This window comes from Trachurus trachurus (genome assembly GCF_905171665.1).
Source record: "Trachurus trachurus genome assembly, chromosome: 5".
In the NCBI taxonomy this organism is placed as follows: Eukaryota; Metazoa; Chordata; class Actinopteri; order Carangiformes; family Carangidae; genus Trachurus; species Trachurus trachurus.
Window position 1 is genome coordinate 34,244,891 of NC_139896.1, and position 56,727 is coordinate 34,301,617.

General features: G+C 41.7%; 1 protein-coding gene across 1 annotated transcript; it reads right to left on the reverse strand.

Moving 5' to 3' along the window:
- Positions 1–41,662: 41,662 nt before the first annotated feature.
- On the reverse strand, positions 41,663–49,072 carry tfap2c (transcription factor AP-2 gamma (activating enhancer binding protein 2 gamma); the record flags this gene model as incomplete). The annotated part of the gene is made up of 7 exons (XM_083971689.1): positions 41,663–41,957; positions 42,155–42,296; positions 43,807–43,925; positions 45,372–45,594; positions 47,455–47,506; positions 47,952–48,416; positions 49,025–49,072. 7 exons carry the CDS (start codon positions 49,070–49,072, stop codon positions 41,663–41,665), a joined length of 1,344 nt encoding a protein of 447 aa, XP_083827815.1.
- Positions 49,073–56,727: the final 7,655 nt, after the last annotated feature.

Here is a 56,727-nt window from a genome sequence, read left to right on the forward strand (position 1 = left end):
TTTCGTAAAACTGCCTAGATTTGCAGATTAGAAGATTAGTTTGTGATGAAGCTGAAGTTAAAATTAGATTTATCCAAAATTTCCTTTGAATCAACAAAAAAGACTTGTTGAACTGTTGAACACCCTCTTAGTTTATATTTTTTGGGCAAGGCGAGGCAAGGCAATTTTATTTGTATACCCCGTTTTTACAAACAGTTTGTCTCAAAGGCATCACAACAACATCCTCTGCCCTTAGACTTTCACATCCACTGAGGAAAAACTCCATGGAAAACCCTTTTAACAGGGAAAAATTGGAGAGGAGGGATCCCTCACCCAGGACGGGCAGTTATTATTTTTATGGAGTTTAAGCACATTTTAATAAGTAAGTGAATTGTGTGTGTGCATCAGCCAAAATGTACGGCACATAAAATATAATTTAATGTGACCAGATGGCCTGACTGCTCTGCATTAATGAGAAAAGTTTGTGTAGGTCATCAACAATGAACCAACCCCAAACAAAACTTTAAAAAAGGAAAAACAATTATCAAAATTCATTTCTAAAATGACCCATCACTGTTTTATGACCTGACACATAGTTTCTTATAGAGACTAAATTATGGTTAGACCAGTAAGACACAATTTAGCCAGTATTTAAGCAAATATCTTATTAAAAAGTGAGCATTGTTTTGAGGTCTATTCAGCTCTGGCCTCCAGCAGCAGATTTCAGCCCTGTTCAGACCTGGCATTAATATTTGTCTGGGGCGGTCCAGTCACAGGTTGACAGCTCTAAGCACAGGTGTGAACGCACCCAAGCAGCATTGAGGATCCAGATTCAGATTCAGATTTTTTTTTTTATGGAAACAGTACATATTAATGAACACTGTTGTGTGGGATTGTAGCCAAGTGGCTAATTTCCATCCCCAGTCCCATTGGCAGGTTGATGTTAAACAATGAAGATAAAAGCACAAGAGTCAGGGCTACAACAATAGACAATGCATCATGATAACACCTTGACATCTTACACAACATAAATGACATGAACAACATATGTATATTAATTGGCCAAAAAAGTATTAAGGGGACCAAGAGATTACAGAACAGTTATAAAGTGCTACAGTGCTAATTAAAGTGTTATGTGCTAAAGTGACGAGTGCAAGATTAAATTGAATCTGATTGCACAATGCAATCCAATCACTCAGATCAGGAGTTCTGGGCCACTTAACAGTGGGAACAACAATACATCCTAGGCCACGTACTTGCATTTATTCAGTGAAACTTCACGTAAAGTAGAAAATGTCTTCAATACTGTTGTTGTTGTTGATGCTATCTTAAACAAATTTCACCTAATCTCAGATGTTTAGAGCCTCTAAAAAATGACTCTGAATTGCTTCTTTCACACTGAACAAAAAAAGCAAAACCTATTGTGAAAAGGGAAAAAGTCCCAGGTCAAATGAGTGGTAGCGGTATTTAACAGCTCTGATCGGCAGTGACGTAAATATGAGGTTTGCAAAAACAGAACTTCACCTGCCCAGCGTGGAGCTGCCAAACCAGAAAAACAACAGCTACACTGTAATTGTATACAATTTTATACAGCCATTCACAACAAGGCCTTGGCTGTGCAAACCATGCTAAGTAGCTGCTAGCATTGACAGTGTTCTGCCCAAAAAACACACACATTTACTGACCGTCCATCACTTACCAGCAGCTCCACTTTGTTTTGCCTAATGTCACATTTGACGTTTCAAGGAAATAAGGTGAGGTCAATTTATTTCGTAATCTACTCACAAATTTATTATAGGAGGCGCCCACTCAGGAATGACTCTCTGGATATGTCATCACCTTCCCCACAACACGCCGCTGTGTTAGTTTCCATCAGTTGTGTGTGGGAGCAAGATTTCGAAAAACTCTGGTCATGCCTTGAGCCGCAGTTTGTGCGAGCATGTTACAGGAACGTTCAAGGGTTAATGTAAAAAGAAAGGAAGTTAAGTGGGCATGTTTTCATTCTGTCTATGTTGCAATGTGCACAGTTGCAGTGACAAGCACATGGGTCCGCACACACACACACACACACACACACACACACACACACACACACACACACACACACACACACACACACACAGGCTTTCTCTCTCACACACACACACAGGCTCTCTCTCTCACACACACACATGTGGATGGAAATAATTAGACTAGAACAAAGCTGAAAAATTAAAGTGGGGAGGAAATGTTGAAAACACGAGTTTGGTAAATGACCTCATAAACACCCAGTCCCCTCACTCTCTCCCTTGCTGCGTGTGTCTCTCGCTCTTTCTCTCTCTCTCTCTGGCTTTCTCTCTATCTCTCCCTCTGTCACTGTTTTACAGTGATTTCAGTTTGTTTTTCCTACGTTTTGTTGTGAGATGTAAATGAAGGACATCAAAAGACTCCCCCTCCCTTTTTTTTACCCCCCCTCCCTTCTCTCTCTCTTTCTCTCTCCCTCTTTCTCTCTCTCTCTCCCTCCCTCTCCCACTGTCAGTCCTGCTTGGCTGCTTACTCTCTTCATCTGGTCCTCATATGGGCTTCATTCCCCCCTACTGCAATCCAGCCCAAAACTATTTCCTCTTTCAATTTCCAGGGGAAGTTGTTAAATGGTTTCTGAACCAAACAAGCCCTTTTTTTTCTCTCTCTCTCTCCCTCTTTTCTTTCTCAGCTACTTTTCATACGGCAACTCATGCAGGGGCCCGCAATCAGCCGTGCGTTGTTCAGTCTGCAATAATGAACTACCGAGCAATAAAGCTGGAGGAGGAGAAATAAACATTTCCACGCTGAAATAATAACTAATGTGGAGAAACTTCCCATTAAGTTAAGAATTCTGTTCTTCTACATAAATTAATTTTAAAGAGGATGTTAAAAATGGAAATAGACTCATTATACCAAAGTGAAAACTGAACTGTTAAGTAGTCGGAGAGCATCCTATGTCACACAATACACACAACCTCTTTGTCCCGTGTATGCAGTCAGGCGGGAAGGCGAGCTATTGCCACGGGGGGCAGAGAAGCATGCTCATCTGAAGGACAAACGCTAACCAGGCAGACTTTCCTCATCCCTCCATCCCTCTCCCTCCTCTCCACCCGGCTCTCTGCCTGCTCCGTGCCCTCTAACCTCGCTACCAGTGTGGAGGACAGAGAAAGAGGGGATCTATAAATCCACCCCCACCGCCACACTTCTCTCCTCTACCCCCCCCACCCCCCCCATTTGTCGGCAGCAGAGGCGAGGCGAGGCGAGGCTGGAGGTGGTGTGTAGCAGGTCTTCAGAGTAAGCTGTGATGACAGGTGTCACTGAGTCTCATGGGCGGACCTGTGACGAGTGTCCTGCTCACTTACAATCCTCACTTTGGCGCTTTTCACAAGTCACGAACTGATGAGTGCCAAAAGAGGTGGTACGAGGATTCATTTGCCCGATTTGTGTTCCTTTAATGCTGGACTGGTGTGTGTGTGTGTGTGTGGGTGTGTGTGCATGCAGGCCCATGATGCAAGGCTTCTGAACGCCTCCATCCCTGCACAGGCTTAAAACTTAGATATGGGTATAACTTGTGCACGAATCCACACACAAATACAGACCCTCCCTCAAGCCTGGCACTACACACACGCCGGCTGCCAAGCCGGTTTAGTGTAGTCCAGGAGAGCTGCTCTGTCTCAGGGCAGGGACACTGCAAACAAAGCCTGTAGCTGCTCCATGCAGTGGGTAAATTAGATGCGCCGCAGGAAAAGAGAGAAGAAACTCACAGGCACGTCTGTCTTGTTTAACATGATGTACGAAAAGGGTTTTGTCTGGTGCAGAGAGGTTGTTCACACTCCTTAAAGTCTCAGTCCAATGATAAATGACGACAAAACAACTTCAATTAGGGTGGTTTGTGTTTCTAAATGTACATGGCTCAGCTTTGGCTTTTGTAGAAAGGCATACAATCGGCTCTGTGAACCAAATTAATTGTTAAAAATAGCAGCATTGACTTGTTGTTGCTTGTGCTTTAAGTGCCAGATATCGCTTGTTGTGTCAGGTTGTGTTGTTGTCATGTGAGATCACAGGGCTTTCATGCTTTTTTTCACACTTAGCATGTGATGCAGGAGGGAAGAACAGAGGACTGACCAAATTCCAAGACAACAATCAATTTGTGCCTAAATTGAAATAAAAATCTGAAATATTATGTTGTTAATAGACTGGTGGACACAGTGGTTTAGTTCAAGATTATGCCAGAGTATTAAACATCCCTGTTGACCAGAGGCATGGACAAGGTGCTAACAGGTAAATCTGATGTGGATAGCCTAACTCCTCTCTCAAGTGCTCGAGTCCCCACAATAATGTGATCACAGCAGGACAAGGGGGGGCTGCAGTTGGGCCTGGGAGGAGCTGACCATTCATTAGATCAGGGCAAGCATGGCATTTTCCATTTGACTGGGACCCCAGCAGGGATACACATACTCATGGAGACCCTCTTTTGTACCTGGAACCGGGCTCGCCCTGCCTTCTTTTCTCCCGCAGCCTCGGAGGCTAATGAGCACAGGCACTGGTACTTCTATTCTCCAGGAGAGGCAGCTCCCATTCACCCACTGGCCCTTGTGTGAAATCCCATGCATTTACCAAAGGCCAAGCCCGCAGTCAGTCGGCTTATTACACACACCACTCCTCCCCTTGCTCTCTCTCTCTCGCCCCCTCTGCATGCTCGTTCTCCCCGCTGCGGCACACAAACCGTCAAAGCCCAGTTCCACCTTTTCACACTGTGCCGGGCTCAAAGGGAGGCTGGCGGGGGATGTAGAAAAGAGCTGTGTTTGTTTAAACATGTCTTTAAAAAGTGAAGGGGGGAACTTGTTAAATGCAGGCCAGCAAGGCCCCGCTGCACACACCAGGACATGAAGGAGGAAGCTGCAGTTGTGAGGCTGCTGCTGAAGGCCTTTTAGGTATCACTGCCACTCAGCCGCGTCATAAAGCCTTTAAATGCCACCAAAGCTCTTTAACACAGCTCTGTGTGTGTGTGTGTGTGTGTGGGTGGGTGTGTGAAAAAAAATGTTATTTATTCTTACTATCTGGCAATATGTGCATTTTTGTTAACTATATTATTAACAGTAATATTATTTACATTTACAAAAAATATTTTTTATAAAGTAGATCAGTGACCCATAATGCATGTGTTAGGTCTCTTTTTTCTGTAGCCTTTTTTTTTCATGAATTGTGTCTCCACTCACCTCATTCCAGTCTTGTCTGGCTCACTCCAACATTTATTCAAAGGCCTCACTACAAGTCAGTGCAGCAAATTGGCACGTAGGATTTTTTATTTATTTATTTGGTAATTAAATGCACATTTTAATGACTTATGAAGTGAAGTGAACCCAGGATTTTATGGCCTTTTACATCTCAATCTGTGTTACATTTTCTTGTGGTCTCCAAGAACAACTGACTGTGAGTTAATACGGCCAGTGACATTTTCACCATTCACTGGATGCAGTTAATTTATGTCTTTTCAAAATGCCAAGCAACTATTTACCACCATGTTTTTACATAACACACTAGCAAAAAATTCTAATTTATCCATTTTTGGTCCAGATATTTTACACTATATTTTCCTCTTTTTTCAGGTCTTTTTTTCTTAATTTATTTTTGGTTCGTTGTTTATTTCTAAGCAAATAAAAATGTCAAAAACCTCCATAACTCAGTTTGACAGATTCACTGAAGGTATTCAATCCGATCACAATTTCTTTCACTTAAAATCGTCGTCTTTGTGTGTGCATGCTGTCTATGAGAGTAAACATGTGTTTAGTCGTTTTGCATGTCTAATAACGGGATGTTTTCACGGTTGATTTTGCGCAGCGCTGCAGGAAGACGCAGCCCTGTCCCGTGTGTCACGCCTGGACCCTGTCACAGACTTGTCACTGCTTTGATCTGGGCCTGCTGGAGTGGAGCGCCTTATGCGGACCTCCCGAATTAGGTTAATTTGCGCTAATAACGAGTGTATTTTTAATGTCTTAATGAGGCTGTTGACGAGTGTTCATTGTTCTCAGATAAACACGAAGCACGCTGCGGTGTCCCACATCTGACTGTGGGGAGAAAAAAAGAAACGACGTGCGTTATTTCCCTGTAATATAGGGTACGACTTCATCTGCAATTATGTAGGATATGCATTCATAACATTTTAATCATTTTCACATTTTTTTTCTCTTTCACAAAAATGCAACGCAAAAGAATGAATTTTAAACTGCATGACATTATTTAGTTACCTATTGTCTTAGTATATAATCTTGTGTGCCAACCATCTCCATGCACGCTCAGGACGCTCAAGTAGGACATTTGCATTTATGCAGATTAAATTAATCTGTTGATCTCCGTGTCTGTCTAATGAAGAAGGCACCGTGGTGTGTGTGGATATGAATGTCTGTATGCATGAGGAGGGCGGGTTAATTAGGGAAACTGCGCCTGGGCTTCCCTAAAAGGTCACACTTTGCCAAGGGCTTGAATACATTCTACACTGTTGACATGCCACAAAGTGACAAGTGCAATGACAGATTTTTTTTTCTTTTTTCTTTCTAAGTCAAGCTAAAGAAAGAAAGAAAAAAATGACATCATGGAAGATAGTCAGGGCTTCATTGAGTTAATTTTCTATACTTTGCCATAATTGTCCTTCTCATTAATATATCGCCCATGGAAAGTCCAACTTTATTCATCCAGTCCTAATAGCCTATGTGCACTGAAGGACTTATTTGAGCACATATCTACAATCTGCTTCATATCCAAGCCCTTTAAAACATTTATGTTTCTTGTTTAGGACAATTACTTTTGAACAGAATGTTGTTTATATCATCATCCTTGCAAATCTTATACCAAACATGACAAGTGTTAAAAAAAAACAAGCCCCCCCCCCTCCCCTTCAGCTGCACTGAACTCATCACAAGACTCAAACATGGGTGTGAAAATATTTTCCTTGCTTCATCTTTTCTCTGGCTGTCACTTCCTACTCCAGCTGCTTTGTCTGATGGTTATTGCTTCCTTGTCTCATCAAATTATTCAAATGCAGCCTACCTGACAAGGCAGGGCCACTGGCAGATATTCACGCACAAACCACACGTATATGTGTGGTTTCTGTCAGACAGAGGGAAGCAGCGGAGGAGTGGAGGCTCACATTGACACAACTAAAAGAGATAATGAATATAACATGGCCCCACTTGCACCAACCCTTTACAATATGCTCAGAAATATGCGTAAGGTCTGGGTTAGACGTGTTTGATATCACTGTCCTTCAGTGAACCACTTTTTTCAGAACCCTCAGCGCACAATGGTAGTTATAATCAACTTCTGTCTCTCTTGTAATCTCTCTATCAATCGATCTGTTGCACCACAAAAAGTAGCTTTTTGATCCCGACTAACCGCACTGTCCTCACAAACATTCACAAAAGCATGTAAAACATCTGTCATGGTTTAATGTTTACGGCCACATGATTGCCTCTAAAGACCTGTGACAGAGACATGGACTTCTAAAAATATTCTTGTCTTCTACTGGAAGAGCTCGGTTGGACCGTTGAGCCCAGATAATGTTGCTTTGTTGACAAGTGATATAATACGGATGTCAGTTAGGTCTTAAAACTCACAGTTATTCCTGTCAGGCCTAATCATGTTTCATGAAAGAGTATTTCATTTCTCTAATGTCAGTACTGTGCATGTGACTCTTTTTTTATATATCAAAATTTAACTTGAATGTTGCATTTAAAACTCACTGTAAAAACAGTATGATCATTAGCTAAGGTTAGAGTTGTATGCTCTTTAGGAAGTAAAAAAAAACAAAAAAAAACTAACAACACTCTGAGTGATGTGAGTGAGTATGAAACTCACAGCTGATTACAAGAGAAACTGGTGGCAAACAGAATTTACTGGAACATGTGTTCATTTGTAGATGGATAAACTGAGAGCCTCATTCATCGTTGTTTTGTTCTTTGAATGAATACGTATGGAGCAGCCGTGCAACGTCAGCCACAACAGAGACACTCCAAAATGGTTTTCATTAACAAATTCAGAGGAGGGGTGGGGCGGCGTGGGGGGGGCATGGGCGACACATTTTGCTTCGGTTTTTGTGCATAATGAAGAACATGCTGTGTCTTTCAATAAAGTGTATTTCCAGTCCAGTTCACTATTCTGCAAAAAAACACACACACACACAAAAGCTCCTCTACTGCTGCTAAACTACACTTCTATTGTGAAGCTCATATAAGTTGGTAAATAGCATGTGGTGAAAATTAGAAGCATCATACAGGCCCACTGAACAGTACCCGCCAAACCACACAAGTGTCGAACTGTTTTCTTCTACCGTCTCTTTCTCTCTTCTCTCTCTTTCCCTGCAACCAGGCAAAATTTGCACAGAAACCTTCAAAGCTCGTTTCTGCTAAACACCCTCTAGACCAGCCCGATTGTTCTCTATTTCATAGTGAACATCAAACAAATAGATTTAATCAGTCGTTCTGCTGTGTAGCAAGATGAAAACAAACAGGGCAGAGACAGAGGGGGCTCAGAGGAGTTGGCTGCAAGCTGAAAAGTTTGTGTTTGCAGCACATTTGCATGCAGGCCTGATATGACACATGTAACCCTAACACACGGGCGCATAGCTGGAAGTATGACATAAACGTGTAGGCGCTTCTATACAGATATACAGGTTCTGTGCGTGGGTTAATAATGTTGCTACAGTGAGATGACCTCAGCGGAGTGGATCACGATTGACCTCAGTGCTGATTTTTGCGGATGCGTTTCGATCAATCAGCTCCCAGCTCCTTTCTAAACAAACTTGTAATCATCCTCTGAGGAAAAGCTTTTGCATATTACTGTTCCCCACCGGGCCTCGTCGTATCCAAGAGCTCCCGAGGGCTCAGATAGCAGCGAGTGGGCCGGTATTAACAGATTTCATACCAGCTATTGTGGTGCACCATGAATTGGGATGAGCCAAATCCCTCTCTGGGCCTACCTAACCAAACCACAGTGTCTCACTTTGTTTGGATAATATAAAAAGAGAAGTTTGTGCTGACACTGGAAATGGCACAAAGCAAACAAGCACAGTGTAAGTGACACAAAGGATCCAAAAGATAAACATGTGTGACTGAAATAAATGGATTACATGTTCCCCTTGACAAAGTAGCTTTCTGCACCTCTGGGATTTTGAAGTTTGCCAAGTGTTGACTGCCACGCCCGGCCGAGTGAATAGATTTGGGGGAAAGGGGGCGTGCTGATGGATCCTTGCGGCTCTAGGTGCAGAGTTAGTAATATTTTCCTACTTGATTACGGTCACCAGCTTCATTTTATTAGGGCTTCACGAAATCCTCAATAGGCTTTGCAACCTTTTTAACACCGTGGGTTGAGGAGACTCCAGAGTCTGCTCGGATGCTTGTAACAGCTGTTTTGGCAAGCTGCAGCATCCTGCTTTTTGTTTGTTTCCTATTTAATTCTACTTTATTTCTCCTGCCGTCGCGAAGAGATTGCATTCTTAATATATTAGGGCATCTCAAGATCCTTAGTGGTTGGTTCAGTGGTTTACTTTGATTAAACTTAAAATAAACATAGGATTAGAGTGAAAGACCACACCATTAAAGCTGCATGTGACTGTTACGACGTCGTGTGCTTTTCAAATTGTTGAACAAAACACAGTTCCTTACAGCAGATTCTGCCTTGCTGTGGTGGTAAAGAGAAGATATTAGTTATACAGGAGTCTGTCAGTGTTGGCAGCCAGACTGGATGATGATGAGAGCAGGGCGCGCTGCAGCATGCCTGTTACACATACATTATTTGCAGAGGTGTGGGAATTTGACACAGGATCCAGCTCACTGCAGTGCACACACTTTGTAGTCGGGCTGAGAAAACCTCAACTTTGAGTGTCAAGTTATTTTTTATTAATAAATCTGAAGCCAAAAATAATCACATTATAGCCGAGGCCCCCGAGACCAATGTGCTGAGTTTGTTATTCTTCTCTGTGACAACCATTCTCTGCATAATGTAAGGTGAGAAGCAAATTGTTTCAAAGTGTTAGCAAAACCAACTCATCAAAATAAAAAAAAATAAAAAACACTCACGCACACACCTATACACACGTTCAGTCTACTAGCTAGATGATGCCCCCCGTCCTTCCCCCCACTGTCCCTTTGAAGTGTGTAGCTGCCAGTAAATTCTTGGGCTCTTTTATGCTCATTCCCATTTCGATTAGTGGGGTTAACAAGCCGCTGCAGCTCGGGCTAATGAGACTGTACCACGGAGAGGGGTCATCAGAGGTGGGGTAGGGGGGTTAAGGATGGATGACTCAGTCTCCTTCCTACTGAGGAGTTAAATGAGACGGAGGGGGAATCCTAAACATGTGCCGCTATAACCTAAACAAACAGGAAGTGACAAAATAACAGACAAATTGTCCAGATCCACACAGTTTACCTGCTCTCTGGTGTGTCAAAGCGTCTTCCTCCGGGGATGGGCTTATACTTTTTTACCTTAACTCTTTACTTCCGAGCACATCTCCCATACGCACACACACATCATGCACGCAAACATCCTCCTCACTAACATGGGGGCCCTGTGCGGCCAATCCCGCTGGGGACAGATGGGCAGACAGAGAGGGGGGCCTCATTAAGGCAGGATGTACCAGGATGCAGTAAAACCTCTACTTTCCTTTCCTCTCGTCCCCCTTTTTTTTCTCTCTCTCTCTCCGCTGTGCTTGTTCACAGCACACGGAGCTATTAGAGATCACTAACAGATGGAAAGGAGATAGAGTCGGATCATTTAGCGACAAAGAAGAGACATTCTTGTGTGTGTGTGTTTTTGTTTTTTTGTCACAGACATCTCCGTGTCTTGTAAAGTATAATTAATGAATCTTGAAAAGTTAGCACTGCATTTGTGAGTGTAAAAACACCATGAGGTAACCGAGCTGTCCCACATAGCAACACATGGTAGCTATTTGAAAAATGTAAACATTAACACCCAGAAATCTTTTAATATGACATCACTTGACTGCACATAGAAGTCTTGTGATTCCTAACACACACATACACTGTCTGTTGTGTTTCTTACCTTGATGATTATATGTTGGTGCTGACTTTCTGAACCTTTTCTGAAACGTGATTCCATTTTTACCTGTCAAAATGGTTCATCACGCGTCATTTTTTTTTTTTTTTTTGGGGGGGGGGTTTAAATAAGATTTAAAGGGACATTGTGTAGGAATTACTCCCATCTAGCGTTGCGGTTGTATATCGCAAACAACTCAATCGTATTTTTCATGCTGCATTCAGGTGAAATTGGGCAGACGGCAGACGGACGACAGCCGCTGCACGTAACAACATAAACAAGCCTCTATGTAAACAAGTGGTCCGTCAGCACGAGGCAAAACAATACACGTGACAATATGTTGTCATGGCGATGTGGTATTGTTTACCTGACCCACGTTTTACCGGCTTTCTCTGGACTTCTGTGACTAAAATGACGTCTGGTTTGTTAGCGACGGCTGTCTGCCCGACTGCAGGTGAATGCAGCATCAGTGTAACGCTCCATTCCTCCTCACTGCGTTACCGCGGTGACTTTTCACAGACGCCACCTCGACCTGAGCCGACAGCTCCGGTGTCTCCGCTGAGTTTCCGTGGTTTCCTACCGTCACGCTGCCACTGAACGTAAAAACATGGAGACACCACATGGCAGCCAGCACCGAGCTTACCCGCTCCATGTAGATATGAATGATATGAACGGCTAATTCAGAGCTGAAAGGAACACTTCACTTTGTTGATGGGGGTGATTACTGATCAATGAAAAACATACTTTTGAACCAAATAATCGATTTTCATAAATAGATAACAGGAGAAGTTACACAATGTCCCTTTAAGATGACCTCACTACTGAGATTATTAGATATTTGTGCTTAGGTTCATTAGGGATGCATTTGTTGGGAATACTTGCAGTACCACAAGACAGTGAAGAGTAGTTCTGTGTTGTGGGATCCTGGTGTTAAGTGTTTGAAGTGAAGCCACTTTTAAATGTTTTTTTTTCTTCTTTACACTGTGCAGAGAAAAGTATTAACAATATTTTTTTTAATCAGTGCAATTTTAATGGCAATAGTATAACACTGTCACTAATCAGTGCATATATGAAGGCCTGGACAGTATGAACCAGTGTAATGGAGCCTCGTGGACTGGCCCCAGGGCGCCTGTTTCATGTATAAATGCTCTGTGAGGGTCAACACTCCAACAGTCCAATCTGAGAGTGTGGCACGGCTCTCCCGCAGAGGTTAAGCGTCTCAGTCGAGAGGTCAGGTCATCATCATTTAACAAATATATCTGACTGCACCCCATCCTATTCAGGTCAAGTGTTGGCATGGAGATGGGCTGTGATGGCTGGCCAAGTGAGCAGACAAATGAGGAAATGATGAGAAGCAGAGGGGGGGGCTTGTCTTGTCTTGGATCTAGCAGCATCAGTCCTCCCCTCCCCTGCTGTGTTCTGTCTGTGTGCTGTTGTCCTAATCAGGCCAGTCAGCGCTGACACACAGCATACTGTACTACAGCCCTGCATGGCCTACAGTCCACCAGCATCCCTGCTCCTGTCAGTCTAGAGAGGGAGAGCAGGAGGGGACTCTCACTTCAAAGCCTGAGACATTTGAGGACAGATATTAAAGGAGAATTCCGGTCATTTGTGACCCCTAAATCGTTGTCCTGATGGTCACCTAGTGTTGTGGGGAGCATAAAACACGACTAAAATTAAAGGGATAGTTCACCCAAAATTGAAATTTCACTCATTATCTACTCACCCTCATGTGGACTAAGGGCTGGGAGAAGTTTCAGAGTCCTCCGTGGCTTCTCTGAGTTACAGGGGGTCTCGGCGTAGCAGTGCATGTCCATATAACGGTTGCAAATGGATACCAATGTCTTCGTAACAAAAAGACATCCAAATACCTCCATGCTGCTCGTATGTAATGTCCGTCTTGTATTGAATCCCCGAAATGCGAAATTGTCCCGAAAAAAATTAAATAAGTCTATATTTCAAGCTTGTTTTGTAGCGGAAGCTTCTCGAAGCTCCTCTTCCCGGTTCGTCAAATTTGGACCAACTGGGAAGAGGACAGACCCAGTTCGTCCAAATGTGACGAACCGGGAAGAGGAGCTTCCGCTACACGAAGACAGTTGGTATCCATTTGCAACCGTTATATGGACATGCACTGCTACGCCGAGACCCCCTGTAACTCAGAGAAGCCACGGAGGACTCTGAAACTTCTCCCAGCCCTTAGTCCACGGGTGAGTAGATAATGAGTGGAATTTCAATTTTGGGTGAACTATCCCTTTAATGTAGGCAAACCGGAGTTACACCATTTGTTGTAAGAATTGCCCCAATAGGTTAGCGTTGTCCCTATCCCTAGCGCCAACTAGCCATGGTGTAACTCCAGTTTGCCTGTGTGGCAAGGTGGAGAGGGCCCGGGCAGGCTTCGAACCCCAGACTCCCGGGTAAGAGTCATGCACGCTAACCACTTGGCCAAAGGGACATCCCCTTGGCCAGGTAGCCAGGGCGCATAGTGACAGGACCCTCAGCTGTCACACCTGCATCAATTTTAGTCGTGTTTTTTGCTCCCCCCAACACTGGGTGACCATCGGGAAAACGATTTAGGGTTCAAAAATGACCGGAATTCTCCTTTAAGATATAGGTATTTCTTTTTTAAAGTATATTTTTTGTCGTTTTTGCCTTTATTTAACAGCACATAGTGAGATAGACAGGAAAGGGGGAGGCCACTATAGGTATTTCTTATACTCTATATTTCCTCTTCTGCACCCCGTCATCACTCCATCACTGTCCCTCTGCCCCACGCCCACTAGGATGTACAGACTCTGTATGAGACAGACGTTCCCTTTAGGTAAATTTGCAGACACAAAGCTTTCTAGCCTGTTGCTCCGAGCAATGGAATGAACATTGATCTCTATCTGCAGAGAAAAAGAGGGAGATGAGTCGAGGAGAGAGGAGAGGAGAGCGAACCTCCATATCATGTGGGAGGGAGGGGGTCCTCCTTAATTTCATCAAGCAGCACCTCGAGGGGAAATGAGGAGGGGTTAGCCGGGGCAGAAACAGTGGACATCAGGATAATGATCATAATTCAATTAAAAGGTTACTCACCTACTCAGTCACTCAAGGGGGGAGAAGAACACTGCTGCTGGAGCTGCATCTCCAGTTACCCAGGCCTATCACAGCGCAGCCTAATTGAGGTCTGTGTCTTTCACTCAGTGTGTGTGTGCGCGTGCATGTGTGTATGTGTGTGTAATGACAACGAGGGGACCCTCAAACGCCTCCGAGGGGCTCCTCTCCTAATTGGTTAATTAATCCTCACAGAGCTCGTCTGCAGGGCCAGGGGCGCTCGGCGCAGAGCGGGAGGGAGAGAGAGGTATAAGGACAGAAGGCTGCAGGGATGTGGGTGAGTGTGTGCGTGTGTGTGTGTGTGTGTGTGACGGGAGGGACAAGTTTGACAATGACATCAGCAGCCACAGAGCGGATATTATCCCTTAAAGCGCCACATGTTTCTCACTAAGTCTTAAACAATCTGTTACTTTTATGAGATCTCTGTTTGATTCCACATTTTGTCAGAATACATTTTTCTAAGTTTTGATCATGGTGATATAAACTTTTTTTTTTTTTTGCTCTTGAACTCTTCTCCCCTCTTTCTTTCCCTGTTTACACCCCTCTGTCTCTGTTTCTCTCTCTGTTCCTCCTCTGTTTTGCAGAGAAGGGTTACAGTGGGCTGCAGGGAAGGGCAGCCATGTATAGTACTTGTCTGGATGATACTCACTGAAAGAGACAAGTATGTAATTTGCCCTTAGATGCAACACAACACATAATCCGCTCTTGCATAATATGTTGGTTGCATGGGGTAAAAGTAGCATTGTCAAATATATGTGTTACAGCTCCACTCAAGTAGGAGTGAAACGTTGGCCAGCTGGCAAAGTAGCCATGTCATTTTACTTGTAAAAGTGCATTTTTGCACAAGAGAAAGTTCACTGAGATAGGAGAGTGTTTTTCTAACAATGAGCACTTTTTTTTGTTTTTTTTACACGGCTGGATGAAGTGTGATTAATCCAATCATCGTGGATCATCCAATCACCTAGTGCTCTAAAATAACATGTGGTTAATGTTTGTGTTTGCTGTTCAAACCATATAAAATTCTTTCATATCCAGTTGAAGCAAACAAATGCACACCTGTACACACAAACATGCTCAGGCACACAGACACACACACACTGAGGAGGAAACCAGCACAAATGCTGATACACAGAGGGAAATGCAACCAACACACAATCTCTGAGACAGGCACACACACACACATATCTGTGCACACCGGGGAATGTGGTCGGTAAGCAGAGTGGTGTATGTGAAGGGGTTGGATGAATAAATGTAAAAGGGTTTGATGACTGAGGGAGCCTGCACACACACTCTCTAATCCCATTCACACGGCTGCTAAAACAAACAACATGTAATGAGACAGTTGCTCTACACAAAGCAGTGGATATACAGTACATTTCAGGTGACAGTACATCATCAGGTACTACATACTACTCCTCAAGACGAGACACTACAGGCACTGTTTTTTCATGAACTGATCAATTTTGAGATTTTGGCCTATATTTCTTCCTTAACACCTATTCTTTCAGAAAAGTCAAAAGAAATGGTACAAAATCCACATTAAGGTGGTTATTTTACTTCATTTTGTCTCTTTCGTCGGTAGATTTAACATTTGTGACATACTGTGCTGTGCTTGTTGTCTGACCCAGGTCATGTCAGGTATCATTGTAAAGCTCTCTCTCTCCTGAACAATTATGAGGCTCCAAAAATGGTCATTTCCTCCGTATCTGCAACCATTCGAAAAAGTATGATTTACATTAACAATCTATGGAATTTTACAGTACAAGTCTTTAAAAGCCGTTTTCTCAAAATGAGTTTTTCCTCAGACTCTGAGCCTGAAATCTCCACTTCAGCAGCACTTACAGACACCAAACCTTCCAGTTTGATCCCTGTCTATATTCTGAAGGTTTTTACAGAGGGGATTGTTGATATATTCAAAGCCTGATTTATATAACATTTTATTCCTAAAAACATGGCAATTTTTTTTTTTTTTTTTTTTGGGGGGGGGGGCTTGTGACAGTATTTTCTCATTTACAAAGTGATAAAAAGAGATATCCAAAATCCCCTCTGTAAAAACTTCTGACTCTAATATGTCAACAAAATAAAATAAGAATTTTGAAAGTAGCTTTATCCATTTTTCAGATTTCGGTTCTGGAAATGTATGCAAATTAGTGCATATTTCATCAGATATTGCCTCATTTGCATATTTAAACATAAGATTTGACAACACTTGTAATACAAAAAATATTTGTCTTAATGTAAGTGATAAACTTGGGAAGTTTCATGGTGATATCTGTTATTTAAATTGTTTACCCTATTCACCTTGTCTCCCCTCAAGAAGAGGAACAGACACTGTGATTCATTTTGGCTGCGATCACGGAGGGTTAAGGAGCTGTTTAAACTTTTACAATGGGGAAACTAAACATTTTAGTCATTTGGTGAAATAAAAACAAGTTTTATTTGGTCATTTGGTCTGCATGGCCAATGCCCCACTTGGGATCAGTTGCGCTGAGACTGAAAAAAAAGTGCGAAAGAAGTGAGTCTGTCCTGGCCCATTGTTTGCTTTGTCTAAGCCGTGTTTGTAAGCCGTGCACACTGAATGGTCTCTCACAACAAGGTGGTTGAAAGACTGCACTCAAGCTAGGGAACATGTCTGGGTCAGGCAGTTTGTACACACAGCACATGTCAGGAATTACCCTCTTCCTTGGTCTGTGCAAAAACAGAAAGACTCAACTTTTAGTCAACCAGCTATTTTTGTTTGCACCTGAGACCGGACAGGTTCTCCATATTGTTGCATTCACACATTTATTCAGTTTGCATGTAGAGTGTCTGTCATCAGTCTGCAATGATTTCTGTGTTTCCAACTCCTCCAACCTTGAAATTATTGGCACAATCCACTCACCCTTTCTGCAGACAGTTATTCTACAGCTCTACTGTAGAGGATGATATAACATTACCATCATGTAGACCCTGAAAAAACCTGGAAAGTTCAAACTGCAGCGAGTCCGTCCGAAAGCAGATGCCGGAATTCCCACGAGACACCTCAAGATAGCACTGAACCTTCAGTGAGTTCAGCCGGGGTGTTCATTATTTCACAAGAGAAACACTAAAACAGGCAATATACACATTTAGTGAAGTTTCAAGTTACAAAAAAAGTTCTGTTGCTTCTGGTATAGCCCCGAAAGTGCAGCACAGAACCAAATTTAGCTTGCGGTTGTAGCAGGGATCAGAGACACGGAGCAGAGCAGCTCCATCCTCCCCACTCATCACAGGCTCCAGCCACACATACTCTGCCGTTCAACCCAGTGGATTCAAGCACATCTTTAACTACACTTGGAATGACTTTAAAAGCACTGAAGCTAAGGACACAGTCTTTCAACATGCTGTCGTCTGTGACACAATGTACACAGCAAGTTTGATTTACGTTACGCCCTCATCAGTCAGAACGGCATATATTTTTGACATCTTACTGCATGATGGCTGTTACTTCAAGTGCACAACATGGCCATTTTACTTTGGGAGCAAGGAGGCAGATAGGTAGAAGGGGGAGCTTTATAACATAAGAAAAGACAAAAACAATAATACATAATAAGTATAAGTAAGCGAGAGCGAGAGAGACAGGCTTGGTTGACAATTAACGGATAATTACTGGTGTAATAGCTTCCTAGCTTGGGTTGCTATCTAGTCACATTGGTGAACCATTTTAAAGCCCCAGTATGTAACTTATTTGGCTTTTTATTAGCAAAAATCAAATATTGCTTTCACGTATTTCACTGAAGTGGAATCACACCCGCATACAAATGACAGCTTTCTGGTACCTTAGAATGAGTTGTTACAAGTCGTTACAAATACATAAGTGGGCGACGCACCGAACCGAGGCGGCCATGTTGCATCGCCATTTTTTACGTTGAGTGGCAGCGTGACCATAGGTAACCATAGAAACTCAGCGGAGCTGTGGGCTCGGCCTGTTAAAACTGTCACCACTGTGTAGTGTGAGGAAGGACGGAGGCACTGATGTTGCATTCAGGTGCAGTCAGGCAGACGGCCGTCGGCAAACCAACCGGATGTCATTTTACTCCTCGAGAGAAAGACGGTAAAACGTGGGACAGGTAAACAATACGACATCACCATGACAACATATTGTCAGGCCTGTATTGTTTTGCCTCGTGCTGGCGGACCACTTGTTTACATAGACACTTGTTTATCCTGTTACATGCAGCGTCTGTTGTCTGTCTGACGTCTGCCCCATTTCACGTGAATGCAACATCAAGAATACGTTCAGATATGCAACCGCACCGCTAGATGGGGGGAATTCCTACATATTATACCTTTAAATCATCAACATAATTTCATATGTTGTTTAATGCAAATACTCAATGATTTAGTAACGGTAAATTTTATTATATAGGACATATTAAAACATAAGTTAAGTGTTTGACACACAAAAAAGCATTGCAAATAAAACAGCATTCAGATAAAAGATAGAGAAACAAAAGCAATCCCATGAAAATAATGAGATAACTAACAAGATAACTTGCATTAAAACATATTTATTTACTTTTGAACAAAGAGAGGGTATTTCAGACTAGTATGTGGTACAGTATTAGCCCTTGTTCAGAGGATCAGAGGCCGGCTCATGTAGTCTGGAGCGATGATCTTGAATTCAGTCCTAAAGTTGGTCAGAAGCCAGAGTAGTGACATGAGATCCAGAGTGATGTGAGAGCGATATGCGGTGCTAGTGGGGAGTCTTGTGGCAGAGTTTTAAAGTAATTGCACAGCATCTTGACTATGGATGGAATAAAGAGGAGGGAAGACACTGAGATATTTATTCCAACATGGTGTGAACTCCCCTCTCCTTTTGGACAGTTAAAGTCAAGCTCCACTCTGAGACACATACCTTTTTTTCTTGGGGAAAATATCCAAAGCAAAACTTTTAATATTCTGGGCTGAAGCTCTGAACAAACAATTGCACAACGACACAGGTGGAAAGAGAGTTAGTAGTTTGGGCGGAGTGCAGTAGAAAACCACTGAGCATTATAAAACAGCGACATTCATATTCTAAATCATCACCCTGATCTTTCTCTCCTAGCCAGGTTGGGAGTGCAGTGTGACACAATAAGCAGCCTGCAGGCCTTGGCACGCTCATCAACCATCACTCAAACCACCTAGTATGATACTGTTTTTAATTTTACGCTCAGATATAAAGTCTGTGTACAGGGCTCCAGTTACATGGAAAATGTTACTTTGGCTGCACACTTGGTTTATTTACTCGACTTGGAGTCAGGATAATTGACTTCAAAAAGACTCCATTACTCAACTATCTGAGAGAATGTTCCTTCATTTATTTAAGAAAATACATTATAAGCATGAATCAGAGGCTCTTTTTAAAAAAAAAAAAAACTTCATTGTAACATATTTACAGCACTGTGGTAACTTTAGACTTTTTTCCTGCAGTGATGCTCTCTACTGTAAACCTGTATTTCTCCATTCTGAGTTTAATAGACACAACAAGGTGAAAGAAACACTAGCCACTGCAGTATTACAAATGTACTTTTACTTTTAACCACTTTATAACCACTTTCTGAACAGTGCTGTGACAATATAATTATTCCACATCCCTTGATCCATTTTTTATGATTCAACTTTTATTGAGTTTTAAATGTTAAAGACCAAACTAAAAACCGTAAAACAAAAAAAGGCAAAATTAAGATACAGAATCTTATGACAATAAAACGTAAAAGTAAAAACAATAAAATAAAGTACATAAGAAGTCCAAGACAGGTAAAATTAGTCCATGCTCAATATGTTAAACAGTCTTAACAGGAGACAACCACCACACGGTTGCATGTCTATTCATTGTCCCATGTGAAATTCACTGTCTACAGGTAGTCTTCCAGTAAACAGCTCTCTGTAATGAACCCTGTCCACCTCCACCTTCATTTCCATGCCAGCCCCCAAGAACAGCCCATAATGATCAGTGTATGCAGATACATTTTAGCTACCCTATAAAGAATATATTCTTAAAAACATTCCCCATTTCTCATTATATGTATCTATATAATTTGTTATACTATAGGATATCCTTATGTTGCCTAGCTCTTGTAAGCCAATCTTGAAATACCGGTCCCTCTGCATCTTTCAGAACTCAAAATCCACTCTTATGACCTCTGTGATAATCTCATGAACCCTTTTCTAAAATGTCTGAATCTTTGGGCATGACCGTTAGGGTACCCAACTCACCTACACACCTCCAACAGTCCGGTGTTTCTTTCATCCCTAGCCTGAATAACCTATTTTGGCACCAGTATACCAATTAAGGATTTTAAATTGAATTAACCTTATTTTCATATCCCTGGAGACTTCCCATCCCTTGATCCCTTTTTATCTTTCAGGCTGAAAAGCGTTTCCCCCCTTTTTCATTTCAAAATCTAAGCAAACAGCTCCGCTCTGTTGTAGCTGCAGATCCAAAGAGTTCAGTAATGATGAGCCACGGTGGTGTACCAGAAAACATGGCCCAAGTCGAATCTAGTGCTTTTCTTGGATGTGTCCACCCCGAGGCAAGGACGAGCGCAGCACCGAGCAGACAGCATGTGACATGACAGAGCTCCAAACAAACCCAAATGGACACACACTGACTGCCCAGGCAAATTGTTTTTGTTGTGTGTGTGTGTGTGTGTGTGCGTGTGTGTGTGTGTGTGTGTGGAGATGCGGTCACAGTGGTAGTGATCAAGCAGTAAATGATACATAAGTACGTACATGCACATATGTTGTATGTACACATGTAGAGTATAAACAGAGAGATGAAGCAGCGCAGCGAAAAGTCTCATTCCTTGTGTGTGAACCCTGTCCCCTGACAGTCCTTCTCCCCCAGGCCCAGACTAGTTCAGGTCAGGGATGTTAAAGTAAAACACATGTAGAGTAAATAGATACAAGTAAATGAAAGCAAACAGAACAACCAACTGTCATGTTCCTTCTTTTGGAAGATGCTTGAGCATCACATTTTCCATACAATTTTCCATCTGAAGACACTGGAGCCAAAAAATGTGGAACATCTTGTCAAATGTTCCAGTTTTTTTGTGCACATCTGTGTGTGTTTGTAAGCATGCATCCATGTGTGTGTGTGTGTGTGTGTGTGTGTGTGTGTGTGTGTGCTTGTGTGTCATCTTGTCTCCTCAGACATCAGAGAACAAGGCGAGGAGTGTCAGAAATCATTTGGCCACAATGGAGCCACACAGCACGCTGCCATTCACTTTGAATCAGCCGCGCACTGAGAGATCCAGCTCAGCCCGGGGGGGGGCAAGGCCACTGCCACTACAACACACACACACACACACACACACACACATACAGACACTCGCACACACCTACCTCCATCACCCCACCTCATTCTGCCTCACAGACGCACCAAACACAAGGTCCCTAACACGCCTCATCACCCAGCCCCCGGCCCCCCCCCCTGACCTGCCTGGACACACACATGCACTAAAGAAAAGCACATAAACACAGACACCTACATTTTCTCTACACAAAGACACACACTGACGTACGAGGATGTCATGAAACGCACACATTTAATACACATGCACATGCACCAGACAAGCGCTGTCTCTCCCATTTATTGTCCTTCCACCCTCCACCTTCTCTGAGATTACTTTCCTCCTTCCCCACTGACTCTCCTCATCTCTCCCCCCTTCCTTCCTTCCTCTTTCTTCTCATCTCCCCCCCCCCCCCCCCCCCCCCCCCCTCTCTCCCTTTCGGAGATTTCAGAGAAAATAGCTGAGGGCCAGATTAGAGGTTGGCTGCCTCTTTGCGTTACCAGCAAAGATAAATATTCCCAGGATGACTCCAATTGCCTGGAGGATGTTTATGTGTGTACATGCATGCCCCCCCCCTCCTCCTCCACCCCCTCACCCCTCCCTACACACACACACACGCACTCACACACATGTGCAAGTTCAAACACACACACACACACACACACACTGTTGTATTTCCGCTCTGTTTCTGTGTGACAGTAGAGTGAGCGAGGGAGATCACCAATATTCATCCTCCTCTCCTCCACCTTACAGTCTTACCTGTTGCATCACTGAGGTGCCCTCATCATTGTGAGATGTGTGTGTGTGTGTGTGTGTGTGTGTGTGTGTGTGTGTGTGTGTGTGTGTGTGTGTGTGTGTGTACCAGCCAGGTGTTGAATGCAAACAGATGTCACTGTCACAGACTGTACACTCACTATTGATGATTGCCTGATTACTTGCTGCCAGACTAGTTATGCATGATAGAGAGCGGAAGCGGAAGCAGGAAGTAACGTCGCCATGGGACCTCAATACGGAAAAAATCTCCATGTAAGTGAACGGGAGTCAAAATTTTATTTTGTGATCCGATTGAATTGTGTCATGAGAAAAATATATGACCTCTACCTGTTTAAAACATCACTTTTTTTATTTTTATTTATTTATTTATGTATTTCAGGGCTAGTGTACATTGATTGACATTACTGTAGCGGCTAATTTTCAACTGTAGTCCCTGGGCATGATGTTAACTACCAGCCAGTAAAAACAGTAGTGTATCTAGAACACATAGGCCTATTTCTAAAATGGTGAGGTACACATGTATAAAACAGGAAGCAAATGGGCAGGGAGGGAAAGAAAGAGAGGAAAGGAAGAGAAAGAAGAAAAAAAGTTAGAGAAGTACAAGCGTATATACAGACAATAGACAAGCTTGCTGCAAGAGATATAACCAAGCATATGGCAACATACAATAAGGCAGTCATTAGGGCGTGCAGAAGTGAGAAGCAGGACAGGTGAGCAGGCCAAAGCACATAACATACACATAGCACATAGCACATATCACATAACACAAGAACACAGGGACATGTGCTATGACATGTGGTGTGTGATGTCACCTACTGTATGCGACCTGTAGTCTTTCTGGTTACGTTTCATGCCGAGAAATCAGCAGTTTATCGTAAAACGGCAACAGACTACAGATCTGGTGTCCCACAAAAAATACATCACCAACTGACCACGGGAAAGGGCGGCATTTGGTGTGTGACGTCACCTACGCCACCTGTAGTCTTTCTGGTCACGGATTCTTCGGAATTTTATTCTACAATAGTTTTACAACAAACTGCTGATTTCTCGGCATGAAACGTGATGTTTTAAACAGGTAGAGGTCATATTTTTTTCTCATGGCACAATTCAATCAGATCACAAAATAAAACTTTGACTCCCGTTCACTTACATGGAGAATTTTTCCAAACTGAGGACCCATGGTGACGTTACTTCATGCTTCCACTTCGGCATTCTATAGAGATAAGATAAGGTTTGTGTGTTTTGCATCAATTTTATTTTTTCAATTAAATTTGTAGTTTATGTAGGTTTTAAAATGAGTGCATAACATATGTAAAATATTTCAATGAAATTAAAATATTGATATTTCTCATCATCACATTAACAATAAATTATATATTGCATTCTATATTCTATATTCAATGAGACAACATCTTCAACAAATGTTTAAAATTATGTTTATAATGCTGAAAATGACAAAACTAAAATCTTTCCAAAACTCGCAATACAGTTATATTTGAAAAACAGATGAGGGATTTAACTTTTTCTATTTAAAAAAAAAGGCCAGCTAAGATCACTGTCAGTGAAATGTGACTATTTGCATCATTATCATTGGACTTCCTGACTGAGAGTGAGAGCACTGGGACCACAAACACAAATGTGTCTCCTGATAAGAAACATGTTTATTTCTTCCTTTACCGATGTCAAAACATAATTAAACAAAATTTAACAATTAGACAGGTTTAAATGTTTTTGTTGAAATGTTATGTAACCGCACAAGTCAAGAAAAGTTATGTAGTTGGTGAAGTGACTCAATAATATCACTTACACAACCACAAAGTTCCTTAATATTATCCACTGTCAGCTACTGGTCACACCAGACTAAACCAGGCTTAGTTATAAAGGCTATAGTTTATAACGCCTCGCCCTGCATGAGTTGGGGGGGGGGTATTTGTTTTTGGTCGTTTGTTTTTTGCTGTCAGTTGAGGCAGGTGAGTTAAATGTAATCAAATAGCCATTTAAAGAGACCCCGAGGAGTTTGCTTTTGTCTCATATTAATGTGGACGAATCTACATTACCCACACTTGTTAATGGGTGTCCCTTTAAGACAACAATATATTTCGCCAATATCACCATCACCAAGGCCATTTATTGAATATTTAATTTTTCATCGTACAACTTGCTGAAAAGCAAAAACATTCCAGTTCTCTAATCACAAGTGTGAATAAATAAATACCCAAAGGAATGAAATTAGTGTCATTGTTTTATGTCTTTTAGTGTCTTCCACTAATGTATAATCTGTCTGTCAAGTAGCCAGACTTTCCTGTTACAAAATGTGATTGACGGAGACATTTGTGTGTCATTTTTACAGTATGACATGTTCACCTTTTGTTAAACTTCACAATGCCTGAGGGAAGCTGATCCGCAGTGTGGGCAGAAGAGCAGACATACACAAGGACAGCATATCAGTGACACAGGATCCCATTTTACAAAAACACATACAGCCACAAACAATATACACAATGACTTTGTTTTTGCACGTTGTGTCCTAACCACCATTGTGATGCATCTTCTCAAAGAGGCAAGTTGGGGCCACGTGGACAGGAGACCACGGGAACTCTGACTGATCTCCAAAGGCTTTGTGTTTTCTGCTGCACTGATGTGACCACAACATGTATCAGGCTGTAGAAAGGCTAATATTCTCCTTTAAAATGTGACTTGACACATTTTTATGAAATATATAATGAAACCCTTTCCAGTGCAAAAGGTTGGGGAGAAAGGGAGTCCTCTTTGTTACCTTACTTTGAATGTACATTATAAAAAATGAAAAACAGATTAATTATAATCTGTGACAGGTTATCATGTCACAGAGTTTTTCTCTAACACAAATCTATTTGCTTCCCTATGTAGCTTTACAAACCAGGCTGTCCTGAGCCTCGCCAGGCTGAACCAATCATCTCATCTTCCCCAGATGATGACTGTACAGAGGCAAGAGAGCTGGAAGGACTCAGACTAGAGGCAGTGGGACAAACAGAGAGGTTGGTAGCCATACTGGATGTTTGAGAGTACTGTTGGGATCTGATCACAGGTCAGCAAGGACATGTATGTGTGTGGCTCTTGAAGTGGCAGACTTAAACTTACCAGCTGTAGCGAGAGAAGGAGCGCTATAGTGAGGGGAACCAAGACCTCCTTTCTTGAGGATGTAGGCTCAAAGGCTCCATGATATGATGACCTATTGACTGCGAGTGCACGTGCAAGTCTTATGTTATTAAAGGATAATTACCGTTTTTTACATTCTGGGCCTTATTTCTAGCATAAAATACAATCATTACTCATTTACTTTGGTGTCATTACAAGTCGTTCCGATGAAAGTAGATATACAGGCGAGAGCGGCGTATATTCATATAATGCGAGTACACAGGGCAGCGCAATGCAGCCTCTAAACACTATCTGCCACAAAACTCGTTCATTTCACCAATATTTTGTTCTGATACGCTAGTGCTATGGTGTGGTTTGTTGGGGCGCCTGACGTCTGTCCGACTACCCATTTCTCCGACCATACATTTCTTTATTTTTGTGTCCATTAGTCCAACCTCCCACTTCTCCGACTTAAGTAGCCCTAACCCTTAACCTTACCCTAAACCTAACCTTAACACTGTAGAATGGGTAGTCAGAGAAATGAGCCATCAGACTTTTGGGCAGTCGGACTGATGTATGCTCCCCGGCTTGTTGCTACCGCTAATGCTACGGTTCGTTTCTGCGTGTTTTCGACTTGTCAGAACAAAATGAGCAGCGAAGGTCCAGCTGCTCATTTTGTTCTGACAAGTCAGCTTCCACAGGCTTCCTCTCCACAAAGCTCCGGCTAGTTGCACTAAAAATGGAGAATGCCGAAGTGGAATGATTATTATCAGAATGAGCCAGGCAGCGGTTGGAGATGACATCATCCAGGTCAGAGGTTAGTAACAGCTAACCCCGGACTCAGAGGGGAATAGCACTAGCGTATCATAACAAAATATTGGTGAAATGAACAAGTTTCGCGGCAGATAATGTGTTATTTAGAGGCTGCATTGCGCTGCCCCGTGTACTAATTTCATTGGAACGACTTGTAATGACACCAAAGTTATCTGGGTGAGTAAATTATCGTATTTTATGCTAGAAATAAGGTCCAGATTGTAAATTTTTTTAATTATCCTTTAACATCATTGTTTTAACACTGTAATATCAACTCAGATTTGACCTCTCACACTTGAATGAAACATCAGGTAAAGACCACGCACATGACTCTCTGGAGGGATCCAGATTAAATTCTGTAGGGAAACTGCTTTTAACGGGACAGTTAGAGGAAATGAGAATCAGATGGAGATTAGACAGTTAAGAATATGTTCCCCCCTCAGAGGTAATGTAAGGAGAAACAACGTGATGGGGGAAGAGGGGACTGTGTTGTATAGCTTACGGCAGTGGTGACCTGCGAACAGAGGAAATGGACTTATGTTGTAAGCTCAGCTTCTCTGGAGAACTAATTTACCTATTTCCCTTTGGACGTTTACCTTCGCCTGCAATAAATCAACAGACACAGGCTGATTTTTTCCTCCTTCTACATTTATCTGTTGACTTATTTTGTCTTGGCAGCGGGCCAAACTGAGTGGAAAAAAGATTTTCAAAACAAAAACATGACTGGTAACAGTCTCATTCCTTGCAGCTATGACTTAAACAAACGCATAAACCTTTGTTGTGATATATCTTTTGAATCACACTTGTCCATTGTGCTTTATTGTGTATTTTTTTCCTTTCAGCACCATTTTATATAATAAATGATTGTGACTACATATAAGTGGGAGTAAATGAAACACATCTGCATCAAGATTATATTATGTTTCAGGGAACTTTTTTCAATCTTTCAAGTTGTCTTTTTTGATCAGCTGGTGGCGTGAAGTTTCTGCTACTGTCAGGACGCTCGGCAGACAGCTGTGCTTTAAGTGAGGCGGTTGGTGTGGAGCAAAAAAATGATGAGACATGTCAGAACAAGAATGATATTTTCGAGCTGCACATTTTTCTCCCTGCTGGAGACTTCTGTCTGTCTGTTTGGACAAAGCACTAAACACACACACACACACACAAGCGTACTCACACACATGCATACATTCAGACTTACACACATTGCCGTAATCATACACTCCAGCTCTTATTCATACCCACTCATGCGTGCACAGATAAAGACAGACACATACACACCATACAGTATTCTGCCCTACAAAGGCAAAGAGCAGTATCTGCATTTTTTCAATTTTTTTTTTTTTGACCAATCAAAAGTGTGGCATATTCTCTTCAATCTGGTAGAATTTGATATTGGTACTGCTAAAATGTCCAGAGTTATTGGGCTTTTTATTTAGCTGTCCATCCAAAAAAGCACAGTGAAACCAAGGCAAAGAGTATACTGTACTCCCTACATTCTATAATTTACTCTATAATTCCATTGGAGTAAAACCAAGGCAAAGTGCCGTATCTGCACCAAAACCAAGGCAAAAGTGCAGTGTCTGCCATAAAATGCTCAAAATTGGTCAGAAAGACAAACTACAAAATACATTTAATTCAGTCCACCTCTATCTAAGATCTATATCTAAGATTATAGACTTGGTAGTTATTCATAATTTGATGCTTAAACCTGACAATGAAAAACACAAAAAGCTGTTTTTCTCAGTTTGGCATTTTTACAGATACTGCACTTTGCCTTTGTAGGCAGTATAAGTCTGTCTTTATGGTGTTGTGTGAGGAATATAAAATAAATCTGGCTTGAGTTATGTGCCACAAATCTACATATCCTGGTACAATCTTGGTAAAATGATCATCCAAGATGTAAAGGTCGTGTTTAAGGTGTCTCATAAACAAACACACACCCAAAGCAGGTGCTGTCATACCAGGACTGCGTGGGGCAGATCCTGGCATCTCAGAATGCATTTCCCAACGCCCTGACAGGCCCATGGTTACAGTAAAAACATATGTCACCAACATCCTTCTTTCTCCATTTTAAAAGATCTACTTCCTGTGAATACAAGAAAAAAAATATGGCTGATGGTTTCTTATCATCTTAGGTTTGACATCCATGTTGTGTATCATAAAAGTGTATGAAAAAAAAGTGTGCGTAGTGATTTCATCATAGATTACAGAGCAGTGTGTCAGTTTGAAGGGTTTTGACGGAGTGCCTCGATAAGAGCGACACCTCTGTTTCTCACCAAACAATCAGATAGTACACAGCAGCAGTTCTCCGAGTGTAAACGTGCTGAGATATGAGCTTTATCGCCCTCATATCACTGACATCTGGGATCTCTCTCACTCTCCTTCTCCCTCATGCGTTTTTTTTTTCTCCCTCTCCTTTCGTTTATCCAGCAGTGGTTACATCAGCAGAACAGTGGTCTGTGGCAGTCACGCTAATTTAGCTTCTCTTTTTTTTTCATACCCTGGATAAGCAGGTGCACGTTAGTGTACAAACACTATAGAATGCACTCACACACCCATCACACAACCCACGCACATATAGACACACGCACACACACTATGGTGCATTGACACAGGAGTGCCTAATGTGTAAAAAGAAGCAGAATAAAGAATTGTTTGCGTTTTATGTTTTTGATTAAAGCTATAGTGCGTAACTTTTATGTGTCTGTAAATATCCGTTTCACCCAAGCCACTACAAGAGGAGATGATACAACGCTGATTAAGCCGTTCGGCTCCTTTAACACCAAGCGGTATTTTTCAGTATTTGTTCTTTTTGTATTTGGTGTCTTTGGCAACATTCCCGCGCTGGCGCACAGGAAATAACGCGTTCTACTCGGTTTAACCTGACAACGAGAAGGGTGGGGGGAGGAGGAGAGCGCTGCTAGAAGCAACATGGCGGAGAACCCGAAGAAGCGACCAAGAGATTCAGAAGTGGATCCTACTAAAAAGAAAAAGCCTTCCCGTTCGGCTGAAGAAAGAGAGTGACAAACGGTAGCGGTGGGGAGGGGAGGGGAGGGTTACATCGGGCCAGACGCCATACTGAGGTGCCGGCCGTATCGTTGTAATAATGCAGAAATCCTCTAGGGGGCGATAGAAGTTACGCACTATAGCTTTATAGCTTTACCCCCATCTAGCGGTGCGGTTACATATCTGAACGTATTCTTGATGTTGCATTCAGGTGAAATGGGGCAGAAGTCAGACAGACAACAGATGCTGCATGTAACAGGATAAACAAGCCTCTATGTAAACAAGTGGTCCGCCAGCACGAGGCAAAACAATACAGGCCTGACAATATGTTGTCATGGTGATGTCGTATTGTTTACCTGACCCACGTTTTACCGTCTTTCTCTCGTCGAGTTAAACGACATCCGGTTGGTTTGCCAACTGCCGTCTGCCTGACTGCACCTGAATGCAACATCAGTGCCTCCGTCCTTCCTCACACTACACAGTGGTGACAGTTTTAACCAAGGGGGCAGTTGTCGGTCTGAGAAGTGAAGCTCACTTCCGCGTTCAAAAAACTGTAATCCCCTCGGCTTCCTCTGGGGGCTGGCTCCAGAAGGGAGCAACTCCAATTGAGCCCCATGTTAAAATAGCCGATTTTACAGCTTAAAGGTGTACAGAAATGGCCGTTTGTCCTGTTTGTCGCGCCGAGTTGTCACGAGCTGCAACACGAGTTTACCCGAGTGAGGAAAACGAATTTGATTGGTCGTTATCGAGCGGGCGGGATATTCAAAGCTTGGGGCGAGCCCGAGCTCCGTGTGTGTGTGCGTGTCTCAGACGTTTGAATGACGGATGACGGATCCAATATCAGTGGCTGGTGAATCGTGTATAGGCTGACGTATAATCCGTGCGCCTGCATTATCCAATGCGAAAAAAAAAATACACACTTTCATCCCGGATTTACTCAAAAATAGAATTTTGCACAAAGTTTGGCCTACAACGTCTGAAAGATGAGTTATCACTTTAATTTTATCACCCAAAGTGGGCTCAAATTCAATTTTCTTTTCTGTACACCTTTAAAAAAACATATTTACAGCCTGGTACATTTTATTTTTTTGGTCTCAACCGATAGTTTCTACCCCCGCACACACTCTGAGGGGGGTGAATTTTTTTTAAACTCTACTGTTTTACTATTATTAGGTTTAAAGTTCTGGCCAATTAGGGTGCAGAACCGTTGAGTGACAGGTCCGGAGACCGCTGCTTCGAGGCCGCACCGCTCCAAATATGGCAAGTCAAATCCAACATGGCGCGGTACATACATAGTAGCGGCACAAAACAGACTCCCCCAAACCAATGGGTGACGTCACGGGTGCTACGTCCATTCTTTTTACAGTCTATGGTTTTAACAGGCCGAGCCCACAGCTCCGCTGAGTTTCTATGGTTACCTACGGTCACGCTGCCACTCAACGTAAAAAATGGCGATGCAACATGGCCGCCTCGGTTCGGTGCGTCGCCCACTTATGTATTTGTAACGACTTGTAACAACTCATTCTAAGGTACCAGAAAGCTTTCATTTGATTGCGGGTGTGATTCCACTTCAGTGAAATACGTATTTATGAAAGACATATTTGATTTTTGCTAATAAAAAGCCAAATAAGTTACATACTGGGGCTTTAGTGTTATGATCATGAGCAAATTTACAAGCAAACTGGGGCATCGTTTAGCTCAGTTGGTAGCGCAGGCGCCCCATGTGCAGAGGCTACAGTCCTCGCCGCAGCCGGCCCCGTATCGAATCCCAACACGGGCGGCCCTTTGCTGCGTGTCATTCCCCCTCTCTCTGCCTCCCCATGTGCTGTTTCTCTCTACTACTACACTATTGATTAAAGGCAGAAGCCCCCAAAAATATACTTTAAAACAAAAAAGTTTGTAAGCAGCCACAACCTCGGCTAATTCAAACATTTCAGTTGACTTCAATAGTGTTTGCTTGATTTAACACACACACATACAGCACTGTGCACTGTACACACACAAATTCAGCCTGGAGATATTTGATCCATGTCCACATTCAGATATCAGCGTCTAATAGTTTTTTCCCCCTTTTTTATACATGGAGTAATATCAGAAGGTGAAATTCTGTCAGGCTTCGTCACGCTGTCTCTCTCTGAACTATAACCACAGCAGAAACTATATTCACTGTTTCACTTTCTTCCTATCTCAGTCTCACTCTCCTGTTGTTTAAAGAGGAGCTGCACCAATCTGACAGTGGACACTGACACCTTTCATCACCACCTCCTTCTCTTTATGCAAAAAAAAAAAAAACAGCGTTGTGGCCGGATGCCATGGGTAGGTACTGTAAACATCATCACTCCCTTTCTTGCGCTCCCTCTTAACACAATAGCGTCCAACATAATTGAGGCATGCAAGTCTGTGGCTGCCATATGCCAAACACGGGCTGGATAAATTGCTGGGAAGGAAGGAATAAGCAGAGGGAAGAAAGGATGAAAATCGGCTCAGTGTCCTTGATTAAATCGGTCATGAATGATTCATGTACATAAAGGAAGTGAAAAAAGATGCATTAGAACAGTCCTGTGTATTTTTCTTAAATTTTTACTATTGACTGAAATTTACAAAATCTCAACGAAAAGGCTTGAATTTTAAACAGCATGTAATTTCTATCCAGTAGCTATGGGGCTGTCAAACTACTATTCATAGAAGTGTTACGACAAGTTGCCTAAGTATGGCCTTTCCCTGTCTGAGATGAGCGCATCTCCCTTTCTGTTCACTATCCTGCACACTGCAAACAAGTCTGGACAGCTTTGTATCTCATCCCTCTTTGGATAAACACAGGCAGGAAATGAATGTGGTTTTACAATGATTCACTCCATACTGGAAGCATTTGCTGTCAAAGAAATCCATTCAAAGCAGCTTTGGCTTCACATGTTTACTATTTTCTCTCACTCTGGCAGATATGTATCTTTTCATTTGGTTATTTCCTACCTCTATAACGCACCTTACCAAGGACATGTTTTGTTCTAAGTTGAATAGTTGTGTCTGAGTTTTAAGGATTTTTTTTTCTTTTTTTTCTTTCTTTCTTTTTTTTTTTTTTTTTTTTTACAAAAGGCACCATTTTCAATTGTTAAGTCTATTCCCTTCTCTCTGCCTTCCTGCCTTTCATTTAGTCTTAAGTTGTTTTTAACTTGTGTTTTTTCTTCTTCTCCTTCTTCCTTGGTCCTGTCCCCCTTTCTCTGCAGAATCCCTCATTTTTACATGTTACTCTTCTGCTCGGCTATCTTTATTAGTGGAAAGTCAAAGTGCCTCGGGCCAGAGCTTAAACCATGCAGCTGGGTAAGGACTGTCAGCCGAAGTAATGAGCTTTACCTTTAGCTGAACCATAAAGGCTGGTGCCTGCCTATGGGCATTCCTGCTCTGAAGTGAGGACAACACACAAACACATGCTCATGTATGCTGGACGCCCCGTCTCCCTGCTTGTAATGACTCCCACTCTCCGGCTTTTAAATGTTACCCCACATCATGCATGTACAACTAAGGACTGGAGTTGTTGTTGGAGGTCTTTGAGTGTTGAGTGTTGACCTCTGCAAAGCATCATAGGCTGCTGAGCCTTGACAGAGGTCAGCATGTGCAATTTCAAGGTGCAGAGATGTTATTATTGTGACAGATCCCTTATGAATTGAAATTCACTCACTGGCTGCCTGTGAGCTAGGGAATTGATTTTAAGGTCCTTTGCATTGTATTATAATTGTCTAATGATCTTGCTCTGGATTAAAACATTGACCTACTCACACTCAATGAACCTGACAGATCACTGCTTTCAGCTGACCCTCTTATCTAAAATACAAAAGCCTATAGTTGGTCAATATGTGTAACGGCCCCAAATCTGGAACCAACTCAGCATGAATTTCCAAACCTTTTTCAATCCCTGTCTATATACAGTATCATGTTGTTTCAGATTCTATAATTGTTTAAAGTATTTTTTCTTGTCTGTGTCTATGTATCTTTTTCGCATTAATAAGGCACATCGTGTTGTTATATTGATTAAAGCTGCACAAATCCATGTTTTTATATTAACAATTGATGAAATGACTAATCAGACACAGTAACAGCCCTTGGCTCTGTGCAGCTCTTTTTAGCATCGTTTAGATTCACTGCTAAGTGTGAGTTAAATTCAGCTGACTGGAAAAATAATAGCTTATATAGTTTATGACCAGCTTCTCTTGTGATCATTTCAAAGTGATACAAAAACAAAAGAAAGAGGTTTAGGATCAGTTAATGATCACAGAGTGGGAATGTTGTCACTTAGAAAACAATAGAATACATGTTTTGTGTTCCACAGACAACACACGTGATCCAGAAAACAATTAGATGGCGCCTGTGAATGATGCAAAAAAAAAAAAAAAAAGGAATCACATTTACACTATACACATCAGACACCTTATGACCAGCAGCATGTCCGCACATTCCTGATTGTTCGCAAAGGTTAATGTTCGCAATTTCAAGGTGTCAGCATGTAAGACTTTCCATCTAATAACATTGGCTACAACAGGAGATGATGCACCGTGAGCTCTGTGTAGAATGAGATAGAGGTCAATAGTGGAGTAGATGGACAGGGCATGACTGAAGCACACAACACGCGTACCGACTTTGATGTCAGGTCAGCCTAGCCATGTGATTGCTACTGTGCTTTTGCAACCAGTTGCATGTAATTTGTACACAATAGGCAAGAAAATAAAAAAATAAAAAAAGTGAATTACTTGTTCCAGGAAACATAGCAAGCATGATGTGCTGTCTCCCGTAGCAAATCAGAAATTTAATGAGTCTAAGTTCAGGTTGTCATCTACTAAATGGATTGATCAGGAGACATGACGAGTGGTTTACCACCTCTGCTGAACAGAATGAGCGCCAACCAAAAGGTTTCTGCACTCACATTCTTCCTTAAAGGGATAGTTCAACATTTTGGCAAATTGGCCCATTGCCATAATCGCTATAGTCATAGCAGTAGGTTCGTTACCTTTAATTGTCGGTGCAAGCTATTTTTAGAACGGCGGAGCAGAGCCGTGAGCTGCTCAGAGCTACGCTACGGAGGCTAATGGAATTTCTTGGTTTCCCTCATCAAACTCATCAAATACACAATCCAAAAAATCCAAAACGCTCTGGTGGACAAGTTGTGACCTGCACATTCACCATGCTATGAGATAATAATGGAACGTTACGAAACAGAGCCGTTTTTGAGGTAAATACAGAGTCTGCTTGCTGAAAAACTGTCCCTGAAGGCAACGCGTATCAGCGGTTTTGCATGAATTTACCTCTAAAACAACTCTGTCTGGTAACGTTCTGTTATTATCTCATAGCGTGGTGAATGTGCAGGTCACAACTTGTCCACCAGAGCGTTGTGGAGTTTTTGGATTGTGTATTTGATGAGTTTGATGAGGGAAACCAAGAAATTCCATGAGCCTCCGTAGCGTAGCTCTGAGCAGCTCACGGCTCTGCTCTGCCGTTCTAAAAATAGCTTACACAGACAATTAAAGGTAACAAACCTACTGCTAAGACTATAGCGATTATGGCAATGGGCCAATTTGCCAAAATGTTGAACTATCCCTTTAAGAATTTCCGTGACATGACTTGACATATAAAGTCATCATCTCCTAGTGAGTTGTGAGACATGCGCTGTAATGGCAGCAGGTGGTTTCTGAGAAACTCTTCATGATGCTTCACCAGTCTGACATGGCCGTTAATGTAGCATTAACCTCTTCTTCAGCCATGCAGTCACAGGCTCCATTCACCAGGCTTGGGAATCAGCCATGTGTGGGCCAACGATGAGACCAAGAACTGATGAACAGTGAGACATAGACAGATCAATAATCCCTGCTAATCCATAATCCCATTAACAGTAACAACAATAAGCAACAAATGTTACTTTTCCAGAGTTATTTGTTTTCTATTGGCCTTTCCCAGAATTAAATAACTGTTATTGGTGCAAAACCTTTTTAGAAGCAAACACCTTAGTGACCGAGTGACAGACATGCCACATATTATGTGTGTGTGTTGTTGTTGAAGGCCTATCCTCAGGATTTCTGACTCGGGTAAACCAATAAAGAGCACTGTGTGTAAAAAAAAAGAGTACATTTCGTGTTTACAGGCCTGTTTGTTGACCAAACAGCTTGTTCCCATTACCGAGCTCAGTCCTAGGTGAACAGGACTTGCTTGTATGTTGGTTAGCAGGGGAGACGCCAGATGCTTTTCATTAGATAGATGAGCGGCGGCAACCATCCTGTGTAATTTATCTGTTTTTGTGTCGGGGTAAATAAGAAAAAAGAAAGAGCTTCAACTAGTTTTGGAGTGCGTTTGTGTGCGAATAAGGCTGTGTGTGTGTGTGTGTGTGTGTGTGTGTGTGTGTGTGTTGGAGCATATCAAGTCCTCGTCAACAGCTAATCCTTTTCCACTTCGCTTAGAGTTCTGGGATGTGGCAGGTTTGAAGAGAACGGGAAAGATCTTTATTTTGTTGCAGCGGCTGCAAGAGGCCAGCGAAGAGCAGCATGTTCCCTGAGAAACCAAGACATCTGTTGTCTGTGAGAAGAGAGCACAGGGAGGAGAGGAGGGATGAGGGGTCCCCATAGTCCTGTCCGCACCGGCAGTGGCTACACTGCTGACTAATTGGTAAGAGGCCTATGCGTGAGCAAGTGAAGGAGGGGTGTCTGGGTGGCAAGCCAAAGAGGAAGGAGGACAGGCCACCTCATTCCCACAGGATGAGGAAAAAAGAAAAGAAAAGGAAAGAAAAAAAAGAAAACAGTGACTGAAATGCAGAAAAGGACAGGAGTAATAGATGTTTCCCCTCTTCCTCCCCCCTCTCGCCCTCCTTCCCTTCCCTCTGTAGCCCTTCCAGACCCAGACTCCAGACTAGCCTCATCCTTGTAATTTAGATTAATTTCTTCCACATTTTCCTCAGGGATTAGGCTGCAACCCACCCAGCCCCCCCTCTTACACCCACACCCACACCCCCACCCCACCCGGACCCCCCTCCTTCCCAATCCCAGCTCCTCCTCCATACACATTCAAACACGCATACTCACTCCACCTCACCCCCTACCATAGTTGCTTAATGCTCTCATTATTGGGCTTCGTTCCCCTCAGCTTCTCTGATGCAACCGTCTGCCCCGAGTCAACTTGGAGTTGTTCTACTTTCAAATACTGTCACCAGATGTATTGCTAATGACTGTACAACTCTACTTTTGTAATGGCAGCAATTATTGGCTTAAATGGCCTGTTATGAAACAATCAGAAGGATTTTCCCTCTTGGATGAGAGAGTTCCCTCTTACCTCCATTCTCTCATCACTGAATTGAAGAGGGATGAACAAAAAGAGAAAGGTTGTGAGGATGCTAAGAGAAGCATTTCACATACAAATGTAAGACTGCAGACAGTATATCCTCTGACTGCTGTTGCATATACAGCACAGCAGGCAGATTCCAGCACAGTGTACTCACTGTAACTCCAGGTGTGTTCGTTTAATGCCAGTCAGGACTCAGGAGCGAATCACACTGGGAGCAGACACAACCCAAAGGTTTCCCAAAACAAGTAAACACAATAACTATTATCTTTCCAGAAATGTAAAGAAAATGTAAAGCAAAAAAAATAAATCTCTTTTCTCTTTGCCCAGTTGAAATGAACACGTTTTGTTGAGATGAGCAAAGCTCAGGGGCAAAGCTGACACATGTTTGAAAAGTCTCTCAAAACCCATTTGTACTAGCTGTTTCTTTTATCTCCCTATCCCCCATTTTGTTCTCCTGAAAAGTTACAATTTTAGCTTCTGTTCTGAAAAGTGCTACATGGCAAGCAAGAACAAAGTGCTGAGGCCACATGAACACCATGTTTCACATAATATTAAATTAACAACAAAGAACTTGTGCCCCGAGTTTGACAGATAAAAAAGCTGCCTGCTTGACATCTTTTTTTTCCCCAATCATCCACCCTGAAGGACATTTAACTAAAAAGTGAAACCCTAAAAACCTTATATCCTTAATATAATGACCAATGCAAGAAGAAAAATCATCATTTTCACATTTCTTGCAGAAATCACCATTCTATCAACCTTGCTTGTTTCTATGACAATGTATCTGGATTTCTAGCACATGCACTGTGATCTTTGAGTTTTTAATAGATAATATGTCAATTAAGCTTTCCGCATGCTAAAATGTATCTCTCCAATATTTCTTTCAGTATGAAAAACCATAGTCAGAGAGGTGCAGTCGATGACTCATTGGTGATGAAGAAAGAAATTCTTATGGATATGAATGAATAATTAAAACTAAAGGCATGGTTCATTTTTAGTCACAAATGAGCTATTTCCTGTGTGAGCACTATGGACCAATCTTCTGCTCAAAATGAATTTGAGTAGAGAGTGATTTTATTTAAACTACTCTCCTCTTTAGGATATTAAAATGCTGCACTGACGCAGTCCACGCTGAGGCTTTTATTAGTTTACACCAATACAACTGTTGCCATGTCTTTCTAGATCTTCATCATTTGATCTCATTTCTACGAGGTCTCACAATGGCAGTCACCTTAAGACTTGATCATTCGTATTCTTCTTTCTAAACCAGATAGAACCACATATCTTCAATTCAAATGTGCATCAACCTCCTGTGTTTACTCAACTAGACCTTGACTCTTGATTTACACACGGGAATCTCCTGTCGTTGGGATGACTTGTCGCTTGTGACATGGGATATTAAGACTATGGTTTAACTCATAAAGTGGTTTCAGTGGTTGGGAACTGCAAGCAAGCGATTAGTCTGACTGCAAATGAGCCTTAATGTGCAACAGATTTCAAAGGCTGTCGTTGAAGGGAAGTGGTCGGCCTAAGTGGAGAGGGGTAAAAGTAAAGCGCTAAAGTATCTGGGAAGTTTTTGGGGTAAAATGCTGTGAAATGTGTAACAGCGAGGGGTGCAGGGGAGCCAACGCAATGTTCAGACTGTTGTGAGAAAGTGACAAGTCTTTCTCTAAACTGATGTCATTATAGCGCTAAAAGTAATATAAAACCAGCAAAAGAAAAAAATCTGAATGATATCTTAGAAAGTTAAATCTTGTATTACGTTTTTTTTCCCCCTTTTTGGCACATTTTTCCTCTTTTCTGACAGCTTCATCATGTGACTTGCCATGACCTACATAGAAAGGTCATTCAGTCAGAGCTGGCATGGAATATGACTACAGTTCAGTGAATCTGGAGTTGACAAGTAGCCGTGGGCATCTTAATGAGATCAAAAGATTATATTAGTGCGTCAAATATAATCTCTGAAAATAAAAGGCGCAGGCCTGTTTGAGTTTTCTTTTTCTCCATAAAAGAAGTGAAGGTAACAGGTAAGCTCAACAAGTCCCTGCTCGCCTCCTTCTCTCAGCTTTATAAGGTGTGTCAGAGGTGAATTACTCACACAGTCTCACAGTTGAGACAGAAATGTTTGACCAGTTATCGTATTGCTTGTGTTTTGGAAAACCCATGATAAGTGATGACACATTAAACAGGTGCACTTGCGGTCTGATCGAGAAACTGATAATTTGATGGTGGCTGAGGCTGTTTAAATTTAGCTATACTTGTGTTCACTTCACCATTGTTATTTAGAATTCTACTTTGCATACATGTGCTGCCATCACTGATATGGAAGTGTTCATAAAAAAATCAGGTGCACCCAATTTTAGATTGGATTTCTTTGATACTGGTCTGACGAGTTGTCACTCTCTGAACGTGCTCGGAGCAGTGAGGAAAGTGAATGGTACATACATATGTGTCTAATAGCTCACGGCTGCCAAAACAAGTCCTGAGATGTGACACAACTGACAGAGCGACAACATGAAAGAGCGATGAAGAGAGAGGGCGAGGGGGGAGTGTGTGTGTGTGTGTGTGTGTGTGTGTGTGGGGGGGGTTGTTTGGTGTTTGGGCACAGGGCAAGAAACCTCCAATCAAAGCCTCAGACAGAGGGAGGTGTCAGCCCAACCGTGTTCGACTGGTCATCAAAGACTTTCAAAATCCCCCTTTCCTCATGTATAACTCCTTCTGTTTTTCTGCCGCCACCTCCTCCTCCTCCTTCTCGTCCTCCCATTATCTACTCTCTCTCTCTCTCAGGGCCAGGAGTACAAGCTAACACGAGTAACTGAAGGCAGTTAAAGTCAACCGCTGTGAGGGCAGTGATCCACAGGGTTGACAGGTCTGGTTAAACAGGTTCTGAGGGGAGAGGCTGATACTTGTTTAACTGCTAGGTATGGCACAGTGCTACTGCTGCTGCTGCTGCTGCTGCTGCCTCTCTAACATGTAGCCTGACCTTTGTGAAACACTGGTTTCACCCACTGACCTCCAATGACTAATGCAGCACATGAAAAAATGTGAAAGCGGTATATTGTTTCAACTTATCCGATATAAACTAATATAACACAAACATCGTTATATCCATAAATCCAACGATACGTCCTCTGTTGCAGTCAGTCAGCACTGGTTTTGGTGTTGCAACGGCTCACACGTTGAGCAGCAGCCTCTTGACACACATAAACAGACGGACCACATGAATCAGCAGGGACTGGCCAGGCAAGTGATGATTAAGCAAGCTCGCGCTGCACATGTAAATCCCATCTGCAATTTTGCATTGCTTCATTTTCTCACAGACATCAAAGGGATTGTCATCGGCAGCGTCGTGGAACTCGCAGCACAGCATTTCCACAGAAGGATTATTATTACACCTTTGGAACCAAAAGCAGATCGACACCTGCTGCATGCCAAACACAGGGAGGGAATGTCAGTGAGTGTCAGAAAGCTGAGGGAGGCAGGACAGCAGCAGCACGACGGGGGCTTTAAGTGCAAACTATTCAGTATGTGTCAATAGTTTTCTAAGTTTAAACATAAACAAGCCATTTGTCTGCTCTCAGCTATCTTTGTTCATCACATGATGTGCTCTTGAGGTCTACGCCTTCGCTGAGCCACACAGCCTATTTGTGAAGCAAAGTGAGAGCAGATAATGATGGCTACTGTTCCCATTAGTTTGGGGATTTTTCTTTGCCGTTTATTAATAGGACAATTTTCCAACACATGACTTAACCATCGTCTGTGAAATACTGCTGAGGAGAGAGCGGCAGAACAATAGTGCTATCCATTAGCAAAATGTGTGTGTTATGTGTGTGTTGTGTGTGGCCTAGGCGACATCACTGACTCACTACATCAGACTTTGCGTCTTTGATTTTATTTTTTTTATTTTTCCTGAAACTTTAAAACAGTTTTTTTTTTTTTTTTTTTACATATTTTCAAAAAAGGTATATCATGCCCACTTCCTAACCTCTACTCAATAAAAAACTAACCCATTTATAAAAGTTTAACACGTCATCATAAAAAGTTAAACCATACACCAGAATGATACCATTATTTACACAAGCCCATTAAATTACAACATAAATTAGAAAATATTTACATCCAGGACAAGACACTGGATAAAATTCTATGTTTGGAATTTAATGTCTAATTAAAAACATTTTTTTAAAGAAAGAAATATGTACATTTACACACATTCTCACAACATGCATACACTCTGGCAGGACTGAACTGGTTTGTAGGTCGTTGTCGACTTGGGGTTTTTAAATACTAAGGATGATGAATACCTAACATAGTCACAAAAATAACATGTTCTTGCTGCCAGGTATAAAAGATAGACTAGCAATGGAATGCATTGCTACGCCTGTAATCCACATGAACACTGAAGAGGCTTCTATTATACCCACTTTTAAGTCACTGGTTTCTGACCAGACACAAAAAAATTGTCTTTTTCTCTTTCAGACCTACACAAGAGTCAAATCATTTCTCATAAACAAAGCACAATAACACTGGAGCCATTTTGAAGTGGTTGTTGTACAAATCAAGCACAAAAAAAGTAAAGAAAATGAAGTGGATTTTCTTCTCTCTCTTTCTCATATATAAAAATTGTCCTTTGCAAGTCCATTGAGACACAGGAAATCAGTGGATTTGCCTCCAGACGGAGCAGAAGGGGGGGAAAATGGGAGGAATTCACAGCCACAGCGACTCATCTTGAAATGATGTCCTCTAGGGAGAAAAAAAAAACAAAACAGTATGCACTTTGTTCTCTTCGTCGTCTTCGTCTCAACAGGGCGCAGGTCCCATGGTTGTAACGTTGGCACATTGGCGACTGTATAGGGCTGCATAAAGGTCGGAGTATTATGGTGTTGTGTCCTCAACATGGGCTGCTCCCGTCAGGACCAGTCCGCTGGTGTTTTTTAGCGTAGGTGCCAAAGAAGAAAGATTTGCAGCCAGCTGTGACAATTTTCTTTTTAGAAATCCTCATCTTCTAAAAAAGTATCATATAAATTTAACAGCGCGAGCACACATACACGCATACTCACGCACAAATTCAGCTCTTGAAATGACAATAGTAAATATTGATTTTTTTTTTTTTTAAGTCCAAAGAGGGCAGACAGGGCAGAAAGATTAAGGGACTCAAGAGAGAGGGAGGGGGGGTTGGGTTCTTAAGTTCGTAGGGATTCTCCTTTGAGCTCTCATTTCCTGTGCTTGTCCATTTTGTCGGTAGATTTGCTTCCACTGTCTGAGGATCCCTGGGTGTCGCTACCAGAGCTCAGGTACATCTTGTCCACTTGTTTGAGCGCCTCGTTCAGGTAGTTCTGAAGCGAGGTCATGGCTGCGCAGATGGCCGGAGAGCCGAAGCCGTGAGTGATGAGGCTGAAGTGGGTCAGGCAGCCTTGGATCCCGGGCTCCAGGATGGGTGCCGGCCGAGAGTTTCCCAGAGGTGAGCGATCCTGAGTGAGCAGGTCGGTGAACTCCTTGCAGATTTGCCTGAAGGGAGGGGAAAAAAAAAAACACAGATTGATTTAGGGGGGGGACGCAGGAAAATACTTAAATAAACTGATTCATTGTAGCCTGAAAGCAAATTCCATAGATAACACTGCAGGTATAAGTCAATGAGCAACTACACTCCAGTGATCCATGCAATTCTGTTCAAATTAAAGGCACACACATCAAGAGTTACTTACTTTGCAGCGAGGAGCATGTTCTTGCGAGAGTTAACCTCGTTGCGTTCTACGTGCGGCCTGCCGAGGTATTCGGCGATCGCCTTTGCGGGGAACTCTGTCTCACACACGTAGCCAAAGTCTCGTGCTAAATGAACAGCTTCACCTAGAAGAGGAGAAATAAAGGAATGAAGCGCTGTTATGAGAGAAAACAACACACAAGCCATCTGTTAATCCACATCTACCACAACGCTGGCTCTTGGAACTCGTACGTTCATGAATAAAATAAAGATCCTTATTATTTACACAGACACGATCGCAACATGTGATTTCACACACTGGGCAAAGATCAAGTGGTAAGCTGGTCAGCGATTTATCAATTTGCAGCATTACACTAGCGGTCTGTTTTGGACCTGATATACCCGAGCATCAAGGCACATGAAGTGAAACATCTGAACTACAGAATAATCAGCTGTGCTCAGTCTTCTAGCTCCAGGGAGGAAGAACTAGTGAGATGAATATATTTACGTCTTGAGGGTGGTTTGACTTGCACGGTCATAATGGGCTTATGTGGATAAATGTTAGCGCAGAGTGCCCACAGCACCAACAGCACCACTTATTGATAGGCACGCACATCACTTGAGGATGCGGGCAGCTATTCAGAAGCACAAGCTTTAAGGTCAGCCGGCCCTTCTGGCAAGCAGAACACAAGATAACAAGGCTTAATTCAGCTTTGAAGGTCTCTAAATAACACAGGCCTCCAGTCATTCTCCTGCACACAATCATCAGCCCATTTATAAAAAAAAAAAATTAGCCATGTAGGGAGCAAGACGGAGGAAAATATTCTACGTTAGCCCACGGCAGGTAGATGTGATGGAAGTGATACCATGAAGGCAGCAAAGCGTCACTGTCTGGCTATGGTATGGCTGACCGTGTTTTAGTTGTCAAAGTTGTCAAAATATTGATCACATAGTTCAGAGTACTTTGCTCAGTGCTTAGGTTTGGTTGTATTTTCACAATGTTAACATATACTCTGCCCTACAAAGCCAAAATGCAGTATCTGCACCAAAACCAAGGCAAAAGTGCAGTATCTGCCATAAAACGGTCAAAATTGGTCACAAAATATGCCATAAAACGGTTTTTAAAAAACGGTTATCTAATCAATTATAGACTTGGTAGTTATTCATAATTTGATGCTTCAACCTGACAATGAAAAACACAAAAAGCTGTTTTTCTCAATTTGGCATTTTGACAGAGACTGCACTTTGCCTTTGTAGGGCAGAATTGGTGCTAAAGATGTGTTGGGAGCCATTCTGTTGCTCTGAACTGAAATATATATATTTATAGCGTCAACCAGCTTTTTGTTCACGCACCAGCTCAGCTCGGACACTAAATGGACAGAATCGCCGTGAAACAAAACAACTTTGTCATAGTCAGTCAATAGCAAAAACTCTGCACCGTTTCCGCCATGCTGTCCGTATATATCAGAGTCTTTCAACAATGACTAATAGTGTCTCGAAAATGCCATAAGACGGCCCACAGTGCTTATAACACATACAGTCGGTTGGAGAGATTGACATTCCCACGTTCTCAAACTATTAGAGCGACATTCCTGCCAGTGCAAACAGCAATTACACCTGAGACGGTGCTGTGAACTACTGAGTGACATGTCATACCTTCTACTAGTGAGGTAAGCAGAGTGACATTGGCAGCCTTCCTCCTTCCTGCTGGCAGGTTGAGTCCAATTTTATCCAGCTTTTCTCTCAGAGAGCGGCCTCCATTTTTTGACTTGGCTCTGCAGAAAGAGAACAAAAGAAAAGAGATTCAGGATATGAGGTCATTCACTTTACACAGATTATGGAAGATTATTAGGTTAAATTTGTTATTTGTTTTGTTTTGTATGTTTTATGGCAAGAATGTTGCTCAGTGACAGATTACTAGAATAATTCGATATTGAGTGGGGGGCAGGCAATAATATAAGATATCTTCTCCCTGCTCCCTTCCAACCAGTGAAAGAAATGTTGTGATTTGCCATGATATTGTCAAATTGTGTTGATGCTGCACTGTAATTTCCCAGCTTGGGATCAATAAAGTATATCTATCTATCTATCTATCTATCTATCTATCTATCTATCTATCTATCTATCTATCTATCTATCTATCTATCTATCTATCTATCTATCTATCTATCTATGATGATGATATTATTACATTAGAAATGACCAGTCCCTCTCCTGTCTGCAGGTCTCATCCTACACTTCTGATAAAAGTCACATGCCAACAGGCTCCCCTGACCTAAAAAACACTGACACAATTGATGCTTCCTCTCAAAAAGCGTAGCGGAGAAATCATTCATACACGTGTTTGCACAAACACTTAAACTCTGCACTTGCCATGGCCAATTCAGTTTTCCGCATGACTGGCAGGCAAGCTCTCCCTCTGCATGGCGGGTGAGAGAGGGAGCATCTTTAGGGAGAACCCCCCTCCCCTCCTCCTCCTTCACATAACGATCCTGCTCCTATTGCTATATGACCTACTTAAAAATGGCTGTGATTGTCTGTGTGTGTGTGTATGTGTGTGTGTGTGTGTACATGTCAGCATTAACACAGACACATGGGAAGCAGGCAAACGTGCCACTCCAAGCACAAACTGCTCCGGTCAGGACATATACCGTAACCTCACAGTCCCTACACACACACTCCCTCACTAACATATGTGCCATGAGGTCAACTGCTCTGCCACAGATAAAACCTATACCCATGGTGCAGCGGCTGACGAACACACAAACACACACACACCCACAGAGTCTTTAGGTTGGTGCTAACTGTGTTCCTGTAACCTATCCCCAGAGGGAGAAGGGAAATTGCAGACCACACAAAGAAAGTCACAAACCTTAGACAAAAAACAAAAACAACCAAAAAAAAAAAAAAATATGATGAGCCAGAGCAACTGAGCCAAGCTGTGCTTTTAGAAAACGTTTTCCCATGGGCTGCCGAGCTTTAGTCTACAGATCGCTAGAGCTACAACTCCTCAGCTTAATAATGACCTCTCATAGCATAGTGAGTCAATCACACAAGCTCATCAACTGTGCACAGAAAAAAAAACCATTGATAAAAACCAACAAAATTAATCGCTTTCAGCTAATTTGCCCTTGATAGTCATGTCATAATGTGTTTCTTTGTTAAGTAGAAGACTTGAACGGACAACCACAAGAAAGAAAGTCGAGTCTTTAAGCTCTGACCTGCGTAAAACTCCTCCCAGCAGCGATGCATTCAGGCACTCCGGGGGCGACAGACGTCTCTGGACCTCGGCCACGGTGACCTTGTACTTGGATGTGGAGCTCAGCAGGGAAAGACGGCCTGGTACGGAGCAGAACACCTCTGTGGGGTTCGATACCATACCTAGCAGGGACTCTTTCTGGAAGGGAAGACCCAGTGCGTTGCCTTTGGGCAGAGTGACGGGACCTGTGGAGTGCAGAAAAATACGTTTGTGAGCTAAAGGGTGAAACGAAGACAAAAGAAGGCAAAAACAAACAAAAAAAGAAATTAATCCGAATTTGCAATAGCATTTGTTTATATATGCAGCTTTCCTGTGTATATGCATGAACTCTAATCAACTTAATCCCGTCTGTGCAACAGGGAGCCTGTGTTTTCTTGTATGCAGCTCTGCACAACTGACAAAACCGGTGTCTGCCGCATGAAAAACACACAAGAATCAGCAATTGAAGACTTTCGAAATATTGTGTGGTTTTCCAAACACTTGGGTGCCTGATGGTTACACAGCTAAGATGCCCCTCATCCCAAACACCATCCACAAACAGGTACACACATACAATACACACTGACACTGCCTTTCGTCAAAGCTACAGATTCTCCTCAGTATCTTAAAAAGCTGTTGTGTTTTCTTTTTATGTATAGCTGCGCGAAAAGGTTGGACAAAATTTAGAAAATTAAAAAATTCAGTTATACAAAAACCACCCACAAAAGCACTGACAGTCATCGGACAAACAAAAACAGTACAGCAACACTACAAAACATAGCTAGCTTCATCCTCACCCGCAAGAATGCCCCCCTGATAATAAGTCCTCTGTAAGCGATCAAGGTTCCTGCCACCTCGTAGTCCTAATACTGAGACAGAAATCACAGAGTCACATGAGTGCTTTAAGGCTCCTCTGGGGCACATGGTTGGGAATGACATGCCATTGTTTACAAGTGGAAACCTAGATTGCCCATAGCGTGCCCTTGAGCATGGGAACAATATAATGAACCATCACTGATTTCCGTAACAAATACAGACCGGTTGCTTTATTGTGCTGTGCACATGGCTTTCTGCTTGTAAGTGTGCACCATAGTATGTTTAAACAAAACTATATATAATGTCACAAAGATGTCATGGAGTTTATCCTCGCTGTTGCAAGTATGATAATATGGAACTAAAGCATAGCGGTTACATTTTTTAAACTGAAACATAAAACTTCTATCTATCTATCTATCTATCTATCTATCTATCTATCTATCTATCTATCTATCTATCTATCTATCTATCTATCTATCTATCTATCATATAATGAAGAATCGAAACTAAGCAGTACAGTACAGTATAATTGCTCAAGCTGATCTTTTCTCTAACTCAGAGTCTGTTAAAAGGCCCTGATGACAAAACAGCAGGGATAAGTTCTCCTTCAAAACAGTTCATGTCCCAACAAATTACTAAACTGTCCTTCACATGCAAGCCTAATGCCACACCCCACCGAAAGCTGGTTCTGCAGAGCCAAACACTGCTTTTCAAGATCAACTCATAATTTCCTGTTAACGTAATCTGAAAAGAGCTGCAATTGCAAGCTTATCCAAGCCTAGAAATGATCCAAAGCTTTCCTCTCCTCTCACAGTCAACACAGAGCTTGTGAGATTGCTCAATTTTCATGTCATGTCAGATATAGCCTGCCGTTTTTTGAAAAGGGATCAGTTCTTTCCCACTGGGCATCCATTCAAAGCACCTTCACCAACAGAATAGGCTAAAGATCACATCAAGCTCAGATAAGTGCATCTCATGGCTGTGAGGATTATCACTGAGCACAAACAGAAGACTCATCCTTTTGCTGTACTCTCGCTCTGAGTGCCTTGACATGCCACTATGGAGGTAATTGTTATGACATTTTCAAGTATGAAGAAGCTGAAAAAAAAGTCATCCCAGTAAATTAAATTGCTGCATCTTTATTTGGCTGTACAAAGGCCCATGTACCCCTGGCAGGATTTCCCAAAACTTTCTTTCATTTCAGATTAATAACTGCTGCTCTTTTTGCTAGTGGACATGCACAAACTCACCTTTTTTGATGACTGTCTGATCTGCCATAATAATACTGTGGTCATCTACATGCTGATAAAAAAAGAAAAGAAAAGAAGAAGCAATAAGCAAAAATGCACTTTTAAAAATGATAGACATAGCAAGCTGGAATTAATTTTTGCATTGTCTAGCTATAGACCTACAAGCTATAATTTTCTAAATTTATCCAAATTACTCTTCCACTCCTCTTCCTCAGACAAACAAAAAATATATAATTTGTATATTTTCAATGGGGGGGATTTGGACATGTAATGGGTCCTTAGTGGCCTTTGGTTATTTTATTGTGTGATCGAAATAATGTAGCATGCAACAAAAGAAATGAATTTACTTTACTTTACTATTATTATGTGGTTTTCCTAAATGCATACTGTCTGTTACTGTTAAGCAGCACATGCACGCTACACGCTACAGCCTTGGTGACTGCCACTTTAACTTTCCCCCCGCTTGGAGACACTTCCTCAGAAACAAATCCACTCACTTGAACGTCCTCCAGTCCGTGGCCCATGTCGTGCATCCCCATGTTATCACCGATCACCGACGAGTCGAGGCTGTGCGCGTGTGCGGGTAGCAGTTCCGGCCGGCGGAACCCTTCCCTCCTCACCCCGGACGAGCCTCCCTCCAGGCCCAGGATCTGACTCGCCAGTCCGCCTCTCGCGTGGGCGCCGACGAGCCCGTCCTGGCCCTGCCGGCTGGGCCACGGCTGCTGCTGGTTCGACGACTGGGACTGGTGCAGGGAGTTGATGTTGAAGGGGTCGCCGAGGTGAGAGTAAGGGTCGCTGGACTGTGGGTAAGAGATGGGCTGGTAGGGAGGAGGGAAATACGGGGGCTGGAAGTCCGAACTGGCCGAGTGTGAGAGTGCGGGAGCGGGGCTGTAGAGGTGCTGACTGACCGCCGGCAGGTGGGGCAGCCGCGGGTTCCCATTGCTGCTGCCGTCGTGCCTTTCCTGAGGGACGGAGGAGACAGGGCAGCTGAGACATGACAACAATATGGCAGGTATAGTGATAACATTTGTCCCTCAGGGGGACTAGGTGCCTGTCATCCACTGTCCACTGTAAAAAATAAAAAATAAAAAATATGGATATATAGGCCTAGACTTTAATTTAATCTCAATTAATTAGCCTATACGCATATCTGTATTAACGTGTTTGCATGGGAAATATTATTGAGTGTTAGAAATGCCCCAAATTAAAATGCATAATAAATTATTTGCCACTTTTCTGAGAGAAATTATTTTAGATGGGCTGTATTTTTTAAATCATGATTTTAGTTGTTTTTATTATAACAGAAACATAACCTACATTTATTTTGAAAATTATGTCTTCTTTGTACAGCTGTAGGCGCCTCAACTTTTTTTTTAAATAGACTTTTCAGCAGCTTGTCGCTCTGGCTGTTTCAAAATATCCGTCATAACTCCGTTTAGTTGGATTATCTATCTGTCTTATTATCGACGTTGGCCTATCAAAAAAACAACCCACTTCCATTGTTGTCGTTGAATTGCAAACTTTCTCACTCAAAAGTCATTTTTATTTTCTCTATTAGACTAAAACTCACCTCACAGTCATCCTCATATTTCACGTTGTCGGCTAATTTCCACAACATTGTGACCGAGTAATAGTCTCTCCCGTTTCAAAAGAGGAAAAAAGGAAAAGAAAAAGAAAAGAGTATATCGTCGCCTGTGAGTTAATCCAGGTAAGAAAAAAGTAAGAGCTTCCTGGTGCTCATGAACCCTCTTGTTGTTCGGGCTGCGGCGAAGAGGCGAAGCTGTGGGTGAAGCTGAAGGGACGAAGTGACCGACCGACTCACTGTCCGACCACAGATATGATCCTCCAACAGCCGCTATGGCAGAAAATAATCGTTGACAAGCAATATTCCCCCCTCTCCGGTCACTGCGCTGTGTGGCTCTGTTGTGCAAGTGAGCGAAAAGTGTGCATATAAGAAACTTGACTCCCTCTTATGGACAAAACAGCGACGTTCAGTCTTACTGATGCGAACTTGGGCACTGTTACTATTATCTGCACAGCCACTGGGAGTGGGCGTCGCCGTGTAGGGGGTGATGTAGCCGCGCGTGGAATTAAAATATTGCTGATTGGCGGAACGAGGGACCAATCAGAATCCTGTCCGTCTGTACAGTGTCAGACATTTACAAGCAGGGTCTTTTTCTCTGCTCCACTTACCGTGGCTTACAGTGAGGGAAGTCTCACACCACCGAGGTTTGTTTTATTGTTTGTTTTAGTCTCCATGAGTCCCTCCGCTAACTTAAACACGGGGCTTTTCATCTGAAAGGAGGACGCCTGTATGGCTCTGTTTCTGGATTATTATCATTTTTCACACAATTCTCATCGCTCAGAAATAGCCTATAAGGAATCAACTTATTTGCACTTTCATCTGAAAATAATAATTATAGGACTATAATATTATTAATAATAATAATAATAATATTATTAATAATAATAATAACAATAATAATAATAATAATAATAATAATAATAATAATAATAATAATAATAATGATGATGAAGATGATGATGTCTGTGTGTCAGAATCAACAAGACTATACAGTGATGGGTTGCTGTTACCAAGACAGTGCCTGCTGGTGAAGTTGTGACACCCTGTGAAATGCCTCTGGGCCAATTACATTGCAGGGTTCTAGCTAGGAGAATGTTGATAGTCGTGAACAATTATATTAGCTAATTAGACGACAACGTGACAAATAAACAGGATTCATTTGTTTTCACTGGAAGGAGGTAAGGAGGCTTTTAAAGTATGTTAATAACACCTGTCGTAATCATCATCTTTTTAAAATGTATTTATTTATTTTGGCCCATTATAAATGTATTTAGCTACTTTACTTTTTTTTTTTTAATCTAAATACTTAACCATCTAACTAATTAGGTATCGACTGGTGTAAAAGTCTAAGGTAGCTAGGTTTTTCTTTTCTTTTTTGCAATTATTTCACTCTTTCGTTCAGCATTGTCTGATAATGCTCATAGTTTAAACAATATGTTATTCTTATATCCTCTTATCTGCAATGTAAGATCAATAGGCTTATAGTTAATTTTACATTACGCTCTTTATAGGCTACATGTCCTTTAACCAAACCCTTGTGTTAATTATCTGTATTAACTCAAAATGAATCTATACAATTCTGATGTGCTAATCAGCATTTTATCAAGATGATGCATCTTTTCGATCTGAGTCGCACATACATAATAATAATCATTCGAGTACACCCATAATATTTTAAAGTCGGCGCTTCACAGCGGTGTTTGCTTGTTCCAAACCGCAATAAGCCCGAGGGCTTAGCAGCACCAGTCTCTCCAAAACCTCTAAAGCTCAAAGGAGCTCAACAAACAACTCTTTCTTAACTTCATTTACATTTTTGGTGGAGTCTTGCAATGTCCAAAACAAGGCTGCTTTGAACCTTTGATATGCATCAAATCTCTAAAAGAGGACAAAAGATGTTTTTCTTCTCCTTCTTTTTTATTCTAACGACTGACGCTTAGTTAGTTTAATGTTAGTTTGTTTTGTGTTAGTGTTTGTTGGCCTATCGCCCTCCGCAACAGAAAGTAACACCGGGCAGGCTTCTCTAAATTTAATGGGCTATTTGGAGAAATTGCATTAATTACTTTTGTATAATTTGAGGAGCACTAAATGTCAGTTTGTCAGATTATAATTTGTGAGATTAATGGACAGACCTTTGTCTTTTAGGATAACAGCCTGTGGCGTCCGTCCACCCAAGCTGTGATGATCGGCTGTGCATGGGAACAACAGGACATGGGCCACTGAGGATTATGTCTTTTTTTTTTCTTTTTTTTGCGTGTTGGTCCTTGGCTTGTTGTGATGCGAAGCAGAAGAGAAATGCGCGCTGATTAAATGTTATTTTGCGTTGGACATGTAGCAGACCTAAAGGAAGTTAGTCACGCATGGCCTAACGGTGATGTTTTCAACAACCCTGATGATGCTCCGCTTGTCATTTTAATGACGGTCGACTACAGTGACAACCGGCTCATCCGACGTCAGGTGTAAAAGATTAAATGGATTAAATAGATCCATACCCGGACAGATTAAATAATATCACACAAATCAATGAGAGAGTTCTGCTCAGTTGATTTTCTATAGTGTCGATATTTAAGAAAAAAGTGAGGTGGCTTTTCAATGAATATCCTCATAAAATTTGCCTTATTTATAGGTAACTGCACACAAGTCCCCAAACGCCTTAAATAACACACCAGCCTATAGTCTCTGTTATATAGCCCAACCTATAGGCTATGGCTTCATATATAGCCTACCTCACGCATCTCTTATTACTGAACATAATGACTTTAACAACCTTTGATTCCCATATCACGCTGCTCCTGTAGGGCTGTTTTCTGTGATAGAATTAAGATGTAATACAAATAAATAATAATCTAAATTATTTCGTGTTTTATCTGATTTTGTAATTCGTCACAGAGAAACAACAGAACTTCTATTTTTCTAATGAAAGCCTTCTTTTTTTTCATATTCGACCATAAACGAACGTCTTGGGTTCATAATCAGGAGCTTCAGACCAATCCTATGGGAGCTGTGGAGAGAATGGGCTACAGCTTTGGCCCTATTGACATTAATCACAGGTTATTCCAAAGCGCACACGGCGCTGGGCGATTACAAACAGGTGATTATCGTGGAAAAGTAATAAAACAAATAGACGCTCAGCAGCAAGAGCGATAAACATGATGCAGGTTGGGTTAAATTAAATCAGCTGTAAGAGGGAAAATACGCGAGTGAACTCACCCTCCAGTCTATCCTCTCCAGCACAGACATCTGAAAGGCTCCGGTCGCAGCAATCCCACTGAGACGCAGCGAATGAGTGAAACCAGGAGAGGTTTCACATTGGCGACTTCACCTGATGGTCGCGCAGTGCGCATGCGCCAACCAGTGAGCGTAATACACCTGAGCTAAATCAAAACAACTGTCTATACTTGTTCTAATTTAAAAAAACAACTACATGCAGCCTAAAGCAAAAGCGTAATTCAAGTGAATTAAGGTGAGGAAAATGCGTATAGGCCAAGTGTATTAAAAACCATTACATAGCCTAGGCCCACTGGAAATAACATGAGATTAAATATATTAGTCACTGGATTAAACCAAGGCTATGAATTTAGGCCCATGGTTAAAGTCTCATAATTGTCTGCTATTGTTGAGTTCAAAAAGAAACAATGTAATAGAGTCTACAGTTTGAGAAAAGGTGAAAAAAAAAGACGTAGGGAAATTTCAAGATGAGGTAATTCCACCCCCAAAGCCACATAGCCTCAGGCTGACCAAAAGAATCTGCTTTCAAAAGCCACTGAAGCTTTTTAAGGCCTAAAATGCCTCCTGTTATCTGATCTCCAAATACTTTAGCTTAAACTAATGAACAGATCAAAGTGTCTTTGCTATGTGGTTGAGAAAGTAGCTTACATATCTCGTTCTGAGAAAAATCTGATCTGCTGCCCTGACACCTGCCTTTCAAAAAAAACAAAACAAAAAAGAAACACTCTCATCAAACAATGTCATTCCACATAATGAGGAGAGACGATGGAAACAACAGTGCGTGTCTTCCATTGACACTTTTATATTTATAAAAAGAATTCATTGTCTCTTAATCGCAAAAGGACCAAACGCAGGAGAAGCTATTTGGGCCTGTTCCCAACTCCATTAGAAGTCTAAATATTTATCCTGTGTGGTCTTGACAAATAACAATTGTGCGAATGTAATGTGAAAAAAAGTTCCCATCATAATTTATTTAAAAAAATAATTCACATTCATATTTTAATGAGTGAGAAGCTTGAGATAAAGATCCATTCATCCCACGGTTGCTTCACTTTGGAGCTCGATAGAAACATCCATTCAGATCAGTTATTCTACCATGGAGATCCACAAATTGTGGAACATTTTCTATGCTTTGAAAAAAATTATAGTGATATGTAAAACAAATGTGTAAAACAAGTGACGGGGATCTTTGAAAGGGAAAAACAAAAGTCCTCTTTGCCCCTCCGCAAAGTTTCTATGGTACTAATAAGAAAAAACAAAACAAAGAAGACTTTTGTCACTTTCGAGGGTTCTTTACATTTATACATTATTTCTTTATAACTGTACTCAGTGATGTAAATGTGCACAGTTACAACAAACAGAAAAACACGTGACAGGCTGCAGCTGGATGAGGACAAGAGGATGGAGTGTTTATTTAAATTTTCAGCCACAGTGATTGGATTATTTATGGTGTAACTTACATTTAATGAGAAGCAGGCAGACTCTCCTTTGTATGTTCCGTTTGTTTTTGCTTTTCTTTTTCTTTTTTCACTAAGCCACAGTTTGGGTTAATAAACTCAGAGGGTAGAATAAGGACGCCTCTGCTGCCGCCTAGTGGCTGCGCCCTCACATTACCACAGAGCAGCTTTCCTTTGAGCTGACCAGGCAGCTGTATGCATCCCTGTGGTAGCCTAATATAACTCAGCTTATCTTCTAAAATACAATAAGCAAGAATTTGAGCTACTTCCATCATATGCCACTGTAACATGTCAGAAGGAACAACTACTACTTTTTATTCCACTGCAGACATCAGTTCAGTTAAAGCAGAAGTAAGCGGAATATTTGTGTTAATATAAGTCTTAAATAGTTATATCTTCCGACGGCAATCACTTTCCTTGTATCCTACAACCTTTATCCAATGAGGAGAGAGAACGGCATAAAGGGGCAGTCCTCTCTGTGTGTGCAGCCAAGGGATGCGCGTGAATGTGGTGACGTAGGGACGAAGACAAGAAGTTAGCCAAAATGACCGGATCGCTTACTTGATCCGGTGGTTTTGGCTAACTTCCTGTCAGCAGATGGAGTTATCAGTCCCCGCCCTCGTCCCTACGTCACCACATTCATGCAAATCCCTTGGCTGCACACACAGAGAGGACCGCCCCTTTATGCCGTTCTCTCTCCTCATTGGATAAAGGTTGTAGGATACAAGGAAAGTTTTCTCCTCGGCTTACAGCAGCAGTATACTACAACCTTTATCCAATGAGGAGAGAGAACAACATAAAGGGGCGGTCCTCTCTGTGTGTGCAGCCAAAGGATGCGCGTGAATGTGGTGACGTAGGGACGAGGGCGGGGACTGCTAACTCCATCTGCTGACAAGAAGTTAGCCAAAACCACTGGATCGCTTACTTCTGCTTTAAGATTCATGTAACAATTTAACACAAAACAGAATATGTTGAGCTCATACAGGGAGGTCAAGAAGTCTGAGACATCAAAAATCCAGGTCATGTGAAATAAAGAAATACTAAAGATTTTTGCACTAAGAATTTCAAAGGCTTTTCACAAGTTAAGATTTCCTCAACCCTTCCAAAAGGTGTGTTCAGATGACATGCTGCATGTCACATGATGGATGTGTTGTGTGTTTATACTGTATAACTCTCATGAGGTGTAGCATGCAATTTGTGGTGGTGCTGCTGTTGAACTGCAGGCCATTTCATAGTACACAGAGGTGTGTCTGCTGCTTAGCCTGTCCCTCCTGGCTATGAATGTGGTGGACAAAGTAACAGAAACACCTGTCAACAAAACACAATGCAGATCAACAGCACAGAATACATCCTCCACAATTATGATGCAACAGGATCAACACCTCTTTAATATAGTTCTAAGTTGTTTCTTACCTCCATGAGGATGTATTATATCTTACCTATCTTAAGAAACTTCACGCTAGTTTAACCACAAGTGCCTAAAACCTCTGTGATTAATCTATAAAACATAGTCAATTTGTCAATTTAAAATGTGTTTTAACTTCTGGAGACAAAATGATTTCAGATATAACATATTGGTAACAGTTAAAGCAGAAGTGAGTGATCCGGTCGTTTTCGCTAATGCTGCGTTCCAGGCAGGCTTTTGAAATCGTAAATTACAGCTTCAAGTCACAACTTACGACTTTGTAGCGTTCCAGGCAACCCACTCGTGTTTTTCCGACCTGTTTTACCGGTGAAAGTCACTATAACGGCCACTCGTAACTTCCGACCGGTGAACTCGTACCAGATCGAACTGGTACCACTTCACGGTCGGAAAAATACGAGTTTCCTTGAACGCACCATAACAGTCACCACATTCACGGCGTTCCTTGGCTGCACACACAGCCCTGCATGCCGTTCTCTCTCCTCATTGGATAAAAACTGTAGGATACGATAAATGTTTTCTCTTCGGCTCAGAGCAGAGCAGAGGGACTGAGAGACCCGTGTTTCAGTCCAAACACTCTATGTAAGTGATTGCTGTCGGAAGATATAACTATTTAAGACTTATATTAACACAAATATATCACTCACTTCTGCTTTAACAATAACTACACTTAATAATAATGCTAGTTAAGCTTTATTAAACAATTAAGTCATATGTGAGGGTCTAAGGGCAGAGGATGTTGTTATGATGCCATGTAAAGCCCTTTGAGACCAACTGTTTGTAAAAACGGGCTATACAAATAAGATTACCTATAAGCATCTAACAGCATCCTTCCTACACCAACATGGTATGTAAAAAAAAACAAAAAAAACACAGTTTACAGTTGTTTAATTCTTGATGAATAAACTCATATATAATGTGTTTAATTATTGTATTTTCATACTTTCTATATATATATATATATATATATATATATATATATATATATATATATATATATATATATATATATATATATATATATATATATATATATATATATATATATACATAATAAATGGATTTGGCATGTATAAATCCAGTATCACATCAATTAACTCTCCATTAATAAGCTCAACTGTATTATTTTTTAAAGATTGTGTTTTTATATTTTGTAATATTTGGATTCAGCAACACAAAATATTTCATGAACCATTGATATCTATTTGTAAAAAACAAGTAGATATCAATGGTTCATGAAATATTTTGTGTAAGTAAACAGATCTTTTTATCATAGATAAAGGAGAGTTAAACATTTACCTCCCATTCATTCCTAATTATAAATTACACACTAATTGGTATCTGACTAATCCTACTTATTAGTAGCTAATATATTTTGTATAATGCTTAATAATGTGTATTATTATTAAGTGTTATTAACATTATTTCACAAATTACTTATAGGACTTTAATGTGGATTCATTATTTTCTTTAAAAAATGTTTATAGTGCTGTGTTGTGTACCACGTAAAATATCTGAACAGTTGCTCCATCACTGTCTGATCTGATCACAGACTGCTCTTTCCATCCACCTCTGTTATTAAA